The following is a 71,649-nucleotide window of genomic DNA, read 5'->3' on the forward strand; positions in this document are numbered from 1 at the left end:
CCCTCAGCAAAGTGAAATGAACAGTGCATACATTCATTCAAATCACCCATACAATACACAGAACAGTATACGTTTCAATAAAGAAGCTCAAAACAAGCATCCGAACCATCAATGAAGCATTGCATACCCTCCCCCCTCAGCAGTTGTACACTCTAAGAAAAAAAGGACGAAATGGGGTACCGAGGTTAGTCCTTTTGGGGAGTAACTGACTTGCCACAACCATTCGTCCTTTTGGGGAGTAACTGCGAGGGGATGAACTGTTACTCCCCATGCGGTTACTCCATCAAGGGGACTAACAGTTGCTCTTTTCCGAGCCCCTCAAGGGAGTAACGGTCATTTTTTCTGATGCTCCGCAAGGATGCAATTGACGAAATTAGCCATTTACACGCTGATAAGAAAGAAACAAGAAGCTATTGAGGTGACAAAAAAAAAACGCTCCCGCAGCAGGATTCGAACTCACGTCCTCTCGCTCACAAGTCGGGCACCCTACCCACTACACCACGGCAACTCGCTTGACGAGATAGGATACTGAGACACAGTTATGGATCGAAACGTAGGTGTGGCAATGCAAGAGACTCTGCATTTTGTGCACGCTATGCGGGGAGAGTCTAACGCTCTGTGTACTTGCAACCTAGCGACTGCAAAAAGAAAGTTGCCCGATTACGCGTTGAGACATTACGCGGTGTACGTACATACGTGTAGCGAGCGTATACGGGGCACGCAAGACGACAGAGAAGGCGAACTTATCTGTCACTTAGCGTGCCCAGTTTGAGCTACATATCGCTTCACTTCAGTTCGTAATCTCCTTGGAACGGTTGGAACTTAGGTACTATTGACCAAGAACATGTGGCAGTCCATCGATGACTTGCGCGTTTAATGTGTATCGTTCACTTATGGCTTGCACATGACTTCCATGTGTCTTCACACTCCACATTTTAAATTTCACACAATTTTCTCAAGAAGAGACAAAGTGCTGCTTTGCATGTAGTTCAATAGACAGCGCACGAACTTCAAAATATTCACGATTTATAGACAATACGGTTTTCGGCGCACTACTCCACGACACGGACGAAAACAGCGAAATGCTTGGGGAGTAACTGTTGCCGTTCGTCCTGCCGTTGCTCTCTTTTCGACCAGGGACTAAACACTTACTCCCCAAAATTTGCACACGACACGCACACTCCTGCAGTTAGTCCTTTGAGGGACGAAAGCGCACTTTTTAGGACTAACAGCCCAGTTACTCCCGTTTTCCCGGGGATTTTTCTTAGAGTGTAGTGGTGCTTTTGGAAGAGCATCGCGGGACATCAACTTTCTCAGGGCCGAGATGGCAAATGAATTTTTTTTGGCAATGTAAAACGTGGGAACTTATTGGGGGAGAGGTCAAAAGTGTTGTTTTGTCCATTTTTGGCGCTGAGTATCAACAACGACAATTTTAAGTACTTTCGTGAGTAGCCAATTTAATTGAAGTCATTCACACGTGCCAAACCTTCACACACACACTTTTCTGCATAGTTCCGAAATCCGAGCGCCCTGCGTGCGGACAGCTTTCGTCGCGCTTGTCGTAGCTGCCTGCAACGACTGCTGCAAGGACGGACATTCTCTCGAGCTCACGTAAGCGGCCCCACAGTGAGCTTTCTTGCGATCGCAGCGCAGCTAAAACTAAACGCTGCAAGAAGTTGCAACAAAACTGACTAGAGGATCCTTCGCTAAAGGGCTGACTTGCTCCAATGAACGGAGACGATTACCGGAGCTTCATTCCTTTTTATTCCATCAGCGTTTGTTTGGTAAGGACCTGACCATGTGTCAAAAACGGAATATTGAGTGATATCGTAAATTCCATGAGATAATTATGATACTTGAAACGTTATAATGTGGAGCGTGAAGTATAGCTGCTGATTTACAGTTTGCCTGCTGCATTAAAGGGACACTAAAGAGAAATAATGATTTGAAATGTATTAGTGTAGATTACCCTTCTACATTACAAAAAATTTTTAAAAAGACGCCGCTCTTAGTGCGAGAAGACACTTTATAAGTAAGCAAAAACGTATTAACCGAAGTTGGATGGCGACGCCACCTTGAAGTTCCCGCTCCAGCAAGCCGTGTCATCATTGATTTTAACAGCGTCTGTTAAGCCCTAGTCAATTCTTTACCGGAAAAATACACTGCACTGTGTTAATTCTAGAGACGTGCAAACACTAATTGTTGAAAGACAAATTGAATAGTGCCAGAAGCGAATCAAATTAAATATCGAATAACTTTCAGATAGTTTTCGAATAGTAGAACCGCCATTTTCATAATTACTACGAAACAATTTTGACATCGTCGTATTCATAACGTCTGGAAGTTTCTGTCATGACATTGCACACGATGAATCGCAGCTTACTGAAAGTCCGAATGGATCATCAATAACAAATAAGGAGAAGTTTCGTTGTAAGCCCACGTCTCTTAACAGAGTGAGAAACGCTTCATAGCCGGCAAAGTGTGCCTCCCTGAGTGGCTTAACGTACTAAACTACTTACTCTCTCATGCTTAATGCTTGCACTCTATCCCCATGGCGATGAAATGTATCGAACTATTGCTCCAATCTTATGTTTAATTGCACAATTGAGCGTCTTTGTCATGTTCGTCAAAGAGCAAGGACCCGACGTCTTGTGTTCGCCCGGCGCGAAGGCCAAGTAGTGCGTTTGCTGCGCCAAGTCCGCCCCATCGTCATATACTAGCGTATGAGCCACAGCGTCCATACCCGCGGCACACTTCACGGCATCATCTGGATCCTGACGTGAGGATCCTGGAATATGTCCCATAACGAGTCCAAATGGCAGCTGCTGATAACAGCGCTAGCGCGATCTCTACGTCACGAGACAAAGGGGCACAACGATTGGTGGGACGTCCCGCAGCCTAGAATCGCCACACTTGTGAAAGAGGCATCGGCGGTGGCGAGGGGTATAACAATGGGCCATCCACCATCTGTTTTCACACCTGTGCTGAGGCGCAACAGGCGGCAAACCACCACGCACATAGAGCCAAACCCCCACGCACATCATCATCATCATCATCATCAAACTATGATTAAAGCAAATGCTGATGATGATAGCCCTACACGCCGACATAATCCTGGGGAACCTAGCCCTAAACAGCTTCGCTGTAAAATATTCGTGTTCACCAGTAGTGACTGTTCGATTTGAAGATCGAATTGTATAGGACACCATTCGATTCTTAATTCGAAGGTTTCGAATATTCGCACACCCCTATTGTTTTCTAAAGAAACCAATAACTGGATATGGCGAGCTTCGGGAATATTCATCATCATCATCATCAGCCTATATTTTATCTCCACTGCAGGACGAAGGCCTCTCCCTGCGATCTCCAATTACCCCTGTCTTGTGCTAGCGTATTCCAACTTGCGCCTGCGAATTTCCTAACTTCATCATCCCATCTGGTTTTCTGCCGACCTCGACTGCGCTTCCCTTCTCTTGGTATCCATTCTGTAACCCTGATGATCCACCAGTTATCCATCCTACGCATTACATGGCCTGCCCAGCTCCATTTCTTCCGCTTAATGTCAACTAGAATATCGGCTATCCCCGTTTGTTCTCTGATCCACACCGCTCTCTTCCTTCCTGACTTTAGTCCTAAGATTTTTCGTTCCATCGCTCTTTGTGCGGTCCTTAACTTGTTCTCGAGCTTCTTTGTTAACCTCCAAGTTTCTGCCCCATATGTTAGCACCGGTAGAATGCAATGATTGTACACTTTTCTTTTCAACGACAGTGGTAAGCTCCCATGTCACGATTTGGCAATGCCTGCCGTATGCACTCCAACCCTATTTTATTCTTCTGTAAATTTCTTTCTCGTGATCAGGATCCCCTGTGAGTAATTGACCTAGATAAACGTACTCCTTTAGAGACTCTAGAAGCTGACTGGCAATCCTGAATTCTTGTTCCCTTGCCAGGCTATTGAACATTTTCTTTGAGTTCTGCATATTCATCTCCAACCCAGTTCTTACACTTTCTCGATTAAGGTCCTCGGTCATTTGCTGTAATTCGTCTCCATTGTTGCTGAATAGGAGAATGTCATCTGCAAACCGAAGGTAGCTGAGATATTCGCCGTTGATCTTCACTCCTAAGCCTTCCTAGTCTAAGAGCTTGAATACTTCTTCTAAGCATGCAGTGAATAGCAGTGGAGAGATTGTGTCTCCTTGCCTGACCCCTTTCTTGTTAGGATATTTTCTACTTTTCTTGTGGAGAACCAAGGTAGCTGTGGAATCCTTGTAGATGTTTGCTAAGATATTCACGTATGCCTCCTCTACTCCTTGATTACGCAATGCCTCTATGACTGCTGGTATCTCTACTGAATAAATTGCCTTTTCATAATCTATGAAAGCCATATAGAGAGGTTGATTGTACTCCGCAGATTTCTCGATTACCTGATTGATGACATGGATATGATCCATCGTAGAATATCTCTTCCTGAAGCCAGCCTGTTCTCTTGGTTGGCATAAGTCAAGTGTTGCCCTGATTCTATTGGAAATTATCTTGGTGAATATTTTATACAATACTGAAAGCAAGCTAATCGGCCTATAATTGTTAAATTCTTGAACGTCTCCCTTCTTATGGATTAGTATAATGTTGGCGTTCTTCCAGCTCTCTGGTACACTTGAAGTTGTGAGGCATTGTGTATAAAGGGCCGCAAGCTTTTCAAGCATGATATCTCATCCATTTTTGAATAAATCTACTGTTATTCCATCTTCTCCAGCAGCTTTTCCCCTGGTCATGTCTTTCAAGGCGCTTCTAACTTCATCGCTAGTTATAGAAGGAGCCTCTGTATCCGGTTCATCACTATTTCGAATGAAAGTAGCTTGGCTGTTTTTAGGCACTGTACAGGTCAGTATAGAATTATTCCACTGCTTTTAATATGTCATCGATATTGCTGATGATATTTCCATGCTTATCTTTCAGTGCATACATCTTCCCTTGTCCTATGCCCAGCTTTCTTCTTGCTGATTTAATGCTGCGTCCATATTTACGGCTTCCTCAATCTTTCCCACGTTATAATTTCGAATATCCCTTAATTTCTTCTTGTTGATCAGTTTTGACAGTTCAGCGAATTCTATCTGACCTCTTGAGTTGGACATTTTCATGTTTTGTCGCTTCTTCATTAGGTCCTTTGTTTCTTGGGAGAGCTTACCTACTGGTTGCCTTGGTGCCTTACCTCCCACTTAAATTGCTGCTTCTGAGATCAACCGAGTTACGGTTTCATTCATTACCTCTATGTTGTATTTATCTTCCTTTTCTAAAGCTGCATATTTGTTTGCGAGCACCAGCCTGAATTGGTCTGCTTTTAACCTTACTGCCTCTAGGCTGGCCTGTTTCCTCTTCACTAATTTCACTCTTTCTCTCTTCAAATTGAGAGAAACCCTAGACCTCACTAACCTATGGTCACTGCACTTTACCTTACCTACACTTCTACATCCTGCACTATGCTTGGATCGGCACAGAGTATGAAATTTATTTCATTCCTTGTTTCTGCATTAGGGCTCTTCCATGTCCACTTCCTGTTGCTGCGCTTCCTGAAGAAGGTATTCATTATTCGGAGCCTATTCCTTTCGGGCGAATTCCACTAACATCTCTCCTCTTGCATTCCTAGAATCGATGCCGTAGTTGCCAATTGCTTGCTCACCAACCTGCTTTTTCCCCACTTTTGCGTTGAAATCGCCCATGACTACAGTATACTGAGTTTGCACCTTTCGCATTGCTAATTCAACATCGTCATAAAACTGTTCTATTTCTTCATCATCGTGTCTAGAGGTTGGCGCATAGACTACTTTCATTTTGTATTTCCTATTCAGCTGTATTACGACTGCTACCCTCTCATTAATGCAGTAGAGTTCATCAATGTTGCCCGCTGTGTTGTTATGGACTAGAAGTCCTACCCCGGATTCTCTCTTATCTGAAAGACCTCTGTAGCAGAAGACGTGGCCGTTAGTCAGCACTGTGTAAGCTTAACCAGTTCTTCTAACCTCACTAAGGCCAATAATATCCCAGGCAATGCCTGATAATTCTTCAAGTAGTCCTGCTAAGCTAGCCTCACTCGAGAGGGTGCGCGTATTGAACGTTGCCAGGTTCAGTTTCCATTGGCGACCTGTCCGTACCCAGAGATTCTTAGCACTCCTCTGCCGCGTAGCAGGTCTGACCGCCGCCTTGGTCAGGTGCTCCGCAGCCACTGGGGACTGCGGGCCATGGGTTAATTGTCGGAGTCATGAGGGAGGTAGTGGCCGAATACTGCACCAGGGAGGCCAATTCCTGTTCTGGTGAGGGAGTGACTTTGATGAAGCTTAGTGGACCTTCCTAGTTTGGTTGCACCTGAACTAGTATAGCCCCACTGGCTCTCGGCAATATATTTTTTTCTTGCCGGTGTCAAGCACCACACCATGCCTGAAAATGTAGTTTACTGGAGTAGGGTTCTAACTTACGACCTTCAGATTTGAAGCCGGGTATTCTACCTCTGCTCCACGCCACCAATGGTCGGGAATGTTACTGACCGGCAACTACCCAAATATGCAAAAGTAAACATAGTCAGCTAAGGCGTTGCGCTGCTGAACACGAGATCGCGGGATCGAATCCCGGCCGCGGCAGCCGCATTTCAATGGAGGCGAAATGCAAAAACGCCCGTGTGCTTGCGCTATAGTGCACGTTAAAGAACCCCAGGTGGTCAAAATTAATTCTGAGCCCTCCACTACGGCGTGCCTCATTATCAGAGCTGGTTCCGGCACGTAAAGCCCCAGAAAGAAAGAAGATGAAAACGTAAACCGTTTTAGAATAGCGTTTGTTTCCTTATGTACGGTAACCGCAAGTAGCGTTGCGGTACGTTACGGTGCGCATTCCTTCAGAATATTAGACAGTTTTAGTTAAGCGTTTGCAACCAAACGTAAACGCATTACGTACATAATGGCATAGCTTTGGCATCGCTGCGCATGGTCTGAGGTTTACTGTGTTTCTGTAGTTTACGTGGCTATGATAACGTACGTTATCTCGCGAGTTTAACTTTCGTAATGTGCACGGGCGCTAACAAATAGCGTTGTCGAACACGGCGGCACCCATGGCTCCCGCTTCAGCGTGAATCCTCGTTATGGCTAAGCTCTCACTTGCGTTGATCGCCAGTAACTATTTAAATGAGCTTTCGCTTCGTCTAAACTCACCTGAAACGTTCGTTATGAGCGCATAGCGCGTTCAATTTCTGAGATCGTTCGCCGATTCCAGCGCCCGTAGGCCTAACGAGAAGCGTCAGCATAGCAACAACAGCAGCAACAACAAGAGAGCAGTCACAATGACACGGACGGGCATTTCGTCATGCAATTCGGGAACGCATATATCATCAACATCATCATATTGATCATCATCATATTGATATTGATCACTGTTTATATATAGATACGTTGGTTCGAGTAAAAATAAATGGGAAACTATTCCCATTATTCTCTACTACGAAAAACAACTGAGCGTGAAAAGTAGTGCGCACAACATAGTTGACAGGGGATGCGTTTCGTACAATTTTTTTTCTTTCATTCTTTCTTTTCTTTCGTTGTCTTTTTTATTTATTTATATTTCTTAATTTTCCCCCCTCTCCAGAAAAGGGCGGAGGCTCCCCGTGATGACCGCGCCGTACAGCCCGTCTTCCCAGCGTGTTCTGTTTTTCAGTTGTTGGGAATGCTTCCGACCGTGCCTAATGAACGCCTTCCACAGACATCTCTGCTTTTCCCGCTCTGCCCACACATCGAGAAAGCCAGCGGGAACGGGGTCGTAAACGGTGCAGGTTCCCATTTGCGAAGGTATCCTTCTAATTGCCCCTTTAATTGCGTGCGTGGCCATCGCTCGGCAGTTTGCACAAAGTTCGCAGATATTTGTACATCGTGTTGCCCTTCCTTACGTTCGCGTCGTTCTTTTTCCCTTTTTTTCAGCTTAATGTTAATTTTAGTTCGTCTTCTATCGTCTGTCTGTATTGAAGAAGCCAAGACATTGTCTTTAGAACCCTCAGTGCAGAATTCGGTGCGCTGAATGCTTATAACTTTCGGGCTTGTCGCGTAAATGTTCCATAGGTATCATGTCTTCTCCGGGCAGCTTCTAGTAAAAGTGCGATGGAGCAAAATTTTCATGAGCTTACATGCCTAATTTCCTAGCAGGGATATTATAAGCGAAATATTCGGTGACAACAGCACGACCCACGTGATCTCTTTTTTTATATGATCGACTCAACGAGGAAGCGAATAATGGATTTAGAGATGCGGCAATAATGGTCCGGGGTAAACGATGGAACGAACAGAACACCGACTAATTTCATAGGCTGAACAAAATACCGCGCGCGAACTCTTTCTTGTGTTTGTGCGCCTACAAAGCCTTTCAGACACAGCTAAACATTGGCGAGTCACATGATTAGCTCTTAGATACCATAAAATTGTGCAGTTTCTCGTCAGGTTTATGTGTGTTTAGGCTACCATCGCGAACTTCTGACTCTCTCTCTCTCTCTCTCTGTCTCTCTAATTCTTCGTCATGCCTATCGCATCGTATGGCGGCCTGCGCTCTCCAGTCCCTTGCTATAACGTTCGTAAATGCTGATTCAATGTAATTGGGCCTTCGCTTTCACTCGTGCAGTTTACTTTTGTCAGAAAGCCATTGTCACCAGGAATTGCGGGACCTTATCTACGCTTTCGCAGAGTTACTTGCGCGCTTGTTTGCGTAATTGGCGATATTCCAGCAGCGTGTTCCTTTGACTTCAGGATGTCATCGTTTAATCACCTAACGATAGTATACTATGCGAAGAAACCGCCAGCAAAATATGTTCCAACGTCTCCAGCTGCATCCGAGCAAATAATTAATTCGGAACGACGTTTTGAAACCATTGGGGCGGGAGCAGCCACAGGATTACAATTCTGACCGCTCACGCGATTGTAGTCCGGGTTTTCATTTTTAGTATTCGCCGGGATATTGAGCTATAGGTGGCAGCACCGTCTCCGCCTTAAGGACAAACTACACCTAAGCTCGCGCCCGCGCGCCTTGCGTTTGCCGCGCGCCTGGAGAGGAATGGCGATTTGAAAACGCGCCGGCGAGTGACCACTTAGCTCTCTATTTTCGCCTTGGTAGACATCGTTTCGTATTTTTGTGAGGCAGACAGAGCATCGATATTTGTCTGGTGAAGATATCTGTGATCGCGCCGCGCTTCGACGCGTACGATCTGTCCCGCACCATCTGCGCATGCGTAGGCGCGCGGGCGCGAGCTCTCGCGCCGGCAATTGAGAGTACGTGTGGTTTGGCATTTAGTGTTGATAGGAGGTTGGCGGCGCCACCTGAAGTGTACACGACGCATTTTCGCTGTGGGCGATTAGGACCGATTGTCTGCTAATGAAGCACGCTCACTACTGTGAACTGATCATACGGGGGGAATGTTTTACGGAATTTTTAAAAATCATGTGTTGCAGGTAACATAATCCTAGTCCTTGAGCTGGATTATTCAGAGAGGCCGACATCACTTTCACGAGAAATCGAAACGCATCTTCAAATAATTAACAAAATGATCTAATTAAATTCTCAATTACTTTACTGCAAATGTGGAAACTAACAAATTATAGCCGGTGAGTTTGTAACCAAACGTAAACACATCATGTACGTGAAAAAATGCGTTAGGCTCACCACGCATGCTTCGTACGTTATTGGGTTTCTGCAGTATAGGCACGGTGCTATGCTAAGGTACGTTATTTGGCGAGTTTACCGAGCGTAATGTTTACGGACGCAAAGAAACAGCGTTGTCTAACACGGCGACACCCATGGCGCATGTTTCAGCGTGAATTCGCGTGATGACTGCGCTCTCGGCATCGTTGACCGCCAGGAAGTATTAAAATGAGCCATCGCTTCCTCTAAATTCGCCGGAAACGTTGGTGATGAGCGCATAACGCATCCAATTTCTGAGTTCGTTCGGTGATTCAAGCGTCCATAGGCTTAACGAGACACGTCGGCATATAAACTACAGCATCATTGCTAATGAATTGTCCTGGCTTGGATATGTTTGCCACGAGACACTCGAATGCCTTCTTCCAACGTCTTGCTTACGTTTTCGTGTGTACGTTAAACTAAAGGTCCTCGCAACACTTACGTAACACTGATTACAGATTTTACTTTATCTGACTGCAGTCAAGCTGTCTCGTTCTAATAAAAAACAAAACTGTTTTTTTTTTCTTCTGAACATCCGTTCCCTCCTCACCTAGTAAAGCGTCAATCGCTGCTCCCATAACCACTATTGCTGATGTCGGTGACAACTAGTTCTGGACCGCTTTTCGCTCGAAGCTTCGCGACTCATTTGGATCGACCTTGGCTTCACCGCCGCCGAAATCGCTCAGCGGCGCTGATATCGTCGCTAGGTCTTCTCCAGTTCACTTCAAAGCTAAAACTGACGGCGATTCGAAACTAATCACCGACACTCACAAGCCGCAATAGTTTCTTACCGTTGTTGTCACTCCGCGCAATAATTATGCACAGAGGAAAATACGAAAAAAGAGTCGCAGTTTCGCCCGAAAGGCCAAACATCGATTGCGATAGCAAATTAGTAGAGAGCTATACAAAGCAAGGATAGTAGTTTAATGGGCCGTTTAAAATTGTAAACCTTCGCTTACTAGCTAAATAGACAAGCATGGTGTCACGCGCGCACATGTAAACATGAACACATCTCGCTCGATGACCTCGGAAACTCGCTGTGAAAACGCCGCCGTGACAAAGCGCGCCAGCTGCAGCGGGCAAATTTACCTTCGCGCTGTCTCTCGTCTCGCTTCAACGCGAATTAAACGTCGAAAGCAGAGCGCATACAAAGCTACCGGCACTCGGCGCATGCACTTTGTCGCCATCACAGATCGCTTTAAAGATGAGGGCCGCGCGGGCGCGCACTTCGCTCACATCGCCAATCGCTCTTAAGATGCGGCGGCCGGGCGGCCGCGCTGTGAGCAGCAGCCGACGGAGCAGAACGCATCCCCCCCCTTTCCCTCTCCGTCGCCTTGCCCCCGTGCCTCGCGCGCGAAGGAAGACCGCGCGTTTCCGGCCTGCCTTCTTGCCTCGCGTGCGCTGCATTGAGCCGTGATTGCCGGCTCACCCTCGCACGCTTTCACTCGCACACACAGCGTACGGCGCGCGGCGACGATTTTATCGCCGTTGGACTTTATAAGAAACCTCACGGCGACAGCGACGGCGGAAATGCGCCTGGAGTGTCCATATAATTGCTATCGCAATAAAATACGCTGGTATTAGCGGCGCCATTGCCTGCGATGTGAGCAGAGCCGAGCCGGTCGTGTGCCGTCGGTAGCCGTGCACTGTAGCTGAGCTCGACAAGTATGGGAACTCCGTTCGTGTTAAACGTTTAACCGAGGATATCGCTTTTCATAAAATGTACAATTTACGCATCACTTTATCTCGCGGGAATTATTTTGCCTGGAATAGTAACTGCAGTGATGTTTGAGTCGTCAGTGGCGGCTGCGCACAGCTTCGTGTTCGTCGATTGGCCCGTCGGTCGTGCGGCGTGCGGGCTGTGCGCCGGCCGAACTGCTGTCTACTTTGGACACACCTCACCCGGCAGACGTTCTACCGCGCTGGAGGCCGCTTCACCGCCACGGCATATTTGCCGCTATAGCCTGGACCCGCACCGTATACCTTTCTGCAAACTCTGGCAGCAAACTCTGGCAGCGGTTGCGGCAATAGCAACACGCACTGACCAACGTTCTTTGCATCTGCAGGCGAGCGACGTTGCCTTCAGCTCCCTGTGACCAGCGTCCAGTTATCGGCTTCCACGTGTGTTCTGGCCTTCACCAGGCGCACCGATCAAGAATCATCAGTGCTGTCGGAACCAGCGCTGCGCTTGCGCCGACAGCCCGCAGTAGGAAGAGGATAAAGGGAGGCGCAACGACACCGGCACCTTACTCTGGCAGCGGTTGCGGCAATAGCAATACGCGCTGACCAAAGTTCTTTGCATCTGCAGGTTGGTCATATGCTTGAGGTATCGTTGTCAATTTGTAATTCCAATATTGCTGCTGCTGCCAGATAATTCTGCTAAACTGTACTGTACAAGCTTGCGTCGTCTCGCCGGGCCTTCCGGTTATCGTTGGAGAGCAATGCCTAAAAATGCGGAACTCGCAAAAAAAAATTGAGGAAATTGAAGACAAGCTTGGAAACGTGAGCAAAAGTATTCTTGACGACGTCTTTGGGAAATTCGTGCTGAGGGTCAGCAATTCGGGCATAGACGTCATAGAACTAAAGCAAAGAACAATAGCTTGGAAACTAGCATGGAATTGCTTAAAAAACTCGTCGAAAATCTGAGTGACGAAAACGATGAGCTAAAGGCCAAAAACGAAGCTTTGCAATGTAACAACTTCACTATGAAAACGAAAGTTTCCGAACTCGAGCAATACTAGAGACTGAACAAAGTCAAGGTTAAGGGCATTCCTTGCACACAAGTAGAGGACTGTGCGATGGTCATACAAACTATTGGCAACAAAATTGGTTGCCCAGTAACAGCCACCGACCTGGACGTTCTTCATCGGGTTCCTACCAAAACAGAACATAAAAACGGCGGCGGTGGTGGTGGATTGTAGCAACAGGCGGGTTTAGCCTGGCGATCAAGGCCGGCAATTGCTCCGCCTGAGCGTCTCTTACAATATCGCTGAAGGGTTTCAGCTTATGTCCATCAAACCAGTCTCTCTTAAGAATTCCATAAGGAGACGTGAAGTTTCTGTGCGGGCTATAACTGACTCCTCGGGAAATACAAGGTGTTGCAGGCACGCATGCGGAAGGTCCCCCTTTTTTTTTTTTTGTAGATTATCCAGGAGAGCGTCCCTTTCAACTTGGAATTGCGGGCACGATCACAGAAAATGTTCAATATCTCCTGTCTCGTCACATGCCGTACAGTTCGGAGAATTGATTCGTCCCGTCTTAAATAACCAGGCCGGTGTACTAGCAGATCCTGTCCTGATTCGATATAAAAGTGAGGCTTACTCTCAATGAAATCTCTTGGTTACGCAGGGTATATGTGGTGGAAACCAAAGCGCCGCAAAGTAATTTCGAATGTCCAATTTTTTCACTTGATTACTCTTTGGAGCCTTGACTTTGGGAGGATGATAGCGCGCTGCGTCTGCAAGCACATCAGCTTTTTCGTTGCCAGTAATACCAATGTGGGAGGGAATCCACTGAAACTTTACCGAGAAGCCTTTGTTCTTGAGTTCTTTCATAAGAACTCAAGCCCACTTCTGCTCGAGAACAAAGAAAGCTGAATTCGTGGCAAAAGCACGAAAAGCAAGACTTTGCCTCGGTGATATCGGCTTTGCAACAACAAAACAGAACCCTGTATTTGTAAATGAATATTTAACACTTGAAAACGAGGCTCCCTTTTCCAAAGCTTTGTGTCTAAAGAAAATGAAAAACTAGACATTTCTCTGGACACATAACTGTCAAATCAACGCTCGGAAAACAACTGGAAGTCGTGTCTTTCGCATCGCAACTGAATCCGATCTTTCAGTGCTAACTCTAATCAACCCTTGCCCCGTGCCTGTCGCCTAGGCAAGTCTCACAATGTCATCCTATTTTACAGCTAACCAGTTAAACAATCTTCTTTCAAATCATCGGCGATCTGTCCTGCATTTGAATGCGCGCAGTCTGCGCAAACACTTCGATGAATTTTCTGATCTCCTATCTACATTCACCTTCCCATTTTCAGTCATCGGTACATCTGAAACATGGTTGAGCGACCACGATAAACACCTTATTTGTTGTCGTAATTTTGTTGCTGAATATTCCAATCGTCCGTTCAGCAAGCATGGCGGCGCAGCACTATTTATCTATTATAATCTTACGTACAAAAAAGGAGCGATCTTGTGCTTAACGTGATCGATTGTGAAGAAGTTTGGATCGAACAAAAAAAATGATTTCCCAACATAGACAAGAAAAACCTAACAATTGGGTGCATATATCGTTCGCCCTTTTCATCAGCAACAGATTTCTGTGCTGCTCTCGATAATGTTATGGGAATCCTAGCAAATGAAAACAAAAATGTAATTATTATAGGCGACATCAACATAAACCTTGCTGACAGCACGTCTAGTAACACTTTACATTATTCTGATTATTTTAACAGCTTTGGTTATGAATGTTTAATTAAGATACCGATACGATGTGCGAACCACCCCATATGCACATTAATTGACCTTGCACTATCAAATTTGGCATATCCGCCAGATGCAGGTATTCTAAGGAGCGACATAACTGATTACTATCCTATATTTTTAAATTTTCACTCTACTCATGGCTCCGAAAAAAAATTTCATACTCAAAATTTCTATTAAACAAACATTCAATCATTGGAGCCGTGTCTAATCTTGACTGGTCCCCCATCTTATCTACAAAGGATCCACAAAGAGCATTTTAACGCGATAGCGTTTAGAGCCCCGTGTTGCAGAAAATCCGGCGTCGGCAACCGGCGTGTGATCGCGAGTGGCGGTAAAAATTATCCAACCACATCGACCGCGAAGGCCCTCCACATGGTGCAAGGTTTTGGTGAACAAAATTGAATTTCTCGCATGGAAATCTGTCAGAAAAATGGTAAAGTACGACTTTACCATTCGGCGTCGAATTGTTTACGAATCAGCATCGGATTGTAATTTTAATGTACGAGAAAACCTACTTCTGCTACGAGGAAACGTAAACATTTGTACCAGACCTGCGCGCGTCGGGGCAATAGTAAACAATTAATAAAATAATAAAAAAGGTGCTAGGGCCATGACATTTTCTTATAAAACCACTTATATTGCCCCTGGAAAAATGGCTTTCCAGCAATTCATTTCAGTTTAAAAGTGAAGCTGACTTTAAGGGGATCGGTGTAAGCTTGGTCTTTGTAAGCTGGCTTTCCCACGTTCCGTGTTGCAGTGAATGAAGCCTACTTGCTGCATGCGAACGATGCGATGCGAACGGGTCCCGATAAGGCTATCGCGTTCTACTCTTAAAGGCGAAGCTTAAGCGTCCTCCAAGTTTTTTACTTTTTATCTCTGCTTAAATCCTGTTTTGACCATCATTCCCATCAAGTTAATGCAGAAAGAAATTTGCGTCACCTCAGAATCCATGGATAACGGATAGGCTGCTAGCTTTAACGCACAGAAAGGATAATCTTTACAAGAAAACCAAACAACAACCATTCAACAAGAACTTAGCCATTGGGTACAATAAGTTTTCTAACCAGCTTTCTACCACCTTGAAAAAAGCTAAAAAAAACATGGTACGAAAGGGAAATTATGGAATGCAGTGAAAACATAAGAAACAAATGGGAAATAGTGAACTCCTTTTTAAATAGGACAAAAATCGCGAAACAATAACAAAAATTACTCATCAAGGCATGGTGTACAAAACCACCAAAGAAATAGCTGATGCGTTCGCTTATTTCTTTTTCAGCAGTGAACTACAGACACATGTGCATGACAATCCCGTGCCCCGCCGCGTTCCCCAGTTTTTCTTTTTATTTCCAACCACATCCCAGGAAGGTCTAAACGTCATAAACAACATGAAGATAACCGGTGCCGGCATGGATAAATTACACCCTTATCATATACAATTAATTGCACCCTTAATATCTGACATCCTTGCGGACCTAATCAACATCACGTTTAAATCGGGCAGTTTCCCACAGGAAGCTAAACAAGGCAGGATCACTCCAATTTTTAAGAAAGGTAACAGCTCCTTAATCTCCCATTACCGCCCCATCTGTGTAATACCTTTCTTCAGCAAAGTATTTGAAAAGCTTATTGAAAAACGCTTGATTAATTACCTTAAAAATTCAACATTCTCTCGCCATTCCAGTACAGCTTTCGCCCAGGTTACTAGACTGAGCTGGCTCTTGTTGCGTAAACGATGTACTAAAGCTCCCTATCGATGAGGGTAATTACGCAGCTTCTGTATTTGTGGACTTGACGAACGCAATTGAGAAAATAAATCATCATATCTTATTTCATAAGCTTGAATCATTAGAGATTACCGACCCAGCACTACTATTACTACAAAATTACTTAACAGACAGAATGCAGGTAGTAACTATTTCAGGTGTTTATTCTAAGACCATGCTCACTAACACTGGCGTGCCCCAGGGTTCCATACTAGGTCCACTCTTATTCTTAATATATGTCAATGATCTGCCTAACAGTCTTTCTTCTTCGAAATGTATACTTTATGCAGACGACACTGCTATCATCAACTCAAATAAATGTCTGTCAACTCTAATATCCAACCTTAATGACGATTTATACAGTTTGCTGGAGTTGTGCCATACTAACCAGCTACAGATAAATCCGTCGAAAACAAAATTTTTTGCATTCACTTGCCATCAACGAACACTTCATTCAATCCCCCCTATTTTTCTTGGTGCCAGTCCCATCCCTGAAAGTTTTTCCTGTAATTATCGTGGTGTAGAAGTTGACAGAAATCTTAAGTTTATTGAACGCATATCTAAAGTAAAACATAAGATTACCTACGGGATTAGAGTGCTTCTAAAAACACGACACATATTTAACTATCAAATATTACTATCCTTATACTTTTCATTTATTCATTCAAATATTAACTACTGCGTTATTTCTTGTTGGTGAAACACGAAGTAACCCATTTAAGCTCTTTGCAAGTCCTACAGAATCAGGCTATTAGGATAATTACATTTAACCCCTTTGACCACAACGCCGGATATCTTTTACGAACTAACCGCATTCTCTCAGTCGCAAAATTAGTTAAATATAACCTCGGCACCTTTTTGTTCCAACAAATCAATTATTCAGGATGCGATAGTCTGATACCACAATCTTCTCTAATAAATACCAATATTACCAGGTTTGCAATAAATAGGAACTTCATTTTGCCCAAAATAGATACTAATTATGGCGAACAAAGCGCCAATTTTTCATCCGTCGCATTCTGGAACACACTGCCATTAGATATAAAAATACTTAAAATTCATGAATTCAAGAAACAACTAAAAGAATACATTTTGTCCAATACTGATGATTAATTTATACTCATAGCCATTCTTTCAATGTACTTTCATTTAATATTCATGGAAGTGCAATTAGATTCATCTTAGATGCATGTCCTTGTCTTGCACATGTATTTGAGTTGGACAATTATATTATGTACGTCCAGTCATATATACTCTTAACTTTTAGTGTTCGACAAAATTATACGACAGTGTTTTTTTATATATGCCTCCTATTTGTGAACGTTTAATTCTTTCATTAACCTATGTATACTAAAACCTGTAATTATTCCTTGTTCACGATGTTTTACAACTGCTGTAATCTGTACTTTATTATGTTTAAATTGTAAATATTATGTTTTAGTTTTATTATGTTTAAATTGTTCACGATGTGTTACAACTGCTGCAACCTGTACTTTATTATGTTTAAGTTGTAAATATTATGTTTTAGTTTTATTATGTTTAAATTGTTCACGATGTGTTACAACTGCTGTAACCTGTACTTTATTATGTTTAAATTGTAAAGGAGGTCCCATTGGCAGTCTCTTACTTCGGGACCTGCTTCTGTATATTAACAGCCTGTAATCTTTTTGTTAATTTTCAACAGAACTGATTCTGATACTGATTTTGAAAGGTACTTGCGTTTAGCGTACGTAAGGCGACAAACACTCTAGACTGTGGTGCTGTTTTGGATTTAATTTTCGGGAGCCGATGCTTGACAGAATGTGATATAAGTGTCGAAAATAGCAAATCGCATCGCAAAATGGTATTGCTTACATCCGTGCTAAAAGAACGTTGAAATGAATTCTGAATGGAATTCTGGGATCTTGCGTGCCAAAACCACGATTTGATTATGAAGCACACCGTATTGGGGGACTCCAGATTAATTTTGACCCCCAGGGGATCTTTAACGTACCCCCCAATGCACGGGACAAGGGCGTTTTTGCATTTCACCCCCCTCGAAATGTGGACTCCGCGGCCGGGATTCGATCACACGACCTCGTGCTTAGCAGTGCAACACAATAGCCACAAGCCACCGCATTGGGTCTAAAAGAATGTTCGAAACACATAGGCGTAGCAAATACCTTCATATATTTTTCCCGCACTGATGATCAGTCAATTCTGTGCGTTCTATGGGTACTTGCTGAGAACCTGGTGAATACGGATGCTGCTGCTTTGTCGAAACATTTCAAGCGAAATGTTCAACACAGTACAGATGTTTTCTTCACAGCAAACAAATTCATTGTCATCCCTCAAACCCTTGGGTAGACAGGAAATGAAACGCAGAACTTTTTGTTGGGCTAGTTGGTGCTTGTTACTGAAGTAGTAAGGCGCCAAACAGACGACACAAGAAGAGACACGGGCGAGCGCTTACTAACAACTGATGCTTTATTGCAGAAGCACACAATATATGCGCAAATCTGGCAGCGCAACCCACACATTGTCGAAAATCACATGGTGACTAGGCAAAAGGCGATAAAACGATTGTGAAAGATGACAAAAGTCGAATAAAAGATGACGTTCGCGACAATAACACGTGGTGTATAGGACCAAAGGACCATAAAAGATAATGGTTACGCGATACACAAAACACCGCTGTAAGGAAGTAACCCATTAGACTCTAAAAGATTCGGATTTTAGGAGCGAAGCATCTAGGGCCGAGCCTTGTCCCTCGTAGTCCGTAACTCTGGTTGGCATGGAGACCGCTATGTATGTATGTATGTATGTATGTATATGCATATATATATATATATATATATATATATATATATATATATATATAGTATATGTACACCAAGCTCCGGCTTCCGGAACCGGAAGCCGACTTCCGCTTCCGTTTCCACTTCCGGAGAACGCTTCCTGCGTTTTTCTCTCTCGTCCGTAGCTAGGGGCGCTGCGGTGCACAAGGGCGTTCGTTCCCGACGCGCGCTCTCTTTCTCATCTGTAGCTAGGGGCGCTGCATTGAACAAGGGCGTTCGTTCCCGACGCGCGCTCTTTCTCTCTCGTTCCCGACCCGCGCTCTCTTTCTCTCTCGTCCGTAGCTGTGGTTTACCCGAATGATCCCCCGGTGCTTCGCCCACTCATCATCATTCACTTCGTGGATATGCGGTGATTTTTTTCACCAAGCGCGGGCGGCGCACCAACTAAAAACCTTGCACTCGGCCGCGCAACTCTTGAAACAGAGAAGCTGGGCGATCGTAACCCAGCATTTTCCCAAAGTGGGCGCGAGCTTTTCATCTTTTTACTCATGATGACTATAATTTCTTTTAGCGCATCTTGGACTTACGGCCTTCACTGCGCGTTGCATAGCGCAGTTTTCAACACCGACACCGCGTTCCAGGAGGCCCGTTCCGTGAATGCGTCTCTCTCTCTCGCTCTCATAGCACGTAAAACCTCTTCACGTCCCAGAGCAAGACCGTGCGAACGCACCAGCTGTGGATGAGGACGCTCGAACGCAATCATATGGTTCGCACAAATGCATGTTCTGCGCGCGTGGCTGTATAGCTTTTAACGACCGATCACAAAATTCTAGCTAAAATTATAGCTAGACGGCTTGACTTTGCCCTCGGAAATGTCATCGGGAACCATCAATGATACGGCATCAAAGGACGTCGCATCAGTGATAATCTGCATCTCATGCGAATAATGTGCGGAGCCACTTCCGTGGATGGATCCAGGGTAGCGGTTTTGCAAGTTGATCTGAGCAAGTAGCACATGACTAGTAGCATGACGAGTAGCACATGACTTTCTCTTCACCTTGCTTAAGGCCTGCAACATAGGGGACCGCCTTCTTAAATACATCAGTGTCTGCTACCGACAAGTATCGACGCGACTAGTGATCAACGGGCAAACAACACCAACAATACAGCTCAACAGGTCCGTTAGGCAAGGATGTCCTATCTCACCAGTTCTTTTCGCTCTGTACTTGGAACCCCTGTGCCGAACAATTCTGAACGACGGTGACATAACCGGCTTCAGTTTTGCAGATACCTCTCTGAAAGTCCTCGCCTATGCCGATTACCTTACGCTTATGTGTGCCTCTAAGGAAGAAGTCCGCCAAGGAATGCAGCATGTCATGGACTTCTGTAAAGTGTCTGGTGCTAAAGTGAATTGTGAAAAGTGCGCAGGTGCATGGCTAGGTGTATGGGATTCAAAACCAACCACCTTTCTAGATGTGAAGTGGACGTCTGAAATGAATAGCTACCTCGGTGTGTGCTTTGATACTGCCAACCTACAGAACGGACCGAATATGATTCGAAGTGACACTCTCGCGGCAAAAGTGCAACAGTGGCATGGAAGAACTGTCCCATTTTTTTAACAGAGCCCTTGTGTGCAATACTGTGTTCTTTCCAGCTGTGTGGTACTCAGTGCAGGTGATGCCCTGTTTGCCAGCACACGTGAATCGTGTGCATAGATTTTGCGCAACATTTATATGGGAGTCACGTTTTGAGCGCATGAGGCGCAGTAATTTATTTTTAAGTAAGACGAAAGGAGGCCTAGCGCTTGTAAACGTAGAGGTAAGACTAAAAGTTCACAGCTACCTTTTTTTCAAAAACCAAACTAATCACATTATACGTCATTCTTTCAAACAACTAGGTGGTGGGTACTTGGGTGAGTGGATTGATGGTGCCCAAGGAGTCCCACGTGTACACACCCTAAAATTTTACAGGGAGGTGGAGCAGGCAGCTCGATTCTTTCAGCAGCGTTTTTCTCAAGAGTACCTAAAAAATGTAAAACGGAAGAGCCTGTACTGGAACACTATAGATATGCTATTCCCACCCCCACTATATCGGTCTCGATACGGCTGTATAGCTAAGTAGTTACGACGCACGCCTTGGGACCGGGAAAACGCGGGTTTGAATCCCGCCTCGGCAAGAAAGTATATTTTCTTTTCGTTCTTGGTAGATTCTTGATACGTACCACAAATGACGACTGGCTTAAACAGCTTCACTGTTAAAAGAACATTGCACTTCTATACAGTATTTCTGACGATTCGCTGACGAACTCCAGGCCCTTCCTTTTAATGTGGAAGGCTTCCTTCCACTCACGGGCAACGTTCTCTCGACTTCTGTCCAGAACAATATCTCTTGTGCGAGGCTTGCACCTGCACTCTTTGCAATGGATGGTCATATTGGAACCAGTCCCTTTTTCTTGTGAGCATTCATGTTCTTTTAGCCTTTCATTCAAACATCGCCCCGTTCGTCCGATGTAAACCTTTTTGCATGAGAGCGGAATTTGATACTCCACCCCTTCTTTGCAACTGACAAGTGGATCTGTATGCTGGGTTCCGCAGGGCGCGCGTTCTGTTTTTTGGTTGTTAACACGAGCGCACAGTGTAGCAAGTTTTGAAGGGGCTGAGAAAACTACCGGGACTTTGAATTTACTCTCGACCTTCTTCAGGTTGTGCCATACACGGTGAAGGATGGTATGACTGCGGGTCTTAATCTCCTGGTTTGTTCTTGCGCGTCTTTTCTTCCTTTACCTTTTATCTTCTGGAGCAGGCACAGTTTTAACTTCAGTAGTAGAGTAGGCCTGCTCGAGCGGCGCGGGGGAGTTAGTTCATTTACCCTAGTGTCCAAGCAGCCTCTGCAGAACGAACGAGCCAACTGCGAATAGGGGGCGAGCACGATTGCAAAATTAAATTGCAGGCCCACCACTAGCTGTAACATTAGTTAAACGTCTAATGTTTGAGTAAACGTAACGTGTGTATTTGTTTACGTCATTTATGTACGCGAACAAGATAGCGGCCTAGTGTCCATACACCCTCTTAATTTGGAAAGGAAGTCTTAAGTCTTAATATGGAAGGGAAGTCGTTTTGGTCCTGGCTCACTGACAGAAGTTGTTGTAGCGCGGTGTACTTCCCGGAAAGAATGTTCTCGCAATTACATTATTTCGGCGGGTTGACTATACTGTGCTCATTATGGGTGATATTCAACTTATCGAAGCAGAATATATATGGCGGTTGCAGGCCCCTATGAGCATTTCGCATGTAGCTGCGCCAACGCATCCAGCCCATCTCACGCGAAGCGTAAACAAAAACCCAAGCTGAAAAGTGACCGCACAGTTTTCGTGAAAGAGGAGACTATCTTAATAAAGCAAACAAATGGGCAACATCTCCCCATCTTCCGCGCTTCGTACTACACGTACCATTCACAGGGAATCTCGTGAACAAAAACTTACAAGAAAACGCTTGGCGTAGTTCCTAATTTAGCCTTCACGCGTCGATGCGCACCGCGCCAGCCGATTACGCTTTACGCTGCGTTAATGAACTAAACTCGACATCAAGGCAAACCCAGGCGACGGCGGGACGCGAAGCCTCCAACAAGTTTCCGAAATTTTCTGCTTCAACGGCGTACGGCGTAGGCTGTTGCGCACGCCCGGTACTTCCGCCGCCGTTCGCTCGGCTCCTCGCAAACAAGTAGGCAACCAGGCATAGCGACGCTTCGTCGTCGGCTCTCACGGCATCGTGCACGCTTCCGCTAAGCGAAAGCTCCATCTCCTGGGCAACAAACTCGAGGCGCCTATTCCTTCCTCTTTTGTCCCTAGAAGGCGCGTTCCTGCGCCTTTACGCAAGCAAACCTCCTCACGCTCACTTGCTATTGGCACGCGCACGCGCAACGCAACTTCGTCGCGCGCCCGCAGCCTCCTACAATTTTACTTTTCCCTTTTATACCAGCCCGACTTCTTAAAGGCGTGTTTACCCTGGCTTGTTTGCGAACGGCTCCTTCTCCGGCCTTCGTGCACTTTTTTTTTCTTTGCTATTCCTCCACTCTCTCTCTCTCCCTTCCTTCCTTCCCTTAAATTTCAGCCTACGTTGGGAAACGATGCGTGCCTTCGCTTGATTTTTTTTTCCCGGCTTTGTTGCCCTCCTGCTTGGAAACGCAGCATGAGCAAGAAACGCTGAGCGGTATATATTTAGTTGAGTGCCGTGCTCGTAGGTAGCACGCCGAGAAATGGCGATGCATGTACAGGACGCTAGCGCATTACACGGCTTCGAGCAGTCCTTCCCAAAGCTGGCGCTTGCCTGCGCCTTTCATTGTTTTTCGAGGCCGGAGATTTACACGCGGTGAACGTGTCTACTTCCAGAAAATACACGACATGGCTACCTCGGCGAGTCGCTGATGTAACCGCTGTGTATATAGGGCCGAACGTGTTATCCGAATTTCCTTTTCTTCGATATTACGGCAACAGCGATTACGAGCTCCGAAGTGGTTTAGCATCTATCTGTACGTCCGCCTTGACCGTTAAGTCCTCGCCGTCATGCCAATGTCGTCATCGTCTTCCTCACTCAAGCGACGTCTTGATCCCTCGAGTAATGCAGTCACCAAGTTTCACAATCGAAGAATCGCCCCCCAAAGTGTGGGTATAGATTACGGAGGGGGGGGGGGGGAAGAAGCGTAGTGACTGCCCGGCAATTTTCAATAGCCATCTTTGGTCTATACTGCGTTGGGCAGGCATCTGAATTAGCTATATGTTTGTCTTATTGAATGCGTACACCGTATAAGTGGTTGTACAACGAGTGGGAGCATGAAAATCTGTTCGTGGAGCCTTTGAATACCCATCCTGACGAAGGCCAAGAACTTTCACGCCTTCTATACCTCTTCAATCACTGCCAACCGACGAAGTTGCACGCACGGCTGCGGCAGATTACACCCGACGGACACCCTTTATACATGAATCCAAGGCGAGGTCCTACACTTTCTCCGTGTATTCAAAAAATTGGGAGGACCCTTAAGCTTCGCTTTTAAGAGTGGAACGCGATAGCATTCAAAGATCCCTGACTGCTGCTCATGGTTCCCGGCGACTGCATCTTATGCAACCGTAATGGTTTCTGGCAAACACTGGCGGCGAACGCTATGCACGTAGGAGAGCTTTCTGGTCGAAACGCGGCCTCTTGCGTGGGCCGATCCCGGAGATTGTGCACAACCGCGCCAAGGAAATTACATCATTTTCAGGTTTCCGTATTTTTTTCACACTTTTAATATTTCAGTCTGAAAAGATTTAACATAAAAGGCATGCGCTGTGGGTGTTTTGTTTCATGACATTTGTTTGTGGATTGTCATTCTCAAAATTCCGAGGAACAGCTTTGCCAATAATGCAAGACATGGTATCAGCAACATTAATGATAGAATGGTGTGGCATACCTAAACGTGGTTGGGGATGATTTTCTCGGCCGCGGGCGCCAATGCCGACGCCGGCGCAGACGCCGGATTTTCTGCGACACGGGGCCCTAAACGCTATTGCGTTAAAACGCGCGAACTCTCTGCTCCTAAGGAACGTGGCGGTGGGTATCTGCATGCGCCTGTGTTCACATAACGCGCGCCTTCCGCGTTTCTGCATGTGTTTAACCATGCATACCAGCTACTGCCGCATATCGATATTAAAGACGATAGTCTTTCTTGGGGAACTTAAACGCTGAAAATTTGGTCTGTCTGTCTGTCTGTCTGTCTGTCTTTCTGTTTGTCTGTCTGTCAACCGATTCAGCCACCCGGCCAAAGTTGGACCACTTGCTTACCGCCCACACTACTTAAACTGGTACGGCTGTTGATACTTGTGAACGTTATCGATCAAAAAGTAAATATTACGCATATCTGAGGCGCAACATCACTAGGTAAGTATTAGGAGGTGTGTTCCTTTAATAGAAAATACATAGATACGTAACTCTAAAGACCCTAGTTTCTTAAGCTGCGCTGAAAATGCCATGCTGTGCGCTCCGAAGAACGACGTCTGCCACGAAGGGAGGGAACCCTCTGCACAAGCTCGTGTTTCCCCGACTACGCGCCGACGAGCGCCCTCTGCCATGGAGGAAGGAAACCCTCTGCACAAGCTCATGTTTCCCAATGTATTGCCAGATGGCGCCCATGTCTCACGCAGCGCCTCCTCAATTTTATCAATGCCAGCCAGATGCGGCCGATTCAACATAAAGGAAGCGCTGTCTGAGGCAGGGCAAAACATAAATGGCCGCTTGATGAAATACAACCCACTCTACAAGACATGCCCAGACAACGCAGGGAAAAGACCGACAACCAAATTGCAGCGGAGAAGCGCCGGCGTGCCGACGCTCGTCGACTCAAGCGTGCCTAGGAAACGTCCGAGCAACGAGCCGAGCGGCTAGCGCAAGATCGTGAGTCGAGGCGCACCCGGAGGCAGCAGGCCAGACCAGGATCAGACCAGCACTCATGTAGTACGGCCGGCAGAAGACTATCGTCTTTCGACGACATTTGCAGCGAAGCACGCAGATACGCGGCCATTTTTTTTTCTTTAATTTTTGTCATTTAGACATTGGTTGCGAGCTACGCCCAATGAACATAACTTCCAGTTTATCCTCACCTCCGCGTCCTCTAGTACGGACGTTCTCTAAATTTGCTGCTTTCAAGGCCGCATTCTCTGCAATTCAGCACGTGGCCAGCGTCATCATCGCCAGACAATGCTTTGCCAGAAGCCCCCGAGGTGACTATTTGCGTCGCACTCCCATTAAGCTGCCACTTTAACAAACAAATAATTAAAGAGAGAGAGATTGTGAGGGAAGAACACTACGAAAACAATAAGGCACTTACAGAAAGAGCAAACCGATAATCCAACAGCATCAAACACGCTTCCCGCGTGGGTGTGAAAGGGATCATTTTCAAAGAAGGAAAAAAAAGCGAAATTTAAATGCCGCCAGCTCGGCGCAAGAGGATGGACTCAACGGGATCGTTCAATGAAACCCTCTTTGCCCCGGCTATCGGTTAACGATAAGGCAAAAACGGAAAATCTCGTCTTTTTTGCTTCCACCATCTCTTTCTCTCCCTACTCCACGCGGTAGTTCGCTTTGCCCTTTTCAAGCTTTCTTTTCGACGCGGATGCCGTGATTGCATGCGTGTCCAGGCCTCTGCTCCCGCTCTTCTCCGCCCATCCCCGCTACGCGTTCGCGCGTTTGGCCAACGGATCAACGGAGCCGGCTTGCACGCGCGCCCGCGCGACGAAGCAAACTCTGGCCGAGCGCACTGGCGCACCGATCGGCCTCCCACGCGCCTGTGTGTGCGCGGCTGCAAGCGGCTGGGTGGGCGCGGAAGGAAAACGCGGCGGCGATCTCGCGCTCCAGCGCCGACGTTGATTTCTCCGCTAAACGCGCACGCCGACGCGAGAGCTCGCGGAGCAAGCGCATATAACCCCCTCGTCAATCTAGAAGCTGGGCTCGACGGGTTCTGATTTTGGGGTAAAACGTGTGAACTTGGGATGCGCACACCCACCGCGATAGTTTTCTTTTGTGGCGTATGTATTTTTGTTCCATACGCTCCCGCTTTCCTGCACGCTTGGCTACAATCGTTTTGTGTGTTGCTTGATTTCTCAGTTTGTAGATTTGCAGGGACGGAAAGCGAGATGCTGCTCCGTGAGTCACGGCGTCGGTAACCCCCTCTCCGTCACGTGTCACCCGCTGCAGCCCGTTTATTGTCGTCGCTGCGCCACTCGCGTAACTCGCGATGCGTGAACAGAGCTTACGACGCGGCCAAGATTCGATGCAGTTCTGGACGGAGGCAGGGCCTGCGTAGCCACTAAAAAAAAAAAAAAAAAACATACACGCAGAACTGGTGTCACCAAAATAGAGATGCAAGGGGAAGAAAAATATAGACCAGCTCACCCTTTCCATCCTTCCGCTTCGGTTCGTACCAAAAGGCACCCTTTTTCCGCGATTTCAGGGGGGAAAATTGGGAGTTCCGAATCCAGAAAACGCACAATTTTCTCCTGAGTTCAGCTGCTTGATGAGCCGTGAAATAAACTGATATAAAATAATTTCTTGTGCTCGAGTGTGGACTACAGGATCACACCAGAGTTGCTAGCTTATGTGAGCTGGCACGTACGCACGCGGAGTTTACCGAGCCTACTATTATCTGGAAGCGATGCGTCTGAGCCAAGTAACTGCGCTGAGGACCGCGTAGACTGGGCATTTTATAGCGTCCTTCAAAGCCACGCGTGAGTGGGTGATTTATTTGGTCGAAAAACATATGCGTACGTCTTGAATAGGGAACCGTCGACGTGACAGTATTGAGTAGGTTCCCAACACAGTCAAATATCGCATAATCAAACATTAATCGAATACTCTTTTCAGGTAAAACGACAATCCCAGGATTCCGGGCAACAGTCTCTTGAAGAATCTGTAAGATGGTTAAGGGAGGTTTCATTGAAGATATATACCAGCTATTCCTTATGATACGATTATCTATACAAGTGATTGCAAAAAATGACTTCATCTCAATGCATGCCATACTTCAAAGTGCTGCGACCATGTAGAGACAGGAAGTTTGTTGGTAAGTATGGCACTGGTCCTGGTGTGCCTCGCTTTGTGCGGGAGGAAAAGCAAATCGAGGGTGGTGGACGACGGACGACAACGAGGACGTGTGAACTGGCGAAGCACATGTTGGGCGGTCTACAAACATAACCTGCCCACTCTAAAACCGTCGCCCTTAAGGTGGCGGTCCCAGTCCGGCGGCACGAGCCACCTGTTTTCAGTACTTTTGGTGCAACCGTGGCGGCTCTTCTACTTGGGATATAAAGTTGTCGTATACGCCATAAAAAAGATTAATTCTTGTAGATTCCAACTATATAGAATATAAACAAATTGATTAATGCGATTTAGAAAGAAATGTTCAAGAACAAGCACGAGATACATGGTTTTTGCGAACTGTATCTCAGTTGTGACCATATTTAGAAGAAACTACCGGATTTACTGCATTGCGGCTTGCTCTGTAGCTTTAGGACATAGTTATGTATTTCCTAGACGCAGCAAAATAATGTTGAATTTTTACTTTGTGTATAATTTGCTTTTGAAGATTGCCAAATATCGCAAATTCTTTTGTAAACAGCCCGGCAACTACACGCTCAAGGAAGCTAAATTTTCGATAAATTAGAGTTCAAGGAATTTCCATTTAGGACGCAGGGAACCTATAGCAATGCAGGGAACCCTATAGTCATAAACAGCTTCGCTGTAAAAGCGGCACATAAGCAGTGCATTTGTGGTGCAGCCTGCTCATGCGTCGGGTTGCTGTCGTTGAGGAACCCTTGCGGCGTGGGTTCGATTCCTCTCAGCATCGAAAAAATGTAGGGGTCATTTTCCTTCATTGTAAAGCGGCTCATTTCTAGTAGCACATACCTAGTTACCCAACTTGGCATTGGAGAGGTTCACTGGAGACCAGCACAGACCGAGTGGCACATACCCAAGTGCTCCAAGTCGGCGTCACAGTTTCTCCGAACAGCGCGGTAGCTACTCAGTCCCGCATCAACAGGGACTCATGCTGGGGTGAAAAGGGTTCTTTGAAGAGCGGCACCTATGTATACACTGAAGCGATCAAAAAGGTTCGCCACTTTCCTGAAAGGAGCAAGACCAGCGCAGAGGTTTCATGTTGTCACGCTGTAAGGACGGCAGTATAGCAAAAACTGTGAATCACGAAACTAACCATTGGGGCGAACCTGTGCCTAGAAAAAAAAAACGGGGACAAGGCTCGGCCCTAAGGTGCTTCGCCCCTAAAAGTATCCTGTTCGGTTGGGACAAACATAAGATATCTTAATTTGATGCTAAAACTGTTCTCGACATGACGGACCTGGCGTTATTTACGTTGTCGCGACATGACGACACAGCAAAATTTGCAGACGTTGTGTGGCAATAACTCTAGGTATCCTACGATAACATTTATGATAAAGAAAGAAAGAAAGCGTGCTGTTCCTGTTTCTTCTGGCTGCGCTTATGTATGGTATCAGCAGCCATAGCGGGAACGGCGCGAGCCATTCTATTATGACATCATGACATATTCACCTTCTTGGTACCAAAATCGAAACTGGTTTTTTCGAAACAAGCATCAGTAAATCAACCGCATTAATGAAGCCTCAGTATGCCAGCACACTTCGATCATCAATTTTATTTAAAAATGACAACTCGAAATTGCCATGTTGGTTCTCTAATACTGCACAGTGAACGTCAGATGAAGTACGCATGTTCTGAGAACATTTACTGTCTGGAGTGTTGCTGCAGACAGCAGTGTTCGGTTCAGTTATTTATACAACATTATCAGATTCACAGTCACTCACTTCCAGCACAATACCTCTGGCGCAGTCTTTACTGAGCCAGCTGTCACAAATGTATTCAAGTGTGTGGTAACATGTCCCGTGTGCATTCTCACACGAGTACTATACATGCTGCGAGGTCCCAATGCAACGACGCACAGTGCAATTGACAGGCTGTTTACATGTTCTGATTAAGAAGAGCAGTGAAGGTGCATTTGTTTATGAAAAGTTCAAATACATCCTCATGCAAAAAGAAGAAAAAAATACGACTTAATTGCTTACAACTTCAGCCAACTCAAGTTAGCGTTATGATGATGTGTAACATATTAGGAGCCACCATGTAGGAAAGAGCGTGACCTAGACTTGTTTTGTACGTTGCAGTACTTCTGAGTAGTTCTGTGCATCGGCTCTCGCCTTCAAGCGACATCACAGACAACCGTCGCATGCATCGACCGCTGTTCCCGCAGGAACCAGAAACAATAAAATCTAAATATATTTACTGACGTTCCAGGCATCGTGAAATATACGTCTTTGGTTCACGTCATTGCTTCACAATCGTACAAGTGCAGCGAGAGACGTTTTAGAACACAACACTCCAGAGCACGTCCACCATGGTTCCACACCGACATGCCACTTGTGACGTTGACGCCATCTCTAGCCGAACCTTGATGATGTATGCTGTCCCTTTTGGCACATGAAAACGCAACCAAGCACTGCGTTGGTCAGGCAGCTTTTCACACGTCACACACCATGTTCCACCAGGATGGCGCTGATGCGGTGCAGTACCTGTGGCAGGGCGACGTCGTCGAGGCGACGCAACCGGGCCGCGATCGACATGCCGTGGTAGTGGCATTCGTCCACGGGAGCGTCCGGTGGCGACCGTGCCGACGAAGACGACCGGTTCATGGCCACCAGCTGGCCGATGCAGGCGTCCAGGCTTTTCTGCAGCGACGCTTCTTCGCCTCCGCGCAACGTGCTGTCGTCGTCGTCATAGTCTACGTCTCGTCGCCGCCCCCTCCTGGAAGCGAATTTTGCGCAGGTTACCCGTTACAGCAAAACACGGAGAGTTGTATAAGGACGAGGTCAAAGCAACCTCAACTGCGAATGTGTGAGCGCATCCAAGCCCAGAGGAAGCTCGCCGTCTACACTTCACCGTCTTTTCGTTCGTAAGTGACCTTTGCTATTGGCCGACCGCCTTGACGATTATCTGAAGTTTGCTCTATAGCCTCCGAACAATCTCGCAGACCATCTTCTGCTCTTGCAAACAATTCTAGCGACAGTGTTTTTTTTCTTTTTTTTTGGAAATAAGGTCCCCGTTTTTCGGGGGGGGGGGGGGTTGCATTGTTTCTGACAACAACAAAAAATCTTGCGCTTCCCCCCTCCACTGAAAATTGGAAAGAAGGTGGCATATTTTTTTCCGCATCATTCAATAAAGCACTTGACATTTTTGCTAGTCCGCGTTTTCCAGGAAAAGTGATCAGCCGCTGTCGTATGCAAATTAATAAATACCATAGCTGTTTTTATTGCTTCTTCCAAGCAGCTCGTAAAATTCATCAGTCGCTTTTCAACGTTTTTAGGGTTTTTGGGCGGTCCAGCGGTTTTAGTACCCAAAAAATGGCATTGTAACTACGTTCTCGCAATCACTGGTCGCTTCACATGGTGAAATTTCTATGGCCTTCACTGAAACCTTCGTATAAAGCTTTTAAATTTGCTCGGAAACGAGCAAAGTGACTTCGAAACTATGACAGTAATTTTTGTATCCCACGGAAGGACTAAAATAAAATACAAAAACGACTTTTACACTGGTTCTCTTGAAAGGCTTTCACTTATTCTTAATTCGTATCCCAAAACATTGAAACAATGGGCAAAATGTCAGTTCAAAATTCAAGCACGCGGGTTTATAAACAGTTTCCCTTAACGAAATTTTCATTTTCTTTTTGACTATTTTTGGCTATGCGATGCCGGTTATTTGGGCTCATTTGCAGAGGAGTATCCGCATGTTTGTCCAGATTCCTCTGATCATATAGGTATAGGAGCTGGTCATTTGGCTCACTCAATATTGTCGGCAAATATACTATCAGTACTGCCACGTTATCATCAGATCATCACCAAGCGACTTGTGCGAGCCTCTAAACCACAAACAGGCTGGAAAATAGAATAAGCAGTGTTAGAGGGCGGCCAGCATCCAGCCTTGTAAATCCTTTCCTGCTTTAGACAAGCTGGATGCTTGAGTAATGTTTCACGCGTTTATACAATTCACTTACCGACTTGAAGCGCCTCCGGGTTCTGGAGAAGAAAGATAGTCTATGCGCTGCAAATCCACAGTGTCTGCGTCATGGCTGTTTTCTAGTGTCATCCCAGTAGGTATCCTGTTGTCAGAACGGAAAGTGATTGACTGGTTCAGGGAAATATAAATCGACTACATTCGTGGCGACATGCCAAAACCTATCTTTCCAAAAAGAAAAGATATTGTGTGGCAAGATATAACTTCCAACCGGCGTCACTCACAGAGACCAAATTCTTGGACACTGACTTAAACGGATATCAGCGCGAACGGCTATAAAGGCGCGGCTGCGTTAATTAAGAGACCGGATTGTGTCAAACGTGAACATTCCGCAGATATCTGCTTGGTTGGGAACAACTGAATAAAGAACATAAAAATTCAAACTAAAATTTATTTTAATTTTAAAAATCGTACGTTTCGGAGCCCGACTGGCTCCTTCTTCAGGGGTGACAGCGTGAGGCGTAGCAGTGCTTATATGAGTTTTTTCAACGCTTTGTCGGCGTGCGGACACGTTTTGCCGTCCTTGAGAGTAAACGGCGGGATGTATTCCTGACGAACGATTGATTTTACTCGATGTTGTGGACGATTGTTTTTGCGTGGTGCATGGAGGCATCCAAGCTAGGTGGAAAGTTCGCACACTTGAACTCCATTTAGTCGGCTATACAGTTTACAGTGGAACGCGAAAGTTCTGGTCATCTCTTTCTTAGATGTCCTCCTGAAAAAGGAGCGACCGAACGTGTCTTTTTCCGTATTCGGAAAACCGACACATATAGGACATCTTCAATTTAATTCGAAGCGAGAAGTGCTTTTCTGTTTCGGTTACATGAACTGGGGTAGGCAATTGGTTTGCGCAGAATTACAAGAGCATTTTGCCATTCCCAAGTATCTGTCGCTAAAAGAAATTATGGAGTTTTACGTGCCAAAACCACCATATGATTATGCGCACGCCGCAGTGGGGGACTCCGGATTAATTTGGACCACCTGGGGTTCTTTAACGTGCACCTAAATCTAAGTACGCGGGTGTTTTCTGCATTTCGCCCCCATCGAGATGCGGCCGCCGTGGCCTGGATTCGATCCCGCGACCTTGTGCTCAGCAGCCCAACACCATAACCACTGAGCAACCACGGCAGGTCAAGTATTTGTCGCCGAGATTGTGCAAGATGCCCTGTGCCCGGCAAAGTGACTCACGTCTCAATCGCGATGCTTGGGTCGCCGCCATCTTGAGAAGTCCCTGCATCGACTGTAACCCTGCAATGAAGAATGCATACAGTGAATACTTAAAACTAAACCATGCCACAGGAACAGTCGACTAGTGCTTGCGATTAATTTTGCGGCTGCAGGGGTCATGCACGTGCTCCACTGCGGACGTGAAAACAAAGTATGAACACGCCGCGTCCTTGCACCACCCAAACGTATGACGTTCTTCTGGCTTAGACACGTTCAAGCAGCAACTTCTTTTTCGGCCGTATCCATCAAGTTCCGCTTTTCACTATGACCGGAGAGCATAAATACAGCGGGATATAGGCAAGAAGGGCCGTTGAAAAGGATCTAATCCCTGGTGAATACGAATATATGAGCAGAGGTTTCATACACCCGCTACCTTTTCTCTATATACAAGAAACGCAGACAAACATGTTAACACTTTTCCGTGAAAACAAAACACAATATTTAATGCAACACCCTAAGTGGCATAACACAGTCTTGTGTGCTTGTTTAAGGCTATAGTTACAGGACAAACCGAGGAGTAGAGAGCTCTAATTTTTCTTTCAGAACATTTTGCGATAATTATTTCCAGAATAATAGGTCGATTCTGTTGCAGTTATGTTACCAGAAGGATCCAATTCGCCTTCAAAATGTGCTCAATTAATTCCCTCGTAATGCTATTACAAGCATACTTTAGAACCTGGCGAACTTAAGGTCTGCCGTTGTACATCAACATTGACGTAGACATGCCTTCACATTGCGGGACATACATGGTGTCCACAATATTATGCACCAAGAACCAAGGTAATGATGTATGCCATCGCTTGGAGATACTCAGATTGTTTTTTCTTTGCATTCCGCCTAACTACATAGTCAGTCGTCATTAATTCTCAAATATTATAATCAGATGAAAAGTGTCAATACGAAAAGTGTGGAGCAGCATGAAAAACTCCCGATACAGCTTTCTACTGCTCAATACGTGCTACATAAAAGTGTTTTTCCGAGTGTGAAAGAAGCCCGCGAATACACGCAAAGTGTCTCGAGCGGCCAGTCGCGAGGCACTTTACATCACCTTGGTTCTGTAAAGCTACGTGGCATTTGCATATTTTTAAATCTTGGTGCAGTTCGTGGCCTCCGCTCGTCTCCACAACAGCGACATCCCTTCATGGCCTTAGCCCTACATCACTGCCAGACGCAACTTGAGGTGGCAAATGATTTTTGTGCGCGGATCACCGGCGTGTGTGTCACCCCCCACGCCGAAGGTGTTAGTGTCGTCCCTGTGTCTCGCGTACCAGAAATGGAACGTCCATTTACTATGGAAGAACTTGACGCATCTTTGGCTGCTTCTCGACGTTCATCTTCACCAGAGCCTGACGGCATCACCTATGCAGCTCTTGTCCATCTTGGACGGGAGGCCAGGCAAGAGCTGTTGAATTACTACAACCGCTCATGGCGTGACGGAATTGTTCCTCTGCAATGGAAAATAAGTCGGCTTGTACCGCTACTAAAAACAGAGAAGTCGGCTTTAGACCTGACATCATATCGCCCTATTGCCCTGGCAAGTTGCATAGGAAAAGTAATGGAAAAAATGATCCTTACACGCTTAGAATGGTACCTTGAACGCCACAGTATATACCCTGACTCAATGACAGGCTTTCGGCGAGGCAGGTCTTCAATAGACAATGTTATCGACCTGACAACGTACATACAGCAACAAAACTATCTCAAGCGCATATCAGTGGCGCTCTTTCTTGATGTGAAAGGGGCGTACGATAATGTCACACATGAAGCGATCCTCGAATCACTGGAGGCTGTCGGAATCGGTGGCCGTATGTTTCAATGGATCAGAGACTATTTGACCAGAAGGTCCTTCTATGTGCAGACCGAAAATGGCCCCTCTGCCAACTATTATACCTACTGCGGCGTCCCACAGGACGGGGTATTGAGCCCTATTCTGTTTAACCTAGCTATGATTGGCCTTGCTGAACTATTACCCAATACAATACACCTGTCGATCTACGCCGACGATATTTGTCTTTGGTCTTCTGCGGTGACTCGTCTTCAAGTGCGCGCAAGAATTCAGCGGGCAGCCACCCTAACTTGTTCCTATCTCCGAAAACAAGGCCTTACTATGTCCATCGAAAAATGTGCGCTCATTGCCTTTACGCGCAAACCCATGTCACCGTACCCTGTTTCTCTCAATGGCCAGGCTATTACATACCAGAAGTCTCACCGCTTCTTAGGTGTGATTATTGACAGGAACCTTTCATGGAGCCCCCACTGCATCTACCTGAAGCGGAGACTAATTTCAATTATACATATAATGAAGTTCCTGTGTGGAAAAACTTGGGGAACGTCGGTACGGTCCATGCTGCAGCTGTACAGAACACTGTTTCTGGGCTTTTTACGATACAGCTTGCCGGTTTTGGCGAACACATGCAAATTAAATATTCGTACCCTCCAAAGTTTGCAAGGCCAGGCTCTGCGGACATGTCTTGGACTTCCACGATGCGCCTCGACTCATGCAACAATCGTGATTGCTAGAGACTACTTGATTCCAACATACATCACGGTTGACAACCTCAGAGCACACATTCGACACCTGTGTCGCGTACCCAGTCATCACATTGCTGTTTTGCCGGCACAAAGACCTCAGGCCACGTTTTCGAAACTTGTTGCGACACATCAAGGCTGCCTTCCATCGGGATTTACACCAGCAGCAAGACCACTGTCACCCCCGTGGTGTCTACGGCAGCCACAAGTACACCTCACGATTCCGGGAATTACGAACAAGCTCAGTCATTCCACGGTAGCTCTACGACAGCTGACATTGTCATTGCTGAACGATGCACATGAGTTAAGAACGCAGGTTTACACCGATGGATCTGTCTCAGCCACCAGCTCCACAGGCGCTTTTATCATCCCGACCTTACAAGTGACAAGGAAGTTCAAAGTGTCCGACATAACGACTTCTACGGCAACAGAACTTGCCGCTCTACGTGCTGCAGTTAATTACATCGTAGAAACACCACCTCGAAAGTGGGTCATGTTTTGTGACTCCAAGGCAGCCCTTCAGAGTCTGCAGTCAGCATTACGACGCAAGACACATGAACAACTGGTGTTTGAGACCAGAGAGGTTCTCCATCAAGCCCTCATGAACGGACATGACATCATCTTTCAATGGCTGCCGGGGCACTGTGGCATCGTCGGTAATGACCTTGCCGATGATGCCGCCCGGTCAGCCCATAAGGAAACCCTGACTGTTCCTATACCCTTATCAAGGACAGACGCTGCGAGGGGTCTTCGTTTACTCGCTCAAACCGAGACAGAAACGTCATGGAGCAGCCCGATTTTTACGAACTGTCATCTCCAACGGCTAGATCCTACACTGAGGCTACAAATTCCATCGAACTTCCCCCGCCGTGATGCAACTTTACTTTGCCGCCTCTGGTTAGGAGTGGCTTTTACGAAAGCGTACTCATTCCTTCTGGGCATGTCCGACACACCAATCTGTGACTTGTGCAACTGTGAGGAGACGGTGGAACACGTGTTGTGTTTTTGTCATCTTTATGAGACCGAACGTGACTTCTCCGGAGTGTGTTAGACCGAGTAGACAGCAGACCGTTTTCAGAGACAAAGATTCTTGGACCGTGGCGCCACGCGTCGCAGGCTTACAAAGCGACGCGGGCATTGTTACAGTTCATGAAGTCGACTGGCCTCAGTGACCGATTGTGAAGTGTTGGACAACCGCACGTGTTTATACTGCGAGTACTTTCTTCCCTCTCTCTCCTTTCTTTTCATTCCTTTAAACCCCTTCCCCCGTGTAGGGTAGCAAACCGGACGTGCTTCTGGTTAACCTCCCTGCCTTTCCTTCTTTTTTCCTCCTCCTCCTCCTCCTTGGTGCATGATAGTTGGGACACCCTGTAAATGCGGTTACACTATATTTATGATGGGCAATGGAAAAGTTTTCCAATTCGGCTATCACTAAAAGTCGGACACTGGTTTCTCTATATATTCTTTGGTAAGCTTATCATCCAGCCAAACATGGCTGCAGTATCAAGACTCCCGGTTCCGCCGTTGTATAGAATTAGTCAGTTAAACATTGCGTGCTCCCGCGACTTCAAGCTTCAGTACTGGAGCATGAGCAAAACGTTTATACACAGAAAGGTGTACCGGCAAAGAAATTAACAGTAAAATAATGATAATGTATTACGGCAGTGAATCTCGTTCGTATGCTGCAGTAACTGGTTCAACGAGTTTAGCAGCACTATAACGTAGTGTGTAAATGCGCATTTACACCCTACAACAGCGTGTAGCAACGAGTAAACCTGAAGCAGCGTGTAAGGGTCCCGTTTTTCGAGGGTCCCGTTTTCAGTATTAATACTTTGGGACCCTCGTCTGTATATTCGATTTATGTACTGTAAGCACTATGTTTTGCGTATGAATAAACATCAGGGGACCCTGATCATGAGGAGGAAATTTACAGAAGAATAAAATTGAGTTGGAGCGCATAAGACAGGCACTGCCAAATCCTCACTGGGAGCTTACCACTGTCGTTGAAATGAAAAGTGTACAATCATTGCATTCTACCGGCACTACCATATGGTGCAGAAACTTGGAGGTTAACACACAAGCTCGCGAACAAGTTAAGGACCGCACAAAGAGCGATGGAAAGAAAAAAGCCACAGTTTCGCCCTAAGGGCGAAGCAATGAATGCGATAGCAACACAGCAATGTCATACGAAGTAAGGTGAGCGGCTTTGGTAGCAATATGAATTGTAGTGAACATGAGCTGATTAAGTAAGCAGGTGTGCTGCGGCGTAAGTAGACCGACATGAAGAGAGACTCGATGACCACGAGAAGGCGCGTGTGAAACGGTGGTGTTGATGAGAAGCGCTTCCCGTGGGCAGCGCGTGCGAAGGGACACACCTGTAGCGCTGCACTGCCGATCCGGGCAGCATTGCATGTGTAGCGTGCGTTGGAAAATGTGGCCCGACTATTACTAACTGTGGTGTGAGCGCGCACAAACAAACATGAATAGATCACACTGAATGACTGCAGACAACGACTGTCAAAACGCTGGCAGCAAGCGCATATACGCCGCAGCGGGCGAAGGTACGTGCGGTCTATCGCTTCAACGGAAACTGAGCGGCGAATGCACAGCGCATAAAGGTCAGAGCCGTGTGGAGATAAGAGACGGTGCGGGGCGAGCGACGAACGCGGTTGTTGGCAGAGTAAAAGTGCGCCCCCCTCTCCCTCCGGCGCTCGCTTCCCGCTTCCTTGCTTGCGCGTGGGAGATTGAGTGCGTTCGCTCTCCGTGACGGCGTGCGTCCCCGCACGCTTCCGCTCGGGCATACGGCGCGCGGCGAAGATTTTATCTATACGGAACCTCACGGCGACGGCTACGACGACGACGGCGACGCCGACAGCAGAAATCCGGTGGAAGTGTCCATATAATTGCTATCGCAATAAAATGTTAGGCTTAACGTTAAGAGACAGGGGGACAGCAGTGTGGATCAGAGAACAAACGGGGATAGCCGATATTCTAGTTGACATCAAACGGAAAAAATGCAGCTGAGCAGGCCATGTAATGCGCAGGATGGATAACCGGTGGACCATTAGAGTTACAGAATGGATACCAAGAGAAGGGAAGTGCGGTCGAGGACGGCAGAAAACTAGGTGGGGTGACGAAGTTAGGAAATTTGCAGACGCAAGCTGGAATCAGCTAGCGCAAGACAAGGGTAATTGGAGATCACAGGGAGAGGCCTTCGTCCTGCTGTGGACATAAATATAGGCTGATGATGATGATGATGAAACTTCAAATGCCCAATACGATTCAGGGTCACTAGGACCGACCACTTCGATCACTTTCGATCATTAAGCTCGAGCTGAGAGCCTTATCATCGACAATAGTCGTATTAGGCTGTCCGAAATTGACATATAATTGAACATTTCATACGACAGTGCATGCACAATCATTCATGACATTTCGAGTATAGCAAAGATCTCGAAACGATGGGTGCCACGAAGCCTCTCTACGCAAGGTCGACTGCACCGCCTGCATTCAACAGGGGAGCATTTGAGCCTCTATGATAGCGACTCAGACGATTTGCTCGCCCGTTTTTTGACTGCATATAAGATAGAAGCAAGAAAACAGTCTCCGCAGCAGAGGCATTTGGGGACCTCCATCCCCTGAATAGACCCGAACTTCGAGGAGAAAAATGAAGGCGGCCATTTTCTGGGACGGAAAAGGGATGCTGTTGAGTGAGAACATTAAATATAGCAGGACACTAAGTAACGAGAAAATATTGTGGCAACGTTCTCAAAGAAAAGTTTGGGCCATCGTTAAAGAACAACGAGGATTGGTGACAACAGCCGTCCTCATTCTTTTTTTTCTCTTTTCCTGCACGACAGCGCCCGGTTCACAAATCTCGTGTTGACCCCAGTCTGCCATTCGAGAGAGTGCTTTCGAAAAGCTTGACCAGCTTCCCTACTGCGCCGAACTCGCCCCAGTAACGTTTTTTTTTTTAATTCCCGAATTTGAAAGAGAATTTCAAGATTGGAAGCCTTGAACTAACTGCAAAGAGCCACGTTCGCAAGCAAGATTACGTTTTTTCATTGCAAGGCATGAGGAGCCTCCCTAGCACATTGGTGAATTTTGCATCAGTGTGGGGGAAAATTGTGCTGAAAAAAAAAACTTACAAACCCAGATAGATTTCTTCCTACGCGAGTTGCAAAGCTTTCTGGTCGCCCCTTCTAGGTTATCGCAGATGGTGATTATCACAGGTGGTGATTATCGCATCAGTGGGCTCGGCAGAAACATGGCGAAAAAAATGAATACGCAGATTCCTCATTTTATCACCGGAGATACAGACTGTGAGACGTTTTCGGACAGAATTGCACAATGTTTTCAGTCAGCTTTCCATTGCGAGTGTATGTTCACAGCAATATACTTCAGTAGGAGTAAGTTTTGTGGGAACCACAGAATGACACAAGCTTTGCAGGCGAGTGAGAAATTGTTTTCCAAGAGCCAAGACTAGAATTCATTTCCAACAGACACAAGCTGCTGCAAATGTTGAAGGGAATGCCACGGGTTGAGGGGACAGTAATGTTTAACCACTCGTGCTTGTTTTCTTATATTGCACTGAGAAACAATTGTTGTGAGAGAGCATTCCTTGATCTATCTATGTCTAGGCGTACAACAAAAACGGCTTCAGGGACCCGTTTATTTGCCTTTCTGCCCCAAAATGATTCGTAACAAACACAATAAACTTTGGTGAGTTAGTAAATTATGCATTCCTGCTTATTCGATGCTTCATACGACTTAGCGCGTGCCATGTGCGATACCATTAGCTTATTCGTTCACCTTGACACATCGAACGCTTTATTCTTTGTTCGTGATAAACTTTTTTGTTCAGGATATATTCCAGTTGCAGAAATAGCTGAATAATTAAACTAACGGTGAAATGTTAAATATTTCCTATACGACAGAGCGTGGTACAAAATAAAAAAACATTGTCGCAGTTTCACCCGAAAGGCGAAGCACCAATTGCGATATATATCAAAACGTTTATTAAAAATAACAGGTGTAGGGAGCGGGTGGGTGGAGCCCCTAGTCCAGGGCTCCACTGGCTTGAGCGGTCCGCCGTGCCTGGTCGAGGAGAGCTAGTTGCATCTCCCGATCCTCGCTGGCGAGCCAAGTCTCCCACTGCTCCTTTCCGGAAAGTTTGCCGGCTATTTGCGGTGTATTAATTTTGGGTGGCCTGTTCTGGCAATCCCACGTAATGTGGGCTAGAGTTGGCTGGCCTCCGCACCACGGACAGTGAGCGCTGTAGAATGTGGGGTGAATGGCATGTTTCAAATAAAGATTTGGATATGTGTGCGTCTGTATTCGGCGCCAGTCGTAAGAGTCCCGCCCGGATAGATCAGGGTGTGGTGGACTGTACTTTCGTCGCACGCGCCGTTGGTACTCAAGGATGTCTCGCGGTAAGAAGGGTTTATCTGAAGAGTGGTCGGCCGCTCGGTTGACAAAAGCACGAGCTGCGCCGTCCGCTCTCTCATTGCCATCGAGTCCTATGTGACCCGGGCACCAGATGATCATGTGGTTCTGCGTTAGGTTGGATCCTAATAGGTGAGTGGTGCTATGTGGTATCCTCCCGGTGAGGAATAATCTACATGCGACTTGGGAATCTGTAAGAATTATCGACGATTTTCCCAGAGCGTCCTTAGTTTTTATAGCTAGCGCGATGGCTGAAGCTTCTGCGGTATTCGCACATGCGACTCGAGCCGTGGCACAAGTCAGAAGCCCTTGATCTGCGGCCGCTCCTACTACTGCGAGGGCGTACTTATAAGTATTGCATCGAGCGGCATCTGTGTAGACCGTATCCGGATTTCTACCGAATTGCTGCATTAACTTGCGTGCTCGTGCACTTCTACGATACCGGTGGTATTTCGGACTCATGTTTTTGGGGATTGGAGCTACTGTGATCTTTTCACGAAGAATTTTAGGTAGAGATTCCAGTTCTTCTCCCGCGTACTGTGGACAAGCGGGGTAACCAACGTGGCAGAGTAATGCTCTGCCAGTGGAGGTTAAGCTAAGCCTCTCCCGTTGAGACATAAGCACCGCTGCGCATATCTCCTCGTAGTTGTTATGTATTCCTAGGGCCACCAGGCGTTCAGTGGAGGTTCCTTGTGGTAGGCCGAGAGCCGCTTTGTACGACGTTCTGATCAACGCATCTAGGGCATTTAATTCAGTTTTCGTGGGGTACTGGAAAGGGAGACTATATGTGATACGACTTAGCACAAAAGCCTGAACGAGCCGGATCGTCTCAGTTTCCTTGAAACCTTTTCGGTGATAAGTTACTCTACGAATCATGCGGGAGATCTGTTTCACCGTAGTTCTAAGAGTTTTAATGGTGTGGTCCACTCGTTTGTTGCTTTGCAGCCACAGTCCGAGGACTCGCATTTTCTGGACCTCCCTTACCTGGCTGTCTCCTATAAAGAGGTTTACCGGCTCTTGAGTTTGACGGCCTCGACCTCGGATCCTGATATATTCTGATTTATCGGGAGCGCAGCTCATTCCGCTGCTGCGAACGAAGGTTTCAACAGCGGTCGCTGCTTCTTGCAGGATTTGTTCTTTTTGTCCTAAAGAGCCGCTGGTGGCCCATAGTGTAATGTCGTCCGCATATAACGCGTACCCGAGCCCGGGTATGACGTCGAGTTTTTTGGCTAAGCGCCTCATGCCGATGTTGAAAAGAAGGGGCGAGAGTATCGCCCCTTGTGGTGTACCTCTATTGGGCATGGGAAAAGAGTCTGAGCGTGTAGCGCCGATACCTATTGTCGCGATGCGAGAGGTCAGGAAAGAGCGGACGTAGTCATAGACTCTTTCTCCACAACCGATGTCATTCAGCTCAGATAAGATTAGTTCATGTGACATAGTGTCGAATGCACTTTTCAAATCAAGAGCGAGGACGAGATGTTCTGTACCAACCGTGGTGTTGCAAAGGACTTCTTCCCGAAGTAGCAGGAAAACATCCTGAGTTGACAAATGCTGGCGAAAGCCGAATATGCTTGTGGGAAAGAGGCTGCGGTCTTCAATGTAAGACGTGAGACGCGTGTGAATCACCTTCTCAAATAATTTTCCAAGACAGGAGAGTAAGGTTTTTGCTTCGGTCTTCCACCGCCGGGTTCTTCTTTCTTGCTGTTTTGCTTTCTCTTCGTCGGCTTTCCTTAAGCCGCTGCACTGTTCTCGAGCTTCGGTGTTCAAGGACTCGAAATCGTGGATGTCTATAATTATAAGTGAATTTAATTGCAGAAGACAGAGGTTACACTGCGAGTATATAATAAACAAGGAAAGCGAGTACACACATGAATGCGGCTGAGCAAAAGGCCTCGGGGCAGTCCGTCGCCCCGATCGGGCACTTGGGAGATCGGTCCGTTGTCTCTCAAGTCTCAGACCACACTGCCTGCTCAGCCGCGCACATTCTCACCCCCAGCCCCAGGACCACGTGTCCGGGCTCCATAACTCACACCGGCGGTCGGCGCCACTCGAACCTGCCGAGCTGTGCACGCCGTCTCGCCCCCGACCCAAATACTCCCGAAAAACTCCCTTCTCCAGATGCCTCTAGCGGCGCGCCGTGCGATTTATGGCACTCGTAAGACCCAGTGCGCGAGAACCCCTGCCGCTCCCTTTTTCCCCGAACCCCGTCCGGCCACCGCCGCTTTGCAGGCGCCCTCGGGAAGCGACTCCGGTCGCGAGCTAGCCGCACAACATCGCAAGGAAACAAATACACAAACACACAGAGACCCCAGAGAAGGCGAGCGACCACGCATTCAAACTAAACACAAAGACTGCATACATGAGTTAACTACGGCGCATATTCACAACGACCTTACACCCCGCACCCAAGATCGTTATTACAACCTAACTGGTTGTTATGCACGATGAACTCGAGGTGTCGTCGTGAATCCTGCATGCACACACGTGGAAACAAACCACAAAATGGAATAATTAAATGATAAATAAGTAATGAATTGGTTACGTGAAAACACACTTTCGAGCATGACAAGTTTCAGAATAAAAACAAAACACGGCATTGAATATGGCGTACATGTGCACCGCTACATTAACAATAGAAACACACCGTATTGACATGATATAAAACACTGTAAAGCACATTTCATATGAAAGCACATGCAGTCTCTCCGGGTGGCTCCCGGGCAGAATTCCCAGAGACCACGAGAAGGGCTACTCCTGCATTTGGTCCCCTGCACGGCTTTCCTGCGGCACCCAATCGGCTCTCGTGAGCCGCGATAATGCATCGGCATTCGCGTGCTCCGTCCCTTTTCTGTGGCTGACGGTGACGTTGTACCGTTGTAGTGCCAGCGCCCAGCGGACAAGCTTCGCACCCGCGGGGTGCGTCGTAGTTAAGTAGGTCAGAGGATTGTGATCAGACACGATATTTATTCGGGCACCGTAAACCCACGTGTCAAACTTACGGAGGGCCCAGATTACCGCAAACGCCTCCCTTTCTATGGTTGCCCATCTCATCTGAGTGCCGTTGAAGCGATGGCTCGCAAATGATATGGGCCGCTCTTCCCCCGACTCGGTCATCTGAGCCAAGCAAGCGGCTGCGGCGTTTGCCGACGCATCTGTGAACAGCCAGTACGGCCTAGAGGAATCTGGAGTCGACAACATCGCCGCCCTACACAGGGCTTCCTTCAGATCGCTAAATGCCCGGTCCGCCTCTACGCCCCAGGGGATTTGATTCGGCACCTTCCTCCCTGTCAGTTCAGTTAGTGGCTCAGCTATCTCTGCGTAATCTCTTACATAATTCCTGTAATATCCGCAGAGACCCAAAACGCTCCTGAGTTCGCGCTTTGTGCGTGGTCTCTGTAGCTCCCGAATGGCCCTAACCTTTTCCGGGTCTGGACCATGTTGCCCTGAGCCCACGACATGCCCCAGGTATTTTATTTGATGCGCCGCGACCTGGCATTTCTGCAGATTCGCCGTCAAGCTTGCGTCGCGCATAGCGATTAGAACATGCTCGAGGTGTTCCAAATGGTCGGCCCACGTTCTGGAAAACACGGCTATGTCATCTAGATAAGCGCAGGAATATTCCTGATGTATTGCGAGGAGCTCGTTCATTGCCCGTTGGAAAGTGGCGGGAGCGTTCTTCAACCCGAATGGCATGACACGCCACGCGAATTGGCCCAAATGTGTCACAAACGCTGTCTTGTCTTGACTTTCCTCATCCATGGGAATCTGCCAATAACCCCGCCTAAGATCAATGAGAGTGATGAAATTTGCTCTCCCTACTCGATATATAAGCTCCTCCTGGCGAGCCATAGGAAACGCGTCATCCACGGTACCTGCATTTAATGCTCTGTAGTCGACACAAAGCCTAAGGGAGCCGTCTTTCTTGGTAACACACACCACAGGATGACCAAACGCACTTGTGGTCGGGTAAATTAGTCCCAGAGCGAGCAACTCGTCGATTTCCTTGGCTATCTCCTTCCTAAGGAGGTCAGGTACGCGATACGGGTGACCCTTTTTCGGCGTGTACCCCTCGTACAGTGCAATTCGATGCTCACCTATCCGCGCCTTTCCTGGTTGCCCCGAAAACACGTCCTTGTAGGATCGGAACAACGCGCGTATCTGTGATTCGTGGCTTGGCGACAAGTGTTCTGTCGCAGTCGCTGGCAACTCACTGTCCCCCTGTTCCTTCAAGGATGGGCTACACTCGACTTCCCCGAAGTCTTCATCGTCGTGGAAGATTACGCTCGTGTGCCCTATTCTAGCATGATAGGAGCGAAGGTGGTTAGCATGCACGGTTTTTCGTTTCCCGCCTTCCACGATTAGCTCGTAGGAATTTTGGCGTGGTTTTGAAACTACCTTATATGGTCCGTGCCACCTCGACTGCAGTTTCCCGTGCTCCTCCGTGCGGAACAATAGGACATCGTCACCGATGTCGAACGTTTTTACTCGGGCGCGGAGATTGTACTGGGAGGCGTACGCGTCTTGCTGCCTGCTAGCCGTCAGTCCTGCCATTTCGGCAGCTAGCTGCAGCTGCTCACGCAACTTCTCAAGGTATTGACCTGCTGATTCTCTCAGGTTATCTGGTATGTCGACCTCCCCTGTCCAGCTTTTCTTCAGTATCGACAGCGGCCCTGTCGGGCTTCTACCAAACAGCATCTGAAACGGGGAAACGCCTGTTGTGTCATGGGGCACCTCTCTATACGCCCAAAGCAAGAAAGGCACAAATTTGTCCCAATTCCTCCTATCTCTCTCGATCACATGAAACAACATATTTTTAAATATGCGGTTCCATCTCTCTACGGAGCCATTACTTTCCGGATGCTCTGGGGTGGAAAATCGCGGTGAGCTCCCGATTCTCTCGCAGAAAATCTGAGTCATCTGTGCCGCAAAATTAGTTCCCTGATCGCTACAGATCACCTCTGGGACACCGGTCCGCGAGAAAATCTCTAGTAGCGCATCACATGTCTTTCGCGCCGTGAGCGATGTCAAACACACCACTTCTGGCCATCGGGTATGCAAATCCGTTACACACAGAGCATATCTGTGTCCCCGTGCCGAGGGTGGGTTCAATGGCCCAATTACATCAATGTTAACTACCTGGAACGGGTAGCTTGGCCGGGTAAGCGGCGTGATCGGGACACGGTCTATGATCTTACGGTCAGACCGGACCTGACAACCGTGGCATGTCTGACAACGTTGTTTAATGTCCCTGTCAACGCCAGGCCAATAGAAATACATCTTTATCCTATTGGCTGTTTTCCTTATACCAAGGTGCCCACCCCATGGTGACTCATGGGCAAGGAGCAGGACCTCCTTCCTTCTCTCACTAGGCAGAACCAGCTGCTCATAGACCCTGGCGGCAATTTTGTCCTTGTGAAAAAGTATCCCGTCGCGAACAAACATTCCATGGCTGCCTGTCTTACCCTGTTTCCATGCATCGAATAGACTCGGATCTGCTCTCTGCGCCTCCCGAAAGGCCTGATTTTGCTCTGTTCTAACATAGTCAAAGCTCGCCTCTCCCTGCGCCACTAAGCCAACTTTGGCAGCTTGGTCTACGTTTGCGCTCGTAGCAGGGTCGCCTAAGCTCTGCTCCTCTCCCCAAATATCGGAGGTGAGGTCCAAACCAGCCTCGAACACTCGCCCGCTTTCCATGCCGGTACATGCTTCTTTAATCATGTGCCATGCCTCTGCCGAGAGCAGACAGTCAGCGTCGTCCGTCGCTAATTCCTCAGTAAACGCGCACATTACAGGCACTTCCCTTGCTATGTGAACACTCCCGCCGACATCCAGGCTTAGCCTCACGCGCGCCAACTTCGCCACGACTTTTGCGCCGAAAGCCGCTACCAGCGTCACATTTCCCATCTCATGTTTTGCGCTTTCGGGCACGGCGCTTTCTCGGAGCACCGTAATCTCTGCACCTGTATCAACCAGTGCCCTAACCGGAACATCGCCGCACCTTAAGTTAACATACTCCAAAGCAGGTATATCTCGTTCTCTCTTATTTTTGGTTGCTGTGCCACCGCAGGCGGGCCCAAGCTCGCTGCTTTCGAGAGACACCGCCTGTTGACCACCGGGCACCGCTTCCGAATTCCGGTCTTTGACAACCCGGTGCACGGTTTTTGCCTGCGTCGCCACTTTCTTGGGGCAGTTTCGGGCGTAGTGCGGTCCACTGCACACAAAGCACGCGGACTGCGTTTTCTGCAGAGCGGCTCCCTTGTTCACCGACGGCACACACGGTGCAACAACGCTCGCGTCCTTTGTTGTGCTCGCTGCGCGGCCGTATTCTCCCGCTGTTTTCGACGTTGTCACCGGCCTCCGCGCAGACCCCTTACCCTCGATATCTTCGTACGCCTCAACGAACTTTGCAACTTTATGCGGCGTTGCCCATCCGTTACCCTCTTCTCGCTTAACGTATTTCCACGCTTCCTGACTCAAGGTTTGTTTAATTTGGTCGGCGACTTGAAGCGCAAACAGCTCTTCAAAAGTCTTTACGTTTCGCGCTGCCGTATAGAAGGCATAATAGCTCTCGAGCCTAGATGCAAAATGCTGCCAGGTTTCGTCTTGCATCGGTGTTGCAAACCGAAACTGTCTGAGATAATCGCCCGGCGACAGCCTCAGCTCGGACAAAATGGTCTCCTTTACTTTTCTGTAGCTGTTCAGTTCGTCAGTCGACAGCTTCGAAAAAATGTGCCGAATCCTCCCTGCGATCAGCGGCAGTACGAGATGGCTTTTGATACTCTCGGGCACTCCGTACGACCGAAAGACGCCCTCAATGCCCTCCAACCACACCGGAACCTCTGGATCCGATGGGATCGGAGTTAGAAGGCTTCTGAGCATTTTGGAAAAACGACCTAGGGTCTCCTCGCGAGATTCCGGACGTCTGCTTGGGGTTCTATCGTCTATACTTTCCTGCATTTCAAGCTGCCGTGTTCTCTGCTGCTCAATTTGCAATTGAATCTTCAAACGTTCTAATTCCATTGAGGCTATCTGAGTTTCATGTTGAAATTCGAGTTGTCAATTGTCTGTCTGCTCCTGTGCCCGACCCCACCTCATCACTCGGCCCCGTAGCTTCCCCGTCACTACTCATGATCAACACCCACTAGTCCCAAGATGATCACAGCTAGTGGTCTCTGAGAACCATGCAGGGAAGCCACCCACCTTGGTTCCAGTCCTTGGAAGCCGATGAAAGGAGTCGCTTTTCGCCGGTCGTCACCACCACGCAGCTTTCGACGGGTTTCCTCTAGTCCATCAGAGGCTGATGAAGTGCGGCCACTAGTCCATCAGTGGATTGCACTGTCCGATGCGCACTCACAAGTCCATTAGTGAGCGCTCCCCATGCGTCAGTCCGTCGACGCACAGTCTGGGCTCGGTCCGTTGGCCCGTTGATGCTGATCTTCGCTACTCGCCTTCACGTGAGCAGCACCCTCGCTTTCCGATTCTTCGCCTGACCAGGCACAATGGTGACGTCGTTGCAGTGCTGTTACCTTCGTGCGTTCTGATCGGATACCTCCTGTCTCTGCCGCTGCCGTCCGCCGAAGGCTTACCGAGAACAGATATCCTGTCGACTGCGCCAGTAAGGTTTTTGCTTCGGTCTTCCACCGCCGGGTTCTTCTTTCTTGCTGTTTTGCTTTCTCTTCGTCGGCTTTCCTTAAGCCGCTGCACTGTTCTCGAGCTTCGGTGTTCAAGGACTCGAAATCGTGGATGTCTATAATTATAAGTGAATTTAATTGCAGAAGACAGAGGTTACACTGCGAGTATATAATAAACAAGGAAAGCGAGTACACACATGAATGCGGCTGAGCAAAAGGCCTCGGGGCAGTCCGTCGCCCCGATCGGGCACTTGGGAGATCGGTCCGTTGTCTCTCAAGTCTCAGACCACACTGCCTGCTCAGCCGCGCACATTCTCACCCCCAGCCCCAGGACCACGTGTCCGGGCTCCATAACTCACACCGGCGGTCGGCGCCACTCGAACCTGCCGAGCTGTGCACGCCGTCTCGCCCCCGACCCAAATACTCCCGAAAAACTCCCTTCTCCAGATGCCTCTAGCGGCGCGCCGTGCGATTTATGGCACTCGTAAGACCCAGTGCGCGAGAACCCCTGCCGCTCCCTTTTTCCCCGAACCCCGTCCGGCCACCGCCGCTTTGCAGGCGCCCTCGGGAAGCGACTCCGGTCGCGAGCTAGCCGCACAACATCGCAAGGAAACAAATACACAAACACACAGAGACCCCAGAGAAGGCGAGCGACCACGCATTCAAACTAAACACAAAGACTGCATACATGAGTTAACTACGGCGCATATTCACAACGACCTTACAAGGAGGTTAGTGATATCGGCCTGAGATTTTGTAGATCATGAGGTTTTCCTGCTTTCGGAATAAGCACAATTTTCGCCTCCTTCCACTGTTGTGGAACCACGCCCCTCTCCCATACCTGTTCATTAAAATATCGAGTAAGCTGTTCTAGGTGTTCGTCACTCAGGTTCCGGATCATAGCATTTGTGAGTGGATCCGGTCCTGGAGCAGTATTTCTCCTCGCAGCTTGCGTTGCCGCAAAGAGTTCTGCTTTAGTTATCGGTGCGTCGAGCACTGCGTTTTCTTGGACTTTGTATGGTAGGATGCATGGGGGAGTGGTTACCTCTCCTACGTACTTATCTTTGAGCTTAGTGAGGAGGGCCTGTTCTGTTCCCGGAAATTCTCCGGCAAGTTTTTGAAGGGTGCGGTTCGTGGCCGTTTTGGTTTTTCCTGGTTCCATTATGCTGCGAAGTATTGCCCATGTCTTGGAGGTGTGTAGCGTTTCGCGAAGTGAGTCGCAAAAACTCGCCCAACTCGCTGCCTCTAACTGCTGTGCGTAAGCGTTTGCCCGCTCGGAGATTTCGGCGATTCTATGGCGCAGTTTGCGATTAAGTCGCTGTTTTTTCCCTCGCTTGGTTAGCCCCCTTCTGCCTTCCCACATATGCAGCAGATGGCTGTCAACTACCGGCGTTTCCGCTGTGAGCGCTATCCGCTTAGATGTTGCTTTATGAGCGTCTCGTATGTGCGTTGCCCGGTCTTCAGCGTTCTCGGGTAATATCTGCGGCATGGGGACTTTGCGATAATTTACCCAATCCGTGATCATCACATGCCCACAGGCTCGTCGAATTTTGGGAGAGCCTACCGACACGCTGAGAATGAAATGGTCACTGCCTAGATTTTCTTCTAGGTTGGTCCAGAATACCTCGTCGACATTGTTTGTAAATGTAAGATCTGGAAAGGTGTCTGCGCTGACGCTGTTACCTAATCTCGTTGGGTTTTGAGGGAGAATGATGAGTTGGAAGTCGTATGCTTCGACCGCTTGCTCGAGCTCCCGGCCTTTGGGGGTGTCTGTTCGGTAACCCCAGCTGGTGTGAGGGGCATTGAAGTCCCCAAGAAGCAGTAGTCGATCCTGGGTGCTGGAGTGAGCCTTGACATACCGAATGAGTGCCTCAAAATCAGCCCTTTTTTCTTTAGGTGGGCTATACACATTCGTGATTATGGTTCTTGCTTTGCTGTGCTTCTGCGGTAGTATTGTTACGATTTGGTGGTTGATGCTGCTAGTCGCCACATAATCTATACTGGTTACTATGTCCTTGAGCACCATCGTCGCAACCTTAGGGTAATCTGGGTGGGATATCGTGTAGTAGCCAGTTAATTTGACCGGCTTGCTACCGATCTCTTGTAAACAAATGACATCAGGTTTGACTGGCGCAGTGTTAATGTATTGCTGTAGAGCAGCCGCCCTTTTGTGGAAGGTGCGGCAGTTCCATTGCCAGACTTCGAGATATTCGTGGTGTGCTCGCGTTTTACTCGCCATGAATAGTGCTCTCGCTGTCCGAGGACGGTATGGGTTTCGGACGGCGGCTAGACTGAGCACCCGGGCTGGTGCTGGCTCGCTTACGAACCGCAGTCCTTACACTGGCTACAGATTCATCGACGTAAGTTTTTAGGCTTTGTAATTCTGCGTACATCTGCTGCTGAAAATTCTGCATAGTTTGTAGTTGTTGCACTACTTGTTGGAGTGTGCCCTCCATGGTATTAGGCGTCGTTATAACCTTCACAGGCGAGCCTGCTTCTTTAGTATGTGCTGTTTTGTTCGGTTCAGTGCAGCTGCGAACAAACAGGGAGGCCAACTCTCGTTTGATTTCTGCCAGGCTCTCGCGGAGAAGCTTGTTTTCGTTAATGATTTTTTGATATGCGGGATTTTCTGTTACAGGAGCAGTAGGAGAAACGACTCGTGCCCAGCTTACCGTGTTATCTTGTGGCGCTTGCTTGGTCGCAATGCCGGGAGCCCTAGATTTAGGCGTCTTGGGTGATTGTGAATGAGTTGGGCTATTTTTTTCATTACAGTTCTTTGGTGTCCGCGATCTAGATCGACGGCGAGTCCCTGGTAGCTCTGGGAAGGGATCCGATGCGGATTCTCATCGTCGGAACTTAACCAACGTTGGCGTTGTAGGTGGCTTCGTTGAGGGGTCCTTCCGGGTAGTCCGGGGAACGCCAGCCCTCGGAGGTCTGTTGCTTTGGGGCTTGAGACGTTTTTTGCAACTTCGGTCTCCTGTCATGTGACCCTCGCCACAGGCTGCACATTTGGGAGCGCACTCGTGTCCGTCTACAGGGTCCTGTTGTCCACATGTATGACACACTGGAGTGTCTGGCTGGGGACATACGTCCGATCGGTGACCCATTTGGTGACACACTTTACACACCTGAGTGGTGACCTTGTAGGGGTAGCAAGCAAGTTCTCCGCCGTTGTAGTAAACGTACCGCGGCGTTATCCATCCAAGGTGATAACGGCCGTTTTAGTGTTACGGAACATGCGTGCTTGGAGAATTTCGACCGCTTGCGTGCGAATGCGCAGGTTTGCTTTTAGTGCTTCAGGCGTCGTGTGCGGGTCCAAGCCATGAATGACACCCTTGGTTGTCCCTTCACTTGTCGCTACATAGGCGTTGACCGAGTGAGGCCGGCCGTTGATGCTTAGCGTTGTAATGCGTCTAACGTAGTCCGCCACTGTCTGGTGCGGCGTGGACACGATAAAGATGTTGGAGCCTGGCTTGATTCTGAGCAAAAATTGCTCACCTGATATTTGCCCGCCGCATGCAACAATCACGGCGTCCGCCAGTAGTGGACTAGTCAGGTTCTTGACCGGTAGCCCCTGATGCGGTCGCACCACTATCTTGAAGTCGTCTTTCGGGAGTGGGGGTAACCGCCTGTAGGCTGGTTTGCGTTTAGATTTTCCGGTTGCTTGACCAGCGGAAGCTTCTTGGTGCTTCAAGGTCCCCGAATATTCCGGTGGTTTGGTCTTCTTCTCTTTCGCAATGGCTTTTTTCTGCCGAAGCGTGAGGACCGTCTGCCAGCCCCCATCCGTTTGACTTTGGCTCCCTGTACCGGCGTTCTCATCGCTGGGTCCTCTTGGTGCCGGGAGATTTTGAGCAGCGGAGTCTTGAAAATCCATATTATCAAAGTCTTGGCGTCGCGTGTCCGTCATCCGCGAGGGTCCGGGACGCGCCACCAATTGCGATAACAAATTAGTAGAGAGCTATACGGAGTAAGGATAGTAGTTTTATCAGCTGTATAAACTTGGACATGCAGCAGCACCAGCAACGCGCAGAACTGTTGTCGACGCCGTCGGCGTTTTGCCCGCGTTCGCACCGAACGCGCGCGGCGTTGGTGACTGTTGCCGGTGCCTCTGGGGGCGGCTCGGAGGTTTTCGATGAGATCAGAATGGGACACTCGTCGAGCAGCGTCGGATATCTTACCCACCTTCTCGCCTCTCAACGTTTTTATATAAATACGCATTTGGTGTCGCAGCTAAACGTCGAGTCCCCCCCTCCTTCCCGTCCCCCCACGGCGTTTCGTGCGACGAAAGAAGTCGCGTTTGCTCTCTCTATATATGGTGATTGTCAAGGAGGAAAGAGACGCTTAATTCTGCAGCCCTTCAGGGAGCACGGCGCCGAACGCGCGTTTGCTCTCCGACGTGCGTTCGCTCCCCGTGAAAGCGTGCGTCCCTCGCGCACTTTCACTCGCACATACAGCGTCCGGAGCGCGGCGACGATTTCACCGCCGTTGACGTCATACGGAACCTCACGGCGACGGTGACGACGACGGCAGAAAACCGCTTTGGAGTGTCCATATAATTGCTATCGCAATAAAGCGAAGAAAGGTGAGACGCGGAGTTTGTCCCAATGTGACGTTAGTTCATCAATTCTCCTAGCATGAATAGGAGGGTATATTGAAATTGCATAATGGTTGAGCAATGCCGGATGCATTCACCATCTTTCCTACAGCGAAGTGGCGAAGTGGCTGTGTTTTGAGATTCAGCAATCATCGCCCTTAGGCTATTCAGGGCTTTCAAGTGCAAGAATCGCCTTCACCGTCCAACGATTAATGAACAGCGAACTACACTGTGCTGTCATCAATCAACGAAACAACCATGGATATCTCTCGCAACAGCATCCTAAAGGCGTACTTCTTTGAAACGGGAAAGTAAGTCGCGCCTCTTTTATCGCCTATGGACGCTTCTGACCTGAGCAAATTGCCCTGAAAAATTGCTCGGTCAATCTCGAATTTCCGTATCGAGAATATGAAATTACTTTGCATTGCAATACCATAAGCCCGAAGCTTGTTTCGTCCACAAGAAAATGCTTCGCATGCGCGTCACGGAACCGAAGCTCGGTAATCGAAGCTCGGGCAGGGTCGTTCTCCGAAACTGATCATAAGGCTCAACGCACGCAACTAATGAGCACCGTGGTTTCTCCGTTCGTGTTTAGTTCTCGCTTCGAGTGTGCGAATTGAAATTATGCAAGAATGACCGCCCGTGCATGCGTTGTGAAGACGAAGGACATAGGTGGTCAACATTGTTGAATGTCAAGACCGGGTACCATGTGCTTTCTTTCATTCGCCGCAGCAGGTACCCAAATGTCCGCACGATGGGAAGCTACAGCTCCGTCGCCATCTTACCGCCTTTCAAGTGCGCTTGAGCATCGGCGCGCGTTTCCTCCCGCTCGCGTTCTTCGGCAATGCTTAATTCTCGCACTGTTTTTGTGCTTCCAGTGTTCGCAGTAGGGGACCTCAACAGACTCTCCCGCTATGTTGACTGGTACGTGAAGGGGTTATTTAATTTTTTATGTGATTTATCCATTTTTAACGCTTTACCTCACTTAACGAATGCTTCCAGCCGCCGCGGTTGAATCACCGCGCAACAACATGAGGGACCCTGCGAACGCGCAACTGGCTGCCCTAGCTCGGCGTCCCAATATTAATGCTGAACACCGAGACATTAAAGTAATTAAATTTCAAGGGAAAATGTGGCAAACGAACACACAAGCGATGCAAAATTACGTTGCGTGGTGAACCAGTTAAAGCCTTGGAGAGAGTGTCCCACAGCTCTTGTTTATGTCGACCGGCGATCTTCTGCAACAACGAATAAACAATGTCCACCGACTAAGCGCTCTTCATTTTCATCTTCCCTCTTTTTTCTTCTGGCTGAGCAAGATTTGCTTTCATTAACTTTGTTGAGCTTTCATGTCCTAACTTTTCAGTGAATAAACAGCACTAATAAATGATGCGACTGTAATCGGCAGAGCCCATTTCGTGGTTCCATATGAACAAAAGGGCAATTGCCGTGGAGATTGTTTTCTCTTCGAAGTTTTCTTTGTGTGTATCTGGTCTGGAAAAACAAATCCGAGTGAAATGCGTTCTGCGACAGCCCGCTACGTGTTTTAGGCCGCTCGAAAAGCAATTCTATAGCTGCGTTGTTATAAGAGTGGCGCCTTCGTGTTTAAAATATTACATGCAGTCGTATTATTGCGATAGCAATTATATGGACACTCCAAGCGCATTTTTTAAACAGAACTTCTTCAAACAGACCCGCCGCGCGGTGGCTTAGCGGCTATGGCGTTGGGCTGCTAAGCCCGAGGGTCAAATCCCGGCCGCGACGACCGCCTTTCGATGGAGGCGAATTGCAAAAACGCCCGTGTCATGTCCGTTGGGGGCACGTTACGGATCCCCTGGTGGTCAAAATTAATCCGGAGTCCCCCGCTACGACATGCCTCATAATCAAATCGTGGTTTTGGCACTTAGAAGCCCAGAACTCATTCATTCATTCATTCATTCATTCATTCATTCATTCATTCATTCATTCATTCATTCATTCATTCTTCAAACAATCTTGCGCGTAGAACTTAGCGTTGCTTTTGCGATAAAATTCAAACGAGGCTGACGTGTTGGAACACGACACCTCACCGCAACCTCAGAGTTTCCACTGCAAAGGAACACTGTCCCTCCCCCCAACCCCAGCCCTCAGGGCGGACCCCTTCTGAAACGGTAAATTAAGGATTGGTTTCACAGTAATAGAAAATGCTTGCGTAGACGAAATGATCCCCGGCTCCTGTCCCTACGCTCAAAGTACATTTCCGCAGCCCATATGTTTCCCGCAAAGTATATTTTTATTGGCGTTGGGCCACGCCATTAAATAGCTTCACTAGTCATTCAATATTCCGATCATTAAATATTCTGGTCATTTAACAGCGATTTCCGAACGGATCAACAAACTCTTTGCCATGCGCAACTCGCGTTAAGGGATTATGCGTGCTTTATCCGTGATACGTACCGCGGCTTGTCTTCGCGTTCCTTTTTTTTTTTTTTTTTTTGCTATGGAGGATGCGGGTTAACATTTCATGGGTAAATATCGCGAGAAGTCAGCGATCGCGCCAACATTAATTAATAAGCGTGGTTGAAATTAATGCTATATGCGGATCTAAAGTGCCGACTCGTACTACCAGCAGCCACTGCGATAACAGATACCACTTTGATTAGGTGAATACTCACTCTTGCGCGTCCGTGCACTCGAAGACGTATTCAGTTCTGCAAGATGGGGGAAAAAATAGAAATAAACAAACTGACAGAGTGACACAATTTCGCTTCAAATCATTTGAGCGTTGACTTACGGTTCTGTCTTAGGCTTGATCATCGGGTCCATTTGGCTGCATGGAAAACACAAGCAACACGACGTTACTTCCTGGGAATACCGCGCTGGCATGTTTAGCCTGCATGTGCGCTCGTGGGTTAAAAATCAAGAAAACGTTCGGGAGTTCTTCCTTTAATATTAGCTAATAAACATAAAAACGAAATGTAAGGTGGATAACGTTACGTCGAACTTCCAGAGTCTCGATGTATATTGATGCATTAAATTAGATGGTGTCTCCTTGTAATCCATCTCTCCTTGTAATCCATCTCTCTGGTAATAGATTCAATTCAGATGATAGAAGGTAACTGGGTCCCATACCCTGGAACTCACTTTTTTTATCGGTCCTTAGTGCGGAAGTTACGTAAGACTTTCAAATATGCAATGGAGTGGATGGGTGTCTGTGTGGAGGGAGAGGTTTAAAATTACTTTTGACCACTATCACTCAGAGATTGCAGAGGAGTATTAGCCAATTCCATAGATTTAAATATTTATCAAACTGCGATGTAAGCTGCCTCGATGCTCGTATCTTACCTCCCGAGTACCTCAAGCATACACACACCTCAGTTCAAACAGAATCCCCTGCTGAAACATTCGGAGCCGTCGCAATTGCTCCTGTGTGTGCCGTTCCTGAAGTGGACACCTCTGAAGCTTTGTTTTTTTTTAATTAAATTAAATTGTGGGGTGTTACGTGCCAAACACTTCAACTGTAGTGAAGTACTCCGGATTAATTTTGACCACCTGGTGTTCTTTAAAGTGCACCCAATGCACAGTACACGGGCGTTTTTGCATTTCACCCCCATAGAAATGCGGTCGCCGCGGCCTGGACTCGATCCCGCGCTTTTCTTTTTTATCACATATGCATCTGAAAGAACGGAGACCTACAAATTTTACGACGTCACCGACAATCTGTACCGCCACTGATATGAATTCGCCCGCTTGCAAGGGAGCAAATTCACAACAGTTACTGAGCAGTGCACAGTGACGCTCAAGTGAAGAACAATCTCGATAGCCCAACGCGCGACTCTTGTAAATGAGAGGAAACCATCGAACACCTATTCTGTATCTGCCTTCGCACCAACGTCCAACGCCTCTCTCTCCGGACAACCTTAGACCAACTGGACTCGAGACCGTTGCCTGAGTCCAAGATACTCGGACCGTGGCCACATGTGTCAGTGACACAAAATACGGTGCGCTAGTGCAGTACTTACTCAAGTGCACCGGCCTGAGATGCCGCTTATAGTGCTCCTGTGCATCATCCGACGTGCACTCAGTGCTCACTCTCTTCCTCTTTCCATTCCCCCTTTCCCTTATACACCCAGTGTAGGGTAGCAAACCGGACGCTCGTCTGGTTGACCTCCCTGCATCTCTTCTCCGTGCGTTCTCTCTCTCTCTCTCTCTCTCTCGAGCACAGCTTAAGTAACCATAAGTGTGCTTGTATGACTAGGGTGGCGCTACATTATCTGAAGGGGTACATTGCAGTGCAGCGTCTTAACGCAGTCATTGACTCGGTGTGGCTCGGTGTATCATTTTTTATTTGTTTTGTGCATGCGGCGCAAGTCGAAATGCCGCCGATGCGACCGGAAATGAAGGCCAAGGTTTTGTCCTCAGTATTATAGGACGCCATGGCCGCTACATGCCTGCTCTTTGTCTCTCTCTCTCACTCACAATAACTCACTATAATATGGCACCGCAACAGAATACGCACAACTATCATGAGCCAATCAGGTGCGCAATCACGCAAATGCGCAAGCTCATATGCCACGAGTACCTGCGCATCAGACCGTTGCCTAATCAGTTTCGGGAGCGTCATGAATGCTCCTGATTATTCCTAAAGGTATTATAAGGTTCTATGCGCCTCACGTTAAAAAGTAACGTCAGCAAATAAACTATCTGTTAGCAATTATACGATATCAGCACGACACGGCTGCTACAACAGCAAGTGGGGTGTTCGATCACTGTTCAGTCGGGCTTTCTTCCCCACGCCTTCTTTTTTTTTTTCATTTTTTTTTTTCATTATACTGTAACACGACAAGTGGCCTAGGGAACATCAAAACATCGGTAGAACATGTCAAGAGACTCATTGTATATGCAAACCGCTATCATCGTTACAGCAGACCACATGAATTATTTTCGGGTTTCTTAAAGGCACGACAGGGGAGGGTGTTGCAATTTATTTCTTAAAGGCGGTTGACTGTTAATTCATATTGGTTGATCTCAAAGATGTAACCACCACATGGTAGCTCTACGATGGCCCATAGCATTCTATACGTAAATATGACGGGTGATGAAGTTATTTCCATAAGTCCGAGGAATGCGGTATTCACCCCGAGACCCAGCATTCAAGCACCACTCTCAAAGTACTAGAAATATCGCAACCCTTTGTTGCCTCGTGGACAACCAGTGGACAGTAGGAAAGTTGCGCCTGAAGCCCTCAACTGTACATCAACGTGCAACAAGTTGATGTTTCCACACAGTGAGGCTCGCTCGTCAGTGTTCGCATGTACTAAGGACCGACATTATTGTCTCTTATTACGCACTAATTACTGCGTGGAAAAGAGGATCAGGCCGCATCGTTCACGTATCAGTTAGATACCTAGTGTATGTAAACAGAAAAAAAAACGTGCCCAATGACGCACGCACTAGGCCACACCTCTAGTCAGCCGAGACCTGACGTTTGCAATGACGCACGTACTAGGCACAACTTTAGTCAACCAAAACCGTGCAGCCGCTGTGGCGTCGGGCAGCACGCTCAACTCGCACCCTGGATGCCCGAAATGCATCAAATGTGATTTTGAAAGCCATTAATTTACTTTGTTTACGGGAACCTGCCTGGGAAATATGACGTAAATTCGTGCATTTTCTGACGTGTTTTTACTCTTTACGCCGTCGGCCATTTTTGGTACCATCATTTGGTCACGCCGCCGACAACGACGGATTTTCGCGTAATGGGGCATATAATGCTTTCGCATTAAAAAAAAGCGTGAATCTAGACCTCCAGAGCCTTTGCCTTGGGAAAATGAAGCAAGAATCTAAACGACCCTCGGACTTTACCATAGCGGGCCGTGCTGCTTGGCGTCCCTGAGCATCCGGTCCAGCGTCTTGTAGTACTGCCACTTAGTGTTCGGAATGGGAATGCCCATTTTGTCGTACACCCTGCGACCGCTGCGCTTCATCTGGACGCGTATCTTGATGTAGCGGTCGCGTGCGTTCCTCCACTTGTTCTTCGCCTGCCATCCTGCATGAGGAAATTAGTTTCAAGGTTGCGCATGGAACACTAGGGCCCGAAAAAACATTGCAACTGTTGGAGGTTTACGCCACGACAGGCACATAACGTGACATGGAACATGTAATTTATGCATAAGGCTCGCATTTTCGCGACATCTACGCAACTCAATCACGGCACTTTTACGGTGTCGCAAATGTGTGGTTCCTTTTCTTACCCGCTACACCGAGCAAAAACAGCGAAACCACAATTTCAATTTCCAAGTGCGTGTCTATGTCGTCCAAATCTGAGAACAACAAGTTTGCGCTGATGTATTTAAAACTTCATATATATATTTTTCTCCATGTACAGAACGCACAGGATCGACGTCGTATTTGCATACACTAAAGCTTACCTGTTAGTCCGAACTGCTGTCCTATTTTAACCCACTGACGGTCCTTGAGGGTCGAATCCTTGTACTCTGGTTGATTGGTGTCATACAGATACGGGCGCTGCTGCACTAGCTCCAGGAAGCGGTCCCAGGAGAACTCCTCCATCAACATGTAGACCAAGTAGGTGCCGGGTACGACCACAAATCACAAAATCGAACAAGCCCACAAGAAAACCATCCACGGAGAGGATGTATCACGAAGTACTGAAGCAACATGAAGCAGCGGCGTGATGACGAAAAGCCGAGTGCTGTTGATTGCGCGCTTTGAAGTTCAAACCCGTCTCCCGCGACGGTAAACAACACCCCGTCGACGAGCTGTGCCCGGGAATGAACGAGGGAGCGGCACGTGAGAGCGCACGGCAGGACGGTGGCGTACGAGCCGGGTCTGGCAAGCGCGATTTCTTAGTACGGGTTAGCAGCTGCGAGCCACAGTCTACAACGCTGACGGTAAACAACGCCGCGATGGCGTGGCCGCGGTTACACACTGTAATGCTTATAGCTGAAGCCGTTGGCCTCTGCGACTCGCGTCAAACAACGGTGAACAGCAGTCAGGCGCGCGCTGCAAAATGGCGGCAAACAGACCGCGTTTTTCCTACGTCTCCCTCCCGCTTCGCGGTTGCTGCGGCGCGGACGGGGAGGCTCCGTCTTCCGTTCAGCGGCAGATGCGGTGACGTCAGCGTCACCGAGGCTACCGCGCTGCCGTGCCGCGGCGGCTGCGGCCGTTGCGGCGGCATTCCGTCCGCTCGGCGCATTTGTTCTGTCGTTGCCAGCGTTGAGACGGCTGCGCGGCAGAGCTCGCAAGAGCGAAGGGGCGTTGCTGGCGCGCTTGTCCGAGAAGTCGCAAGCGCGGTTATCCTAGGCGTAGCTGAAACAGCGCAGCGTTATAAAAGCGAGAGCGGGCGTATTGCTGCCTTTTTCCGAATACGTATCATCTGCTCGCGGTAACAGCAAGGCGTTTTGCGCGATGGCGAAGTATTGCTCCGTGCGAGCGGTCGTAGATGTGTATGTACCGACAGTGTCGTATAAGGTCAGCGCCAGCTTCATCTACGCGCTGATGACTACCTCCAAAAGCCATCAAAGTTCTGCAAAGATTTGTGCCTACGGCGACTCAGCGCGTATGCAGTGCATACATGTTGAAGGAACTATATCTCTTCAGGAATGTTGTCTTAGCGATGAAACTTCGTCTCAGCGCGAACTCCAATTTCTCTATTCAAAATTGTGCGAAACGTAGAAATACGGTCGTTAAACTATAGCGGAACTGACTTAAATTGAATTTGTTGCAATAAAGAGAAAAGGCTAAATTCCACTTACTGCTGGAAGCAACATTTTGATTTATCACTTGAATTTTTTTTTCACAAACGTTGCCAATAAGTGGCACATATAACAAATAGCGGCACAAATTTTACAGCACCGTAAATGGGCCAGAAGAACAAACATCACATTTTTGTATTTTTTTCTTTCTGTGAAATGTCGAAAGCGATATTTTAGTCAGCAGCTTACGTGAAATGATTACATTGTATAACGTAAGTTTTGCAAAAGTGCTGTTCCAAAGTTATGGGTGCAATTTGAAGCGGCGTCAAACGTCAAAGTTAGTCACATTGAGGTGTTTCCATAGGGTTAGTTTGCTGATTGTGATTCAATGCTATTTCTATTTCATTTTTTATTACACAGTTGCAAACTTCATACTTTGGTTTTATAAATTTGTCAGTTCCCGCCTCTTCTGTCACCCTTCTTTTTCTTTCCTTTTCCTGCTTTATCTCCGCGTGTTGCCTCTTTCAGGCAACAATAGCTAACCTGCATGCTCCTCCTTTTGTTTGCGTATATTTGGTGCTTCTAGATGTTTACATCATTAATATTAATGTAATTCAGCAATGTTTACAAAGCAAGCTTGATTTCATAACAGTGAATTTGTTTGAAACCGTATAGTCTACCTTTTTTTTTTCCTCTAATGAATACACTCATCATAATCGATTCCATTGATGTCGAAGAAAGTGGTGTCTCCGTTCTCAGGAGTTCGATACTGTCTGCTGTCACGATTCGCTTAGAGCGGTCATGCCCGGTCCACGTGCAAACGCATGGGAAACAGCATTCCTAACGATCTCGCTCGTCAAAATGAACAGACGTGTCCGTCGTGAGGGTCAGAGATACGTCAGAGACGAAACCTGCCATGCCGCCTTGCGACCACCTCACCCCCGCTGGGGACGTTCACACCGCTACGGTGACGCACCCTCACTTCTTCGTGTGGTTTGCCCTGTCCTACAGTGGGGGCAGGAGAGGGGAAGTGTGCCCGGGTGGTGGAGGGTATAAGAAAGCCAGTAAGCAGCCACGTGGAGAACATTTTTGCTTTGCCCTAGCGTGCAGGCGCATGCACGCTGAACGTTTCTCGTAAGTTTTCTTTGGAGCACACCGCTCACTCGTAACCATGTATTAAACTTGTGTTATTCGTTTTTACGTCACTTCCTCTTCCCTGCCAGACCCTCTCCGATGGTCAACCTGGTTCGAGCTCCAAGCAGACGCTGTTGAAGGTTCACCAAACCCCGGCCCGTGACACAGCGAAGCGTTTGCTGCACCTGCTTCGTGCAAGGCATCGACCGCCATCGCAACCACGTTGCGGAGATCTTGTGCGATGCTGCACAGACTGACGACCCGATGACTTCGCACTGCGCACCTTAATCTCCGAGGAACCTGCGCACGTGTCCACGAAAAGTGTGTGTGTGTGTGTGTGTGTGTGTGTGTGTGTGTGTGTGTGTGTGTGTGTGTGTGTGTGTGTGTGTGTGTGTGTGTGTGTGTGTGTGTGTGTGTGTGTGTGTGTGTGTGTGTGTGTGTGTGGGTGTGTGTGTGTGTGTGTGTGTGTGTGTGTGTGTGTGTGTGTGTGTGTGTGTGTGTGTGTGTGTGTGTGTGTGTGTGTGTGTGTGTGTGCGTGCGCGCGCGCGTGCGTGAGCGTGCCTGCGTGCGTGAGCGTGTTCGCGTCTTTCTAAGTGTGCCTGGCTTTGCACAAGTTGCCCTAACAATGACAGCGAGAGAACCCTACTCAGCTGTCGTTTTCAGCAAGTTGCTCGACGCCATTACACACATGGTGAATCATGCCAAGGAGATCGTCCGAGAACCACACGGAAAAGTGGTTGTCACCGTGAAAGCAAGGCTGCCGTCACGTGCGGGCAGTTCACGACACATTACCGTGGCGCGAAGGAGAAAGGCCCCTTTGCTTCGGGAGGTGAACAAGGGGCTATAACGAGCACCGACGTGTGGGGAGAAGATCCCGAGACTCATTCTAAAGCTTAGCCGCCGTGGTTGCTCAGTGGCTATGGTGTTGGGCTGCTGAGCACGAGGTTGCGGGATCGAATCCCGGCCACGGCGGCCGCATTTCGATGGGGGCGAAATGCGAAAACACCCGTGTACTTAGATTTAGGTGCACGTGGTCCAAATTTCCGGAGTCCCCCCACTACGGCGTGCCTCATAATCAGTTCGTGGTTTTGGCACGTAAAACCCCATAATTTAATTTTTTAATTATAAAACTTCGCGCTCGTTTCGCTGTCTTAGCTCTCTCGAGAGCATTCATGCTTCTTTCCATCGTTTTGAACAGCTGAGCTATTTAAGCTGGTCAAAATTCCGGTGTGCAACGCCAAAACTGGTTGAGCGAGGAGGAGCCCCGTCTCTCTCTCGCGCGCGCCGCACGCTATTCTCGCGGGAGAGGAGCCTGGACATTGACGTCATAGCTGCGCCGACCACGTGTTCAGCAGAGTCATGAGACCGCGCTAATGAAAGCGTGCGCGCAGCGGCGCCCGGGCATTTATTTCTCCACTCTACGGAGATATGGCTCGACCTAAGCGCACCTTGACGCCGGAAGAAGAGGCTGCCCGACGAGAGAAGCGCCTTCAAGCCGCGCGGGAAAGGAATCGCCGTCTTCGTGCCGATCCAGCCTACCTCGCCAACAAAGCCGCTGATATGCGACGTCGCCGAGCCGATCCGGAATACCGAGAACGCGAGAATCAAGCCAAGCGCCAACGCTCAGCCTTGCAACGATAGCCCAGCCTCGCGCTGATTGCCTAACCTTGCCTAGAAAAAGCCAAGCAAAGCCTTGTGCCTACATCAGCTAGTTGCTAAGGAACGTCGCCCAGCTCCGCTGTGTCTTCAGACTTGGCGCCGCTAGTGTCAAGCTGGCCGCCTTTTTTTTCTGTTTTCGGCCTGATGCCTGTAGATGTGTGAAATAAACCCAACTTAAATGTGTCTTCATCAAGCGTCAGCGCTCTTCAGCACGCAACAGCATATCTGGCCAGAAAGCGCCGGAGGTTTTCCTACACTGAACAAGTAGAGAGCATTGCTGGGCTTCCCGGATGAAACTGCCAGTCACGAAAATCTGACACAGGCCTTTAGCTAGCAGCTTCCGAGGAAACACTTCCTTTTAAATGGGCACAAAATAGGAAAGCTATATGCTGGATTGCTAACGTATACTCTTGCGAAATACCAGAGGTCTTGGTAACCAAGTTAAGACGTGAAAACGAAGAAGGGCCAAGAAAGTATACTCGTGCTCTCTCCTCATGACGTCAATATAGTGACGCAGAATCTGCTCAGAGTTAGCAAATATTTTATCGACGACTATGATTTCATAGCATTCTAAATGACGAAAACGCCAAGCTTGGAAGTTTTTTATAGAAGATACACTAAAAGCCTTGACGTCATACCAGCGTTGTGGTTCGTATGCAAATATAATAAAAAATGAAATAATTTTCACCTCCAATTACCAACTTCTTACGCCAAATAAATGCCTATAGAACTTTAAGAAAAGTATTTACCCTAATGGCTGGAGCGCCTGCTTGCTCGAACCACATTTGACGAAAAATCGCTCAGAAGCAACCCGCGTGCTGTTGCGCAATACGCGCAAGCTGCTTGTGCGTCACTTGCTGCCTCCTGATGCAGACTGTGCAACTTGTCTGACAACAGTGACACAAAATAACTTTGTCAGGGCCACTAGATTGAGCGATAGCTTTAGCATATACCTCACTGGAGCCGCGCGAAGCGGTCACGTCAACCTTGTCTTCCGGGACGATGAGTTCACCGTCGTACGTAACAAGTCTTTTACGCGAGGTTTTCGTATTCCTTCGAGTTTCGGCAACCCTGGGAACAAACAACTATCGCTTTTATCAACTTGAAAACCGAGATGTTTTTAAAGTTTACTTAGGGTGAAAAGGTTGGTACAGGTTCCAAACTATGGCTCACGTTCGGCAGGAACGCCCAGCTCAGGCTGAATCTGAACTCTCTCCAAGTGCGTGCATATGCCGATAAAGTGTATGGCTATGGCCTGCGAACTCCAAACGCGGCGATGGGGGTCTGCCGTCTGCAACCATTGAGTTCGTGATAGTCATACAAGTGCAGAGGTACAAACCAGGAAAAAGTTTGCTTTTTTATTGGTCTTATGGGAAGCTCAGCTATTCAAGGAAATCACGTCTCGCACTTGAAGGTAAGTTCTAACGCCCCTAGCAACATTGACCGGGACATGGTCGGTGCGCTTCATTTTCTTCGCGTTCAAGTCTCCGCGTTTCGTCGATCAATCCAGCGCAGGTTCGCGATGCACCCGCTTCTTCCTCGTCTGCTGCCAGAGCGCTGTAGACTAGGGACTAAAAGCCGTGAAAATATACTCGACGAAAGCAAGCGCAGCGCATAAATCCCAGCGCGAAAATGACAGACGAGCTCCCGCTGAAGAAGCCGAAACGGCCAAAAAGTGTCGGTGGGGTCGACGAAGGAGGCAGTGTGCTATATACGATTGCAGGCAAGAAGCGAGGCAAAAATAAAACGGCGAAAAGCCAAAACGAGCAGCCGGTCGGTTGTCCGCTACGGAGGCCGGCCGCGCCGAGCAAGCTGCGACTCATTACTGCCGCCTTGTCGCCGAGCCGTCGACAGCGACGCTGCAGACAGCCAGCGCGAGGCGGCACGGACGTTTGCGAGCCTGAAGTTCTGTGCAGCCTCAACAAGATCTGACGCCAGAACAAGGCAGACCGATTTGCCCTCCTGGACGAGCTACGCACTACTACTGCGCAGCGTTAGGTAGGCCCTAGCACCTTCTCCCTATCGCGCTGTATTTGCCGGATAAACCCTGGAGTTTTTTCTGGTAGGAAAAAGTTATCGAAGTGCTGACGCCGATGCTTACTATAAGACAGCGCCACAGGCGGGCCTAGCCTTGAGAACACGTATACGTTAAACTAGGCGTAATTGCTCCGACTGCTGTACGCAACTATAGCGACGCGACGCGTCGCGCAGCAACGCGCTACCGCCCGCATCCGGCCCCAATTCGGGTCGGCGACGGTCGACGACAGGCGAGCGCGTACTCGAGCGCTTCTCCGAGGCCCAATATCAGTTGCCGCTCTCTTCTCCAACGCTCAGAACCTCGCTCGCGTCGGCCCCCTCCATTCCTACAGGGTATTCTGGCTCGCACAAAATACCGTGCAGTTTCGCAGAAGCTACAGTTCTCTCAGTTTACCGGAGTCCAAATCCATAAAGGTTTGTCTGCTAGTCGTTCTTGAGTTGAACCATGCACGCCTACTTGACTGGCATGCCTACTCAATCGATGCTCGGTACGAGCAGCTAGCTTTTGACGGTTTCTGGCGGCCCAAGGGTAATTTGCTTCATTCCTTCCGCTTCTGCTGCTCTCGCTTTGACATCGGCGCTCCGCCAACGCTGCACGGAACAGCTACCGAAGCGGGGACGCCGTGCTCTCGGCGCACTCAGTTTGTTCCCTGCTTTCCCGCCCCTTGTTGACTTCCGTTGACAAACGCTCCGTGGCGGCTTCGTTGAACAGGCACGGTGGGCTCGGCTGGGCGCGGTTTACGTGTGTACGCGTCCGCCTTTCGTCAGCGCGAGGAAGAAATTGGCAATTTGTGCGCGCCGACAAAGTGCTGTCACAGATATGGCTCCGGCTGTTGCTGTCGATCTTTTCTGAAGTTTCCCAGCTTCGACGTGATTCGTGAAAGAACGAGCGAGCGGAACATCTTCTTTCTCTTTTTATTGAAAAATTGTCTTACGCTACTGTTAGAGTCCGCGCGATCTTAGCTGGTCTCAGCAGCAAAGACGACAATTTGCTCAATGATGCTGCCATGAGAAAATTCGGGGCTCAGCTATACTCGCGGACAACTTTCTGTGGCAATGAAGGGAAAGTTACGGGCGCGTGGCTGCTGCACATGTGTTACCGCGCCAAGTAGTCCGGCAGCGTTTGACAGTGCTTTTGGTTGCTCGGAACAAACGCTGAATTGACGCAGCTTCCACGCGCGACGGTCTTGTGTTTGCCCAGGCGCGGAAGGGAAAAGCCACAAGATAACCAAACTTCTACACTCAGTGCTGTGTTCTGTCTTATTTAACCGTTGCTAATGAGTTGTTTATGTTTTCTCTTCCCCAGCCTAAACCAACGTGGATTTACACGCGGGACTCTTTTCAGAAGCGCTCTCACTTGTGCGCGCTTTGCCTCCGTAGCTTCCCCTTCATTGCCACAGAAAGTTGTCCGCGACTATAGGCACGCTAACGAATATAAGCTGGTGACCGGACAGTAAGGTCATGGGGCCGAAATGTCACTTTTTTTCGGCATACACTGCAGCAACAAAGATTGTAAGCCCTCTTTCTTTTCATTATTTTTTTCCTATTCATTCGCGTTGTAATGCAGACAGGCGGCCGTCTCTCCGGGCTCCTGGATTGCTCTCACTTCCCCTTCTTTGCTCTTGCTTTCAAATTTCGCAAGTAGAAAGCGCACGCTCTCATTCTTCGAGAAAGAGCGATCATTGATGCCCGTTCAGCAAGGTAGGCGATGCAAACATGAGACGCGCTCACGCAGTCCCTTCAGCTGTCGCGAACTATAGTTAAAATGAATGTGCGCTGAGCTCGACCTACCATTACTCTTCAAAAATAAAACTTTTCCCAGTTTGGTACTGATGCTCTTTCGCCTGCCTCGCCCTGTCCCAGGGTTACACTGCAGTTATAGGTGAAAAATGCTGGCCGCACGGGAGCAAAACTCGATATCACCTTAAATTACGGTTAGCCTTAGCTTTCCATGTTTATAAGAGTGATGCGAAACCCAACGTGCCAAACGTCCGACCTGCGAAATTTTCCCCACAATTCTCGCAGAATAAAGCCGAGAAATCGCTTGAGTCAAGAACAGCTAGTCTTTGCCCTGGGAACTTGAATTTTTCTTTTTCTTTGTGATATTCTCATCTTTTCCACAATAGGGACGGAAAGGAAAGATGGGGAGGAAGCGAGGGGGTACGATTTGAGTCTGCCGTTGCGGCCAACGCGGAAAACAGATTGCTCCGATACCCAGGCGTTTGTCGTCGCCGTCCTGGCGAGCGGCACAACTCTCCTCAGAAGGATACGAAAAGAGGGGGAAGTGTTGAAAGCGCGACAAAAGGCCCGCTCCTCCGTTGCGTTCCCTTTGGCGCGATGAGAAAGTCGTTGCCGGTCGTCGGTGGCGGCGCGCCTCTTCTTCCCTCCTTCCCATTTCTCGCGGGTCCGTTCGTTCGGCGCGAGCGGCTCCGAAAACGATCGAGCGCTGCTGCCGCCCCCCCCCCCCCCCCCCGCTTTTTTTTTTTTCGCCGCTCGCAGGATTTATTTCCCGGCGCCCCGCAACGACTAGGAAAGAGGGAAGGGATCCAGGCACAGAGGGGAAGAGCAGGGAGCGCGCACCGCCGCTCCGGCCGTTCGCTTCTCCCGGCTCGGTACTCCTGCCTGCCCTCTGCTTCGCAGAGGCGGGAGGACAGCGGGGAAGGAGGGATATCGAGACGGTGCGCGCAGAATAAATTGCTCCGATGGGCCGCCGCCGGCAGTGGCGTGCGACCGCTCGGGTTCTGCCCCCCCTCCTAACCCCGGGAGCTTCAACTGCGCGACCCTCCGGCGGCGCCGCTCTCGCGGACGGCCGAGGGAAGCCGGGGCTGTCGGAGGGCGGTGGCAGAAGCGGCGCTCGTCAAGGATAACGACTGGCCTCCGGGGAAGGGGAGCGTCGACGGCCGCACGCTGGCTCCCCTGTTGACGCTGTGTGTCACGGCCTGCCGGCGTTCGCGTCGCCAGCGTCGACAGCACTCTGCAGGGCCCGCCCGCTCGCGCGCCGCGTGTTTGCCCGGGGAGCCCGAGAGAGAGAACGAGTGCGCAGAGGTGTTTTTTTTTTTATTTTTCTTCCCCGTTCTATTTTTGGTTGTTGTTGCCACCGTGCTCGTTTTTTTTTTTTAATTTCGCGCCCTGTGGAAACATTTTTTTTTATGGAGACGACGTGGCCAGCTGCACCGTAACGTTACCACATATGATCGAAGTCCGAAACGGCCCTTTCTGCCGCTCGCCAATTATATGAGGGAGAGAAGTTTGTTGCAGAAAGTTAGATGCCACCGACCTGCGTTCCGTTAAATGTCGGGGTCATTTGTAGCTTATACAGAAAGTGAGATTTTCCCGCATTAACTTTGATCACTATTGTTATTACGGAGTTCATTCCAGACTCTTGCCGTCGCACTGTTTGTCAGAAATATCATCTATTCAAACGGGCACCATACATGCCTTCCTCTATTCATGCGCCGAGCTTTAAAAGACGGATGATCCTACGCGAATAAAACGAAGTGCGTATTGTTCGAAGACCAGCTGCGAAACCATATTAATATTTCATTCCCTGACATCGTATTAGTTACACAAAAGTAATTATTTACCTTTTTCATTCTTGTTATAATCGTCAGTATATCAGTCAGGGAGTTGTGGGTAACCGTAAGAGACGTCAAGAAGGTTTCCAGCAAGGCATGGCTCGAGACCGAGCCTTGGTTAGCCTCGCTTCACCGACTACCGATGGGTGGGAGTGGGAAGATCGAATGACCAGATTTCATGAAATTACACAACACCATAGATTGCAGAGCCGCACATTCCCGCCGCCTCACCCAAAATTAAACAAAAACAGACTGTCGAATGGCGACAGTTGCAAACCAGATCCTCTCCGAGTCCAGCTATCATGCACATATTACACTCAGATTTACACACAAGTGACAAGTGCGACTCTAGAGCCACCCTAGAGCACATCCTATGAGATTGTACGGGTATAATACACGATAACAGTGATGCAGCCTCAAACAGCGACAGCCTCCGCGCGCACGCTGGGAGTCTGCGTTGCTCAGCTCGGACCTGCAGCACCAACTCTGGGCCGTCCAGCGAGCTGAGGAAGCCGCCAAGGGCCAACAGCCTTTGGCCGAAGCCTAGGCGGGGTCCAGGCCCACTTCACCAAATCGCAGGGCACTCAGTAAAGTTATTTGAATGAATGAAGGTACACTTCGCGTGTTTATTTACTCCAGCGAAGACAGAAAGCATGCGAAATATTAGCAATATCATGTTATCATTTCACTACGTGCCCGCGGCGCGCGCAGGAGCGATATCGCACTGCCTCCTTGGCAGAAAAAGCCACATTTTCAGGTGGGTTTCTGAAAAAGGTGTAAATTACCTCCACGATAAATGGCAATGTCCAGATAGCGAATAGAACGTAAAATATTCACTAATTAAACTTTTTAATTATGCACCTCAGGCTACATATTGAAAAATGTTGAAAAGCCATGCCTGCTTAGCCAAATCCTAAGGCTAACACCAGATCTAAGATATCCACCTGGATAATGATCTAAAAGAAATATCCATTGGCATTTCAGTTTACGTCGCCCCCAATTATTACAAGGAGGCTTTTTTGGAAAATATTAACTGAAACGCAAATGTATTTTGTGGCACATTTTGAGGATACATGTAGAAAGTGATGCTAGTCTAAGGGGTTTTATTATGCAGACACGATGTCACTGCTCTTATTTCTACCGCCTCAAGTTAACATCAATACGAAAAACAAAGCAGTGACTGCAAAGCCATTCGGACCCCCTGTACCGTTCGCTTCGAGAATTGAATGCTTCGCTTCCCGACGAAATTCTCTTTTTTCTTGAAGGGGGCGGCGGTAGGACATAGGGGTGTGAGGGCGAGGGGGGGGGAGAGGAGGCGGCATCGAGGAGAAGGATGAGCGTACTCCGCGAACTTTTTCGGTTGGGTTACGGTGGTTGGGTCAACTGGAGCGGAAGCGCACCGCCGTTCACTGTCGCTCTAGTTCTCTCACCCCTCGACAGATGTCGCCCCCTGTACCGAGTAGATGAACAGAAGCGCGCTGGCTTCAAGTGGGCGTACCCGGGCCGGAGTTCGTGTAAACTCTATGGCCGAGTTGACCACCAGCGCTGGCTGTTTCACTGTTTTACTCCTGCATCCAGATTTCCTCGTGAGGAACTATACTCTGACTTGTTAGCTTATCGCTCTCTTTGCGGCGCTGTACCTGGCTATTGTTTGCACATTCCGTTCAGCTGCCTGGAGTTTTCTCTCTTTTAGCTATGACAGAAATCAGGAGCTCTATAATTTGTTTGCTGCGTCCGTCCGTCCCGCTACGCGATCGTCGTCATGTTGTCGTTACCACGTCGTCGTCAGACCACCTCATCTTCACTCTCCCACATGGCGAGCAAAAACCAAGCTGTGCCCATCACCATCGTCGGGCGGATTGCCGACAGGCTACCCACTGAGCTATAGCGCATCTTTGGCGCCTGGCAAGTTGTCTGAGCTACGTATCGCGATCTATGCGTCGTACTGTGGCGTGTAACTTGATTGGGGATAGAACCACGCGCATATAGTGTGCAAGATGGGCGTCCGGCTCTGCGCACTATATGCCAAAACTCTGCCAAAAACAAAAGTTGCCTTTTTTCTCGCCTTTCACGTACCTTTACTTTATTATTTCTATATTTCATTTAAGCATAACAATTAACTTCGCCTGTGCATTCTTTCCTTTCATAGACTGCATTTTTGTGCGGTTGGGATCAACGAAAAAATATCAAGCTCCGCAGATCCGCTTAGTCGTCTCGCTCACTGGTGTGCATTATTTCGGAGGACACAGCACGATGTAGCGGGTGAAAAAAAATTATTCTACGGTTGCACGTGCCAAAACCCGGATCTGATTGTGAGGCACGCCGTAGTGTGCCTCATAATCATATGACTCATAACTTTCTAACCGATCGGGGACTCCGGATTAATTTTGCCGTGTACGAGCGTTTTGGCATTTAGCGCCCATCGAAACGCGGCCACCACGGTGGGGATCGAACCCGTAACCTCGACCTACGCAGTCCAACGCCATAGCCACTGATTTACTGCACCACATAGTGTAGCGAGTGTAGTGAGTGTAGCGAGTGAAAACTATGCACTGCGAATAATTTCTTGAGTAGATATCGGTGTCCACTGTAAGAACCTGCTGTTGCTCCAGTAAATGAGCTCAAAACTGGAGCTTAATCGCTAAATCGGCTGATTGTTTTCTTGTTATCAATGCAATCAGCATGTATTGCGAATTACCTGCACTTTCAGCGAGCTAACTCTCTAACCGTCTTCCCGCCAATTTGGATCACTGGGTAGATGTTCCAATGGGTTGAG

At 48.2% G+C, this 71,649-nt stretch overlaps 1 protein-coding gene across 1 annotated transcript; it reads right to left on the reverse strand.

Annotated features, from left to right (window-relative positions):
- Window positions 1-28,899: 28,899 nt before the first annotated feature.
- Window positions 28,900-60,646, reverse strand: LOC119441506 (uncharacterized). Its single transcript, XM_037706126.2, has 7 exons — window positions 59,182-60,646; window positions 58,616-58,799; window positions 55,545-55,580; window positions 55,426-55,461; window positions 32,537-32,596; window positions 31,329-31,433; window positions 28,900-30,082 (listed from the first exon to the last, which is right to left on the reverse strand). The coding sequence occupies exons 1-7, from the start codon at window positions 59,327-59,329 to the stop codon at window positions 29,806-29,808; spliced, it is 846 nt and encodes a 281-aa protein (XP_037562054.1). The 5' UTR covers window positions 59,330-60,646; the 3' UTR covers window positions 28,900-29,805.
- Between the last annotated feature and the right edge of the window lie 11,003 nt (window positions 60,647-71,649).

The sequence above is a fragment of the Dermacentor silvarum genome, chromosome 2 (assembly GCF_013339745.2).
Source record: "Dermacentor silvarum isolate Dsil-2018 chromosome 2, BIME_Dsil_1.4, whole genome shotgun sequence".
Taxonomy (NCBI): domain Eukaryota; kingdom Metazoa; phylum Arthropoda; class Arachnida; order Ixodida; family Ixodidae; genus Dermacentor; species Dermacentor silvarum.

What these genes read in the sequence shown, in the direction of transcription:
- LOC119441506 (XM_037706126.2), bottom strand. Translation starts at nt 59,329, where the DNA reads ATGTTGATGGAGGAGTTCTCCTGGGACCGCTTCCTGGAGCTAGTGCAG. An exon ending in ACAGCAGTTCGGACTAACAG is followed by an intron (nt 58,800 to 59,181) that starts GTAAGCTTTAGT and finishes TTCCTCATGCAG; the next exon opens with GATGGCAGGCGAAGAACAAG. An exon ending in GAGTGCACGGACGCGCAAGA is followed by an intron (nt 32,597 to 55,425) that starts GTGAGTATTCAC and finishes TCTTCATTGCAG; the next exon opens with GGTTACAGTCGATGCAGGGA.